This window comes from Perissodus microlepis, chromosome 7 (assembly GCF_051167445.1).
Source record: "Perissodus microlepis isolate ML-2025 ecotype Zambia chromosome 7, ASM5116744v1, whole genome shotgun sequence".
NCBI lineage: Eukaryota > Metazoa > Chordata > Actinopteri > Cichliformes > Cichlidae > Perissodus > Perissodus microlepis.
The window spans coordinates 63,846,658-63,908,710 of NC_140467.1; the positions used below are offsets into that span (position 1 = coordinate 63,846,658).

The window sequence follows — 62,053 nt, forward strand, 5'->3', positions numbered from 1 at the left end:
TGTTTGTGTACTAGAGACACACGCACCTGCTAAGGTTAAACCAGAAGGGGAAAGCCCAAGGCCAATCTCTTCTCAGGTTGATGTCCGCAGCAGTGCCCTAACAGAGATCATGAGAAAGCAAAATGAGATTACTGAGATGCTTGTAAAACAACAGAGGTTGTCACTGCTTCCAGCAATAGAAATTCCTGTTTTTGGTGGTGATCCTTTGCATTTTAGATCCTTTCTTAAGGTGTTTGAGCAAGGAATAGAAACTAAGACTGATAACATGCAGGATAGGCTTTATTATTTAGAACAGTTTACTACAAGATAAGCCCAGATATTTTAGACACACTAGCTGCAAAGTAACATTTTAACATCTGTATGAGTACACTCATACAGATGTTAATATAAACTTTGTTTTTCTGAATGTTCTTTTTAAATGTTTGTTTCACATCTTTATGTCTCAATAATAAAAAATAAAAAAAAGGGGTGTGTGGTAAAGATGGTTTTTTGTTTGCCAAATGTCTGATGGGAAGACGGGAGGGTTAGAAAATGATTTTTTGACTTAAATGTCACGGCCTTTTATGTTCCAAACACCAAGAAAAGGCCGTGGGTGGCAACGGGAGGTTTGTTTTTGGTTTGTTTTTGGTGTCTGGAACATAAAAGGCCGTGACAGGCTCTGTCAGATGAGAGCAGGCGCTTTGATAGTGTGTTTAGGTATAAATCAGGCTTTTGAGGATGCATACAAATGCTTCAGTCAAAATACACTTGTGTTGAAAAGGCAGGTCAACGAGGTTTGGATAAATCAGTACAGTAAGCCACTGCTGAAATGTTATAATGCTAATCTGGATATTCAATTTGTGATTGATGCTTTTTCCTGCTGTATTTGGGATTTCATACATGTCAGAATCTGAATGAGTTTGTTGGTCGGTAACGGCCCAAAGGAAGCATATAAAGATGGGAATGATAGTGACCGGGAGGCTTTCAAGTCTTTAGGCAGTGTTTACCTTCATAACAGACGTTAGTGCTCAGGAGGCTGCGCGTCTGCATCTGCATCTGAAAGAACGTTCAAGGAAAGTTGTGTTTGTGCCAACAGTGTAGTTGGGACGAGTCTGAGACAAAAAGCAGCATCACGGGATTTGACAGCAGAGGACATGTGGACGACTCGTATTTTAGACCGGTATAAGAACAGACCACATGACAGTGACGTCCTGTTAGAGACCCTCTAACAAGCACAGGGGGAGTACAGAATGACAGTTGTTTAAATAAAAGTTTTTTAAATTATGTATTAACTGCACTTTTTTCCGACTTGCGCACAGATTTAATAAGTTGACCAGAAAAACCTTCGGACTCGGTGGTGTTAAGACCAAGTGTTACACCAGGAGTGTGTGCAAGTGTCTGTATGCGTGTCTCAGAATTTTAAATGGTTTAAATAACTACAAATGACCATGGATATAAGTGCTGATAATCCAGAACAGGTACCAGCAAAGGTGAGAGATTGCTCAGCCAATGTCATAGAGCAGTGTCCGGGTCTCAGCCGGGCAGGGTTTTGAACTTTAGTTTTGGGAGGTCCATCCTTTGGCTTCTGATGTACAGGCTGTTTTAAATGCTGAAGAAGAGTGCAATGCAGATCTGTTTCTCGATGAAATAGAATCATTACGCTGCATGACCTGCGCTATCAGTGATGACGAGTTTATTGTCACAGTCGCGCAGGTGCCCGTTTAAGACTGGCCCGCATGCCACACGATGACATGCTGTCAAAGAAAGGTAAACATGTCTACATACCCCACAACAGCTTAGTAGCATTCTCTGATGTTAGCAGATATGAGAAACTTAAACATCAAGGTCGTATTCCATCACCATGCTGCAGGGCGTAAACGCCTGCATTGTTCTTCACACGTGATGAGCCAAACCCAAACATGCTTATGTTGCATCTGCACAATGAAAAACCCACAGCCTGTGTGTAATTTCTGTTACAGCACGTATGAAGCGCCGCTATACCACAGCTGTAAATACAGATGTAACATGTTTCACACCCACGGTGAAATGCGCCGACTGTAACCGCATCTGCAAATCACAACACTGTTACCAACAGCAGAAATTAGCAGAAATAAAAGAGAACATTATCTTGCAATATGAATATGCACTGCTGCATCACGTATAGACCAGCAAAGAAAACACCCCACAGATGTGTGCAGCCCACTGCTGTGAGCCTAAACTAGCCGGCCACTCTGACCACCAGTGTTTCATTCAGCCTATTGAAAAAAGAACCCAATGAGAAATATACTCAATATGATTTTGAGACACGGTGTCACAACAACAAACACGAGGCTAAGTTTGTGTTTGCATCGGATCTGAAAGGCAATAACTTCTCATTCAACACACTAAAGTGTGTAGCAGCGTTTGTGCAGCATGACAGACGCCCAAAATGTTGTTGGTACACGTTCATAGCACATAACCAGTGTTGGTCAAGTTACTTGAAGTAATCAGTAACTAATTACTGATTACTTCCCAAAAGTAATCCCGTTACTTTACCGATTACTTATTTTCAAAAGTAATTACTTAGTTACTTTTTAAAAACACGATTTACAACCTGAACAGGTGATAAAGCGATAAATCTTTCAGCCCAATTCTACTTTTTCTGCATAATCCATCATACAAAATGTAATCAAATGGAAAAGTCTCTTTTTTAAAACTTGTTTTATTAGTTTTAATCTTTTAACTTTATGCATCAAGCAAAAACTTAATTACAAGAGACTCACAGGCCTGTCACAGGTTTAAACGAACACCTGAGTTCCTAATGTGTTCTCAGCCTGTTATAATTCTAGACAAAGGGGAGTAGCCATTTTAATACATAAAAATGTTAATTTCACAGTACTTGATACAGTTATAGATCCAGAGGGTAGAATCCTTATTATTAAACTATCAGTATTTAACAAACAGCTATGTATTGTAAGTGTTTATGGTCCAAATGTTGATGATCCCTCATTCTTTCACGGTTTTTTCAGTGCACTCTCTGAACACCTAGATGGCACACTTGTTCTTGGAGGCGACCTCAACCTTGGACTGAATGAAGACATGGATAGGCTCAACACAGCAGGAACTCAGCGCAATTGGCAGTCCACAAATATAATCAAACAGTATATGAGCGACTTTGGTCTTTGCGATGCATGGCGCTCCCTTCACCCCACCAGTAAGGAATATTCTTTCTTCTCACATGTCCATCACTCCTACTCTTGTCTGGATTATTTTTTGGTCAGCAGCTCACTGCTGAGCGACATTTCAGACACTGAGATTCACCCTATAGCTGTCAGCGATCATGCTCCTGTATCTTTAACACTAATGCACAAGAATAATACTACACCAAGAAAAAAACTGGAGATTTAATACATCACTGCTTAAAGATGAAGACTTTATTAAATATTTTAAAAAAGAGTGGACTTCATATTTAGACTATAATGATGCTCCCGGAACTTCAGCATCTGTTCTATGGGAAGCAGGGAAAGCTGTGATGAGAGGTAAAATTATTTCTCTCATCACACAAAAAGAAAGAAGAAAACAAATATTCAGGAATTAGAAAAAAAACATCAAATCCTTAGAAGCCTACACGTGCGACCAAGATAAAGAAATAATGAACAAAATATGCAAAACAAAACTAGAATTAAATGAAATTATTAATAAAAAAACTAACACTAACTACTTAATCTTGTTTAATAACCCCAGAGATTAATATCAATCATGCTTTTAGGGAGGTAAATGTTTCCCGGTAATACTAAATACTTTATAGAAGCGTTTAATGATGCCACATCTGCAACATAGAGGTATCTTTTAATAGACTATAAAGCCAAGACCCCTGACATACAAGTCAGCCCCTAGCCTGCGTAGACTTATTAGTAATGCAAACAGATTGCATGTATGTGAAAGATGACAAATGTAAGATTTCTTTGGAGAATGTCACCATAAGTGTGAGACAAGGAGCACATGATCATAATGTGTTGTCTTTAACCCTGCCCAAACAACCTAGCCGGGATGCCCCGCCCCCTCGGCGGACACCCAGCCTGTTTATGATGCAGAAGTGAAGGATTTTGTTGCGGAGGATGTTTTGACACACCTACCTAAGAGGAGCAGGAGGAATGCAGAGGTTATTTTGGAGTTTTTAAAGGCCGTTTCAGATTTAAACATTGTGATATCAGCCATATCCAACACAGGCACACGTAAGACCATCGCTATTTATAAAACTGATCGCAGCCTTTCACACCCCGAAAAGAAGCAGATCATTATGGCTTAGTACGTTAAATTAAAAAAATAAAATAAAAGGGGTCCTGTTGAGTGGCTGGATTTTTGAATTCAGACCTTTAATACTAGAATGTTGTTCTTCTGTATTACAGCTAAAATGTTTGTTCTTTTATTTCTGCTAAAATGACTCTGATGTGAATGTATAATATACACAAAAGTTTAATCAATACCGTTGAATGGATTAAATCATGCTCTCATACTGTTATTAATATTCTCCTTAGTACATATCAGTATCCACGTTGTGTAGAAGATGCCTGGTGTGAGCTGTGTCCAGAGCAAGAGTTGGAGCGTGAGCAGGAACGGACAGCGAAAGAGCAAATAGTGGAACAAGCTGTGCAGCCAACAGGTTTTACATTTGGAAAAGAGAAATAGCATTATGCACAGAAGTGATGGTTTGGCTTTAATTAATCTCTGAATGAGACACAGCTTTCACTGTTTTATCAGATTAGACAGCGATGCTTGGATAAGGCAGCAGGCAAAAACCAGGTCAGGTATTTATTACAGGAGGGCCAGGAACAGGGAAAAGTTTAGTTAAAGCAATTCAGTATGAAGCAGTGAGGTTAGTGTCATCATCCTATTTGTGTTTTAACTGCAGCTATTGCGACTGCTGCATATACAATACACGCTGTCTACATGTAGCCGATTTGGTATTATACACACATTTGCAGCATATCTGTATTGCTGTTACAGAGACATTGATGTCTGCAGACATTAGACACTAAACATTGGCGGTTACAGGTTTCAATAGGATCCACACAGTGCATCTTACACTAGCACTAATCCAACACTGACTGCGATACAAAGCCAACAGCATGGTGGCGTTGGCATGTACACTGCAGGCAGTTTGACATCTGATTATTATACAGATGCAGTTTAGAATGTTTAATTTGCAACTTAACAGTAGTTATTTATCGCCCTCCTTCTTATACACAGCACTGTTTAAACATAAGGTAATACAGTGGTTGTAATGGGAAATTTCAGTGATATCGTTCTAAAATCTTCAAGCATTTGCAAGTTTGTAACAGATAAAGGATTCGTTCAACATGTAACAGCCCACCACAGAGAAAGTTACAATGATTCTACATCAGTGTGTTGTTTCAACATACACATGATCAATTAGTTTGTTTACCTCCAGAATGTTCATGCGTTAAAGGAGAACATGAGCAGGTTAAGAGTGTATCGTTGTGTGCGTTAGGCGTAAATGGGTCAGTAAATCCACTGTAACCATGTTTACAGCTTCAGTTCAGTATTTTTTAGGTAAATAATGGACTGAAGGCACAAACATCTGATGTTTCTGGCTGACTGGTAGCGAAATTTAACGGTTACACATCACTACATTTTAATGTTTGTAAATACACTAGTTGGGCAAGTCAACCCTATTCTGTACACACTCATTCTTAATTACTAACCTCAACCAATTTGGTATTGCAGAGTTTTCTTTTCCTGCATTTAGACATAGTCATAGTTGTCTAAGTGATTAACCCATTAATTTATTAACCCAAAATTAAATTGTAGACATCTTTTAGTTTTTGATAATTTACTGGAGACACGTGCGCAGAAGGATTTTTTTTTTTTCCCCACAGACTTTTAATTGAAACCGTTTTTCTAACCAGATTGTCTACTGGTATATCCATCTTTTAGATACAGTCTATGCATCACATGCAGAGAAATAAAATCCCAAAACGTACCATTTGCTAAAGATGGCATCAAGTATTAACAGTTCTGCCATCAAATGGACTAGTCACACACATGTTAATGCAGATTTTGGTTTATCCACTTAGTCTCAAAAAGCAAAGAGATACTGGTAATGGTACTCCTGGTTTACTGGGAGTTTGAGTCCATGAGGTATCCTTGCTTATGGCTATAAAAAACTAATACATTTACATGATTTGGATCATTACCTTTAGATTAAACTCACCAACCATCATTTCAGTCCAACTACATCTATCGAGGGAATGCATCTTGCTGATACTTTGTGCTCCGAGTTTGGCTTGTAGCTGGTAATTAGCTTTCCTGCCTGTGTTAACTCATAGCAAAGTGGAGAGATGGAGAGAGACGTCATAAGGTTGCACCAGCAGAACTTTATTCCTCTGGAGGTGGTGAACACCGTGTACACCTGATTACTAACATTTCACTCTGAACTGGGCCCTTTAGACCCTCTTTGGCTGCAGTAGCTACTGCTACAAGCACACTTTTTCCTGACTCTCTATAAAAACAGAAACGGGGGCATTCCCTGTCCTCTCCACCACAGTCGACTGTGGATATTTAATAAGTATATTAAATATATATTGAGACTTTCGTGGACAAGTGTGAGGCTGCTGGGGTCACCCACATCTATACTGTACCCCAAAGTGTAAAACATGAGTGTTCCCACTATGTCACCAATGTTAAATATGGCAATTTAAATGTGGGGGCGGAGCCTTATGAGAAGTTTGGTACAGATGGGAAAGTGTATGCTGGAATGAGAGCAAATTAGAATTTTGTGGGGACTTACCAAATTCGCAGTGGCGCCATGGCCACGCCCTATAACGAAAACTCAAAAGCTCTGCAATTTAATAAGGCCCAGGTGTGTAGTTGACACTGACCAAATATGAAGTTGAGCCAACAAAATCCCTAGGAGGAGTTCACAAAAGTACAAAGCTGTGAAATCGCAATCATCAATGCCAAAAATGTCACGTTTAATTCAAAATGGCAGACTTCCTGCCATCCCAGTGTACTTCAGACCCAGCCCCACACTGGTTCCATAACTGCATGGCAGACTTCCTGCCATTTTGTGTTCCAGAGGGTGGTGGGAGTTAAACTTGGGAGTTAAACTTGGAGCAATCGGGACCCTACCATACTGGGCAGAAAACTTCCCCACACAAGTAAAAGAAGCTCTTAAAACATGTGGTTATCCCGACTGGGCTTTCGTCAAATCAGCAAAGATACAAAGAAAGCTGAGACACCAACAAGCAAGAATCAGAAGGACAAACAGAACAACACCGTCATCCCTCATGTAGCCGGTTTATCAGAGAAACTCTGGAGAGTCTTCAAGCTCAACATCCCAGTGTACTTCAGACCCAGGTGCAGTTGGGTGTTCCAACAGGACAATGACCCCAAACACACATCAAAAGTGGTAAAGGAATGGCTAAATCAGGCTAGAATAAGGGTTTTAGAATGGCCTTCCCAAAGTCCTGACTTAAACCCCATTGAAAACATGTGGACAACGCTGAAGAAACAAGTCCATGTCAGAAAGCCATCAAATTTAACTGAACTGCACCAATTCTGTCAAGAGGAGTGGTCAAAGATTCAACCAGAAGCTTGTGGATGGCTACCAAAAGCGCCTAATTGAAGTGAAAATAGCTAAGGGACATGTAACCAAATATTTTGACCCAGCAGATGTGATCACTTTTTTCTGTTAACCCATAATAAAGTCATAAAAGAACCAAACTTCATGAATGTTTTTTGTGACAAAGTAGTATCTGTTCCAATCACTCTATCAGAGAAAAATCAGAGTTTATACGAAATAACGGGACACTCGGTAGAGCCATTATATTATATTCATTACAAGTGTATGTAAACTTTTGACCACAACTGTAAATCTGAGAGAATCTTCTGAGTTCAGCCAGCAGCAGGTGGAAACATTTGCTGCTGAAAACGCCACGCTACGAGAGTCTGTCAAATCTCTCACCGAAAATGTGACCCAGCTAAACATAGGAAAAATAAATAAATAAATAAAAATAAAACACTTATCAATCTACAAGCCCGTAGCATGAGAGATAACCTTGTGCTTTCTGGTATTCCAGAATCTGCTGGAGAGGATGCGGAAACAACGGTGAAAAGCTTCATTAAAACACATCTGAAGCTGCCGGAGGACACCGTGAAGAACATCAGTTTAGAAAGAGTGCATCGTATGGGGGCCAGGAGGTCGGGGGCCGGGAGGCCACATCCTATTGTGGCCAAATAGGGCCACTTCAAACAGAAGGAGCAGGTAAAGAGTCGCGGCAGGGAGCTTAAAGGAACAGACTTCAGCGTGAACGACCAGTTCCCCAAAGATATCCTGGAACGACACAAGGTCCTGTTCCCAGTCCGACATAGCTTCATTCAAAAGGGCTCCTGTACTGTCATCGCCATAGACCAGCTCTAACCTCCAACCTTCTCAGCAACTTTTACAGATGCACAGTGGAGAGTATGCTGACAAACTCCATCGCAGTGTGGTTCGAGAACTGCACCACTCAGGACAGGAAGGCTCACCAAAGGGTGTCATCAAATTGGCACAACACATCTGTAGTACCACTTCCACCGCTACAGCACAGAACACATACAATATCATCCAGGACCGCACCCACAGCACACCGTTTACACTCCAACCATCTGGCAGACGCTACAGGAGTGTGAAAGGACAACCAGACTAAAAAATGGTTTCTATCCAGAGGCCATCAGGCAACTGAATCACTGACTATGTTAAACTGTTGATCCGAAACTGGAAATTTTGTACACACACACACACACACACACACACACACACACCTAATTACCAGTAACCTGTAAATTTGCAATTTTTGTCCGTCTGCCTACATATGCACCTTAATATGGCACTCTCTGCATATATTATCACTGTGACAGTGTTGAAACTACTTACACACACATAAGCTTCAAGATCTACAAAACACTGTTTTACTTATGATTACTTTTAGTCGTGTGAAGGGAATATGCAAAGGAAGGAATTTCATTTCTCTGCGTATCCATTTGTATTTTGCAGTGTACATGACAAACTTCTTCAATCACGAAAACAGATGAATCAATATCCCTTCCTACTGTTAAGTGGGAAGCAGATTTATGGATCAGCTTAGACCAAAGCTTCTAGTCTCAGTTATGCTTAAAAACGTTTTGTAGCTTTGTCCCGCCTTCGCTATTGTGGTTGATGTGGGGGTAGGGACGGGCTTAGGGCGTGTGGGAATTTCTTAGGGATGTTTTCCCTTGAGGGCTCAACCCAGGTGTTGTGGTCATGACCTGGTTGGGGCTCTTGGGTGGTGTTTTCCTGGTGGCTGCGTACAGCAAGGCTGGGCTGCCTCCGGCTCTGTGGGGCTTGGCAATGCTGCTGCCGTGGGCCCCGGTCTGGATGGGCGTCAGCCCCCCGGCCTTGGTGGATTCCAGAGAACAGGGATGCCTACTGGGGGAGCTGTACAGCGTCCAGAGGACGTTCTGTGCATTCAACCCCACCTCTGGTGCCGGTGCCCACCTCTCAATTTTAAATGCATGTAGACGCTGAGGGTTCTCGGGAGGGGCCGTGCTGACACCTGCTGCTCTCTGGCAGGAAGCACCATGCCCCCCGTGTTTTAACCCTTTAAGACCTACCATGGAACCAAGTCCGCCAGAGCTTATATTATATTTTTACATGCTGTGGAGCCATTTTTGGGAGCATTTCAAGTTGCTATACATCAATACAACCATTATAGCCCAAATTTTAATAATATGTCTGCATTAAGTGCATAGTAATTACATAAATTGCAAAAAAGTGCAATAAACTACAAAAAAAAAAATTGAAAATCGTTTGTTTTTTTAAACATTTCTAGTTAGAGAAATTTAAGAGGCTTATCCCTCAAAACTGTAAATACAAAAAAGTTGCACAAAATAGTTTCCCACCACAGGAAATTTATTTTAAGTGTCTTCATAGTTTTATTTTTGAAATACACTAATTTTTATATATTGCAGGAAAAACGAAAATAAATATTATAGTACAAATTTGCAAAAAAGCAGCATATGCATCAAAATAAACTATTTCCAGCAGTGCAATTTGAGTCCTAAGCATCCCAGAAACGACACAGAAAGTCATAAAGTCAAACATAACTTTTAAAAACACCAGTATAGGCTCATGAGGCCCTGATGGTAAAAAACTACATTTCCGCGAAAATGACGTCACTTCCGGTTTCGGGCAGGTAATGGCGGACATGCGAAAGTTCGCGCTGACGTCTATTCCAACCTAGGAAGTGTTACAAACAGCTGATCGGATCGGCAAAGCGTGTTTCTGGAATATTATGTTTTTGTTGCTGCAAGTGCTTTTTATGCAGTTTTTGCAAAGCTATATGTGGAAGGAAACTGTGACCTAGGACAAGCTGATGGCATAAGATGTAAGTACAACTCCTCCGGTTTCATATTGCAAAAAAAATTATTGCGCTAGCTTACGTGGTTGCAGTGCTACTGGGATTTAAAAATAGTTACGCAAAACAGAGCGTGCTGCTCCGACCGGTTTTAAAGGGTTAAATGCACTTTAGAACAACACGCAGCAACACCACATATGAGTGGGCAAGAGGTGTGGGGTCTTCACACCCCATCGGGGTGGGCGGCGGAGGGCTAGGAGGAGGAGTTGGCCATCTGGCTCATTTTGCTTGATTTCTTTTTTCCCTCCTTTCAACAGGTGATCTTCTCTTAATATGTTTTGTGTGTGTGTTGGGGGTGCCCAGAGGGAGTGTTCGCCCAGGGCGCCAAACAGGCTAGGACCGCCACTGTGCAGAAGAAATGTCTTTTAAGCCGAGTTTAAATGTAAAGTTCCCAAGATCTGTTTAAATCAATTTTGAGGGAATTTTGGTCAGAAATAATTTAATGCAAGCCTGAGGAATTTTTAAATTTAATGTTTTCAGGTAAATAAAAGTCAGATGTTTCTTCTTTGTCAGTGATCAGTAGTCATCATTCACTGTCATATTCACCTCAGGCTGTGGGTCCGAGTGGCAGTGGAAGACTTTTGTAAAAACGTGACAGAGCCAGAAAAGTAGCAGTGGATAAAGTCAAATACTCGTGTAACCAACTTCTCTTTATTTGTGCCAATAAACAAAAGCAGCTTATACAACACAAATGCAGTACTTTTCACAAACACTTCTACTGCTGTGCCAAGAGAAGTAGTCCTTCAAGTAAAAAGTATCAAGATCAAAACTCCTAAAAGACCAAAAGACTAATACTGACATTTCAGTTACATCTTGGTGCTGATATTTTGAGTATTTTGGTCCTTGGTTACTTCATTTCTGGAAATGTTCAAAAAGACGTGTTGTAAATGATGCCATGTCAGATCTGTTACTTTATGTAACTGATCAGGTAATGGAGTAAATGACACAATGATAGCGATTGGGAATCATACTACAGACTTAACAACCATGACATTTAACTGAAGTGTTTTATCGGTCGTCTCAGATAAAAACTTTGAAAAACTTTTAGTCGAACGACTAAAGAATGAGCGAGTAATCTTTAGCGGAGCTTTGCAGTATAAACAGCTGAGACACAGCTAACTCCTGTCACAGCGTGAGGCGTTTCTGCTTCTTCACTCATGTCAGTTTATGACTGAACTAGTCAAAAATAAATAATAGCAGAAGCATATACTTGGACTCTTAGGTTCCATAGGAATATTTCTGTGTAATGCTTCTATGGACAGTTCTCATTTTTAATTTTTATTATTCACTAATCTGGTGGACACTTTTTGGCTCTTTGTGCTAAACGTTAATTCCAGGACCTTTCTGACCAGCAGACCAGCTTTCAGGCTGATCTTAGTCACAGCCCATCGCAGCTGATAAGGCTGAAACCACTCTGTACAACAGAGTTTTAGGATTTATAGTCTGTTTCTGGTCATTTCAGTTCAATAAAAGTATTTTCTAGTTGGTTGTGCAAAGTATCCCCTGCCAGCTGATAAATGATGATCACTAAGATGGAAGAATATTGGGAGCCATTTGAAGAAACCTCTCCAGCTGTGACCCTCAGCTGATTTAAATCAAATCTGTAGCCTCAAAACATCCATCTAACACTCCCTGATGCTTTGTGCTGTGTTACAGCTGGAGGGAAAACCTGCAAACAGATTCCAGAGGAAACCACAAGGGTTATGTTTCTCAGGGCCACCCTTCCACGGCCCCTCTGAAAATCCACAGCCTCGTTAAAACTTTTAGTATAATCACAAAAACACCATTAACAAAAACTAAACGAATCAACTCGACTTAGAGCCAGGTTGGGGTTTGATGGCTCCGTTTATAGTCCTTCCTGAAATCCACTCATTCCTAAAATTAAGACGAGCTGAAAAGCAGCAGCTCTGTGGACACGTAGCAGTCTGTCAGGAGTCTCCATAAATATAATCTTGACTGACACAACAGGAGCAAGGATTTCTCATTTGGCTGATTCGGTTGTTCTGTCCTTACATCAGGAGCCGAGACAAGAATTACACCAGTGAAGGAAACAAGCAGACATGTAATTTAGTTTAGCCCTGCCTTGCTTAAATTGCTTCTCCAGGTATTAGACCAGTGTTTATCATCTAATTCCTCATTTTGGACTCGTTTCTCTAGCTCCCCATTTGTGCTTTGACTTCAGAGCAGGTTTGCATGATTGATAGTTTAACATAAATGTTTGAGCTCCTCGTCCTTCAAGATTTTGACCAACTCAAACTGAAGGTTAGAGCAGCAGATCTATTATTAGTTTTTGTGAATGTTCTGACATCAGATCCAAAGGTGGGTGTGGGAACCTAATGAAGTGCATTTAGAGGCGTGTGCAGCCTGAGCTTCAGGGTCACAGGGACATACTCCGATTCTGACATCTGCCACTGGAAGACGCCATGTGACCAAATAAGGCCCCTTTCGGTTTATGGGAGCAAATTGCAAAGTTTGTGCAGAATTTTCTTTAGCTCGGAGGAACACGATCTGCTTTCTCAGCATTAAGATTTCATTTTCACATTTCCTCTAAACGTGCAACAGGAAGCATTAATCGTCCAGCATGTCAGATCATGAATTTGATCTTTGAGGTTCTAGCCAAACTCTGAATGTAAGCTAGTGTGAAGTGGGGGGGGGTTTCTTCCATCTGCATGCACAAATTGTATTCCACTTATTTATCGGTTTATTTTATTAGACAGAAACAAATTGCCTAGAATTGCAAATTAAACCAATTCAGTTGCAAACTGATTGCAGTGTTGGCGTTTTGTCTTTAGAGCGATCATTCAACAAGATCAAGAGCTCATTGCATGGTTTTGCTGCAGTCTTGATGGTTTTCCTGTAATATCTGAAGTCCTAGTAAACCCTTCTTGACTGACCTTGAAAAGCAGGTTACCATGCAAAACACTGCAGCATGCATAGCCCCAAGATGGTTCACAATATTCACCCCTAGCTAGGCCTGTGATGGGAGACAAAGACTGAGTATTGAAATGAGGCACTGACAAGGCCCTAGAGCAGAGTCAGACATAACCATGAGCGTGAGTAGGGCAAACTGAAGCACTCCCAAAGGACAGACCTATAAACCATCAGTGAACCAGCTGGGAACAGGTGAAGGCAATCACACATGTGATGCTAATGAGGGTGGGGCAAGCACTAACCTTCAAAATAAGATGTGAAGTAGCCACAATAGAAAAAAAAATAAGTAGAAACAAAAGGAAAAATTAATAAATACATAAATATTAAAAGGACATTTTATTGTCCAGCAGAGCATTAAGAATATTCAACAGAAACTAAAGTATTGAAGCTCCAAAATCTGCCCACCGATCACTTCAGGCTCTCAGATTTTAACCCACTAAAAAAAGATGTGAAGAGAAACAAACTCCAACACTCAGTTTTCATGTACACACAATGAAAAAGCAGCAGAGATCATTTATTAATACATTTTTTATGAATTGATTCTGAACCTTGCATGTTTTCCCTCTTTTTTCTTTTTTTTATCCTGCAGTGGCTTTTTGGACTTTCCCTCCTTTGTTCCTTTTCCCTCCTCGTTACTGTCTCGTCGGGGCCACCTGAGCCTTGTTAGCCTCAGTGTGAGTCAAAAACATAAGCTTATGATAGCAAGGATAAAGTCTTGTGGATGTTTTGCATCTATGTTGTAACTTGCTGCGATGTATCTACACCAGGTAACCAGCGTTTCCCCTCGCAGCATCTTCCTCTTCTTTGTTCGATTCTTTCAGATTTCCTTTCTGTTTAGTTTTGTTGGTTTTTTTCCAAAGTGAGTTTCTCGTGTGGCTTTCTGTGATTTTTCCTCCTCTTTTGCAGGAAGACCCTCGTTATTGTCTTGGTTGGGTTCACCTGTGCGTTGTTATCCCGCCTCCTGGAGCCGGTGTATTTAGTGTGGCTTCTCTCTCTGTCAGTCTTCAGTAGGTTGTTGTGTCTGTTGGGGCTTGCTGTTGCTTTGGGCCTTTTAGTCAGTATATAAGTTGGTGTTCTGCAGTGTCTATATAGAGGTTTTAATTTCTAAAGGCTTACTCCCTTCCCATCTGCAAGCTGACAGCTGTGTTTCTCCCAAACAAAATAAATCCGCCCGTCCATAATTAGCAGGGACATAAAGACTCACACTGCTTCCTAAAGTTTGTCTTGATTCACTCTGATGCTGGAAGACAGTTTTACAATAAAAGACAAAACACAAATGTGACGTACTGAGATATTAGCCTTAAAGACAAAAATAATCCCAACACTAACTCAGCCACTTTACAACATTAAAACAAGTTGCATGTTTTATTAGGGACTCCCATTTTTGATAAAATTTAAAGCTGATGGTATCTGCTCCAGGTCTTCCCATCAAACATTGCTCACTTGGCGTCTGCGCTCCATGCAGGGCCACAAACTCTGGTGCTTTCCTCTCAAATACAAGCATTTCAAAGCCAGTGCAATGGTAGACCCTTCCCTCTACTTCGAGGGCCAGTTTCCTGAAACTCTTACATGTGTCCCTGCTGCAACACACCCGAATTTAAACTTTAGTAGCTCATAAGCCAGACTCTAGACCTTAACTGCATGTTGAGGTGGCAGTTCAGCATGTGGCAAATCTAAGGCGTGCCAGAAGGCCTCATCTCGTTTGTGTCACTGGTTCCTAATCGCCCCATGTGCGACATGCAGTAGCGGTTTTTGGTACGGGCAGTTGCCCGGGGCGGCATCACGGGCATCGGCAAAAAAAAATTCTCCTACTCATGCTGCCCCGACGTCACGCCAGCGCATACTGGGAATGGCACAGGCACCGATCAGTTTTCTATCGCCCATTTGCTGGGAGTAAGGGCGCCCTCTGTTTGCGAGGTGCGCCTGCTGCTGGCGGCACAGGGAGGAAAGGGCGGGGCGGCGGGGGATTCTCTGGCTGGCTGGAGCAGCGTCTAATAACCAACTCGCAAAATAAAACAAAACAAAATAAAAACAAACCAACAAACACGAAAACACCAGACATCATGATACAGACTTATAATTTGCACCGATGTTTCTCCGAAATTCTATACGCGAAAAGTGAGCGCGAGAGCCCTCGGTGCGCGTGCTCGCTGCTGAAGTCAAAGTAAACTTTATTGTCATCTCACATACATACATACATACATACATACATACATACATACATACATACATACATACATACATACATACCCACCCACATCCCTCATCCATGTTTGCATGCACACGTTGTTCTCTGTCCTGGTCATTGTGTCCTTGGGCACGACACTTCACCTACCGCCTACTGGTGATGGCCAGAGGGACCGATGGCGCGATATGGCAGCCTTGCTTCTGTCAGTCTGCCCCAGGGCAGCTGTGGCTACAACTGTAGCCTCCACCAGTGTGTGAATGTGAGAGTGAATGAATAGTGGCATTGTAAAGCGCTTTGGGTGCCTTGAAAAGCATTATTATTATTATTATTACCACCACCAGCTTCAAGGCATGACACATTGCTCCATATGCATTTCAATTATGCATCTCCAATATCAGAATACTTACTTCCCCTAGGGGAATTATGGGGATTACTCCAGTATAATGACATTAACGAAAACAGACAACTCTATTAATAATATGTTAAGATATAAGGAATAGCACAATATATACGATTTATCCAGGGTTGGCAGATGTGATTATAACTGTCAAAAAAATAGACAGCAACATTACAGACTGTGCAAAAGGGTGTAACTATTGCAGTGTTTACAGTGTATTGATGAGTTGTACAGGATAATGGCCACGGGCAGGAATGATTTCCTGTGTCGTTCAGTGATGCATTATGGGTAATCTCAGTCTCTCACTAAACATGCTCCTGTGGCGAGCCTGCATGTCATGGAGTGGGTGGGAGGAATTATCTTTATCCTGGACAACATGCGCCTCTCTGACACCACCTTAAGAGTCCAGCTTCATCCCCACAACATTGCTGGACTTGTGGATCAGTTTATTTAGTCCGTTGGCATTAGCAACAGACTAAACCTGCTGCATTTCTATGAGTCTGGCCACAACAGACTCATAGACCATCCGGAACATTGTCTGATGTTGAAGGACCTCAGGGACGACTCTGGCCCTTCCTGTAAAGTGCAGTGGTGTTTATTTTTTTTTTAACCCAGTCCAGTTTGTCCTGTTTGTCTGTGTACTCAAAGGTCCACGTTGACCCCGTGGACTGAAACAGGGGTCAAGTCTCCTTTGCCACTCAACGTGGCAAAGGAGTCGACTCATCACCCCTGCTGATGCATCCAACCACCGCAGAGTCACCAGAAAACTTCTGCAGATGGAGGTCTCTGTTCAGTGGCTGAAGTCTGGTGTAGAGGGGCGAGGGGACAGTCCCCTGTGGTGCTCCTGTGTTGCTGATCAACATTGTCTGACAAGGTGAAGACGTACATTGTGGTCTTCCTGTCAGGTAATCAATGATCCAGGACACTAGAGAAGCATCCACCTGCATCGCTGTTAACTTATCACCCAGGAGAGTCGGCCTGATGTTGTTGAAAGCACTGGAAAAGTCAAAGAGCATGACCCTCGCAGTGCTCGCCGGCTGGTCCAGATGGGCGTAGACATGATCGAGCAGATGGATGATGGCGTCCTCAGCTCCAAGACAGGGCTGGTAAGCAAATTGAAGGGGATCCTGATGTGGTCCGACTATGGGTCGGAGCTGGTCCAGGATGAGTCTCTCCAGGGTCTTCATGATGTGGGAGGTCAGTGCCACAGGCCTGTAATCCTGGGGGCCACTGGGACGTGATGTCTTTGGTACAGTGACGAGGCATGATGTCTTCCACAGCACTGGGACCCTCTGCAGACTCAGACTCGGCATGAACAGTTTATGGAAGACTCAAAAAAAGCTGGGGGGCACAGGACTTGAGGACACAGGGACCCACTCATCTGATCCAGCAGACTTGCCTGAGTGGAGTCTCCTCATCTGCATCTGAACCTGGTCTTGAGTGAAAGTGATGGGTGGGGGAGGGGTGTCAGGACTCTGGTGAGGTTGTGGGGGTGTGAGCAGTCACTGCAGTGTTGAAAATGGTGGTTGGTAACCCATGATGAACTGCCAACTTATCTAGGGTGTACCCTGAGTCCGCTAGGATAGGCTACCTGATAAGGAAATGATGGACAGAGGATATCTCCTCAGCAGGTGTTCATAAAGTTTCCTCATTTTCATGAGGATCTCATGCGCAGCGTCTTCCACTGGCTCGATGTGGGTGATCAGGTCTCATACAATATGACCCTTATGGTTATTCTGGCCAAGAAAGAGAAAAGGCTGGTAGCCCAGAGAATGTAGTTTTGAAACCTGCAAGAACAACAAGGAAATCTATGCAGCCAATCTGGTTTGAAAAATTATCTTAACAGGGGGTAGTTTACAGTGTGGGCATGGCCAGGCTGATCAGTACCAACTCAGGAGGTGCAACAACATAAATATTAAATCAGTGTGGTTGGTTGGCTTTGATTTGTTACAAGGTTAAGAATGGCCTGAAATGTATCCTCTGGAATTTACAAATCTTGAACAAATGAAGTTGCATATAAGCAAATTGATGCACAACAAACCTTTTTAAGTTTCACATCTTTGTTATGATTATTTAAAAGGTTTTGGCATCTCACCTGACAAATTTCTATCCGAAATAACGTTTTCTTTAAACAGCACTTTCATGTGGTATTCTGGGAGACGGGTTCAGAACAACTTCTTGTTAATCTGCAATTGTGTGGGGCTTTTTGTCCCCCTGAGGTGAGGGGGGAAGGGGACATGACAGTTTCACACTTTTTTTTTTTTTTTTTTTTTTTTTTTTTTTTTTTTAACAAAACGTGTCCCCGTCCGTCCGTCCCATGAAGTGTTAGGGAAGACAAACACGCGACTGTATTAAAAAAGGTTGTTCACCCTGCAGGCAATGAAACATCTGTTGCTTTGTGTCGCAGTTGTGCTTTTGACCAAATCATAGACATGCAAACCTCTGATTCGTTGCCAATAATAACCTCGCCCCTATCATTCCATGAAACAGCCGATGTACAGGTGAGGGTTGTTTAAAAAGCTCTGCTCCTTTTAGGCATATATGACACACGCTCTTCCACAAGCATGTACTTTTGTCTGTCATCACCATCCCCGACATCAGATTGACAGTGAGATGTATCCTGAATAGGGCTTTGGAGTTGACGTCACGCCGCAGTGCATTGTGGGATCGCGGCGCCATGTCAGTAGGCCAGGAAGCAGAACAAGCGCACAGTGTTGGAGTGTTGGAATCGGGACTGCCAGAACCATGCTCAAAATCAGCGCAAAAGACAAAGGGCTGTATCGCGACCGATTGCGCCCAGATGCCAAGAGACGGTACTTTGAAAAAATTGCGTGCCTCGGTAATGTGGACCCGTATGAAATAAGGAAGTGGAGTGGAAACCCAGACGACCACTGTGACCTCGTTGTGTGGACACAGAGAGACCTTGCTGTGATACGCATCTTCCCTGATGTGGATTTCTGGGAACCGCGTTTAAACCAAGCACAAGACTTCTTTCTTAAAGTGTGCCTTCCTGAACTTGTTGGGAAATACTTTTCCAAACAACGTGCTGCTCTAAATAGCCTGTAATGTTTCATTTTGTGGTTCAAGATTGATGCCAGCTGTGTGTTGCCATGTAAATAGTTTGCATTTCATTTTTATGTACTTGCTAAGTACATGTGAACAGATCAAGAATAAAAAAAACAAAAAAACAAATATACTATTCTTTTCTGTTTTATTGAAACCACTTCACACAAAGTACAATTATTTACAATGAACTACACATGCAACACAACAGCTTTATGAATACTCAACAAGAGCAGGTTTCATTTTGCACTGGTTTGACAACCACACTGGGGCACATATTCACCAAAACACAGCAAACCTTAACAATCTTATCAAGCAGTGTTGTGTCTTCACCCTCACATGATATGAGTAATCGGATTGGCATTGTAGTGTGTAGCATTTTGAACTTGTTGCGCAAACTACCTATTACTCGCTCAACATGAATTCTCAGGTGGGCAATTGCTCTCGTTTGTTCAAAGTCCCTTGCATCAAGTTGACAGTAGCCTTTTGTGAAAGCTGGAATCTTGACCTCCGCACACATCATTCCTACAGCATCTCTGATGTCAAAGCCTCTGTCAGCCAATACTACGTCCCCTGGTAACAGCTTTTGAAGAATGCCACATTTCTCTGTGATGTGTTTATCTGATGCACGCCCCCCCTCTCAGACGCATTAGTGTGAGTAAGAGCATTTGGAAACCTGTCAGTTTCTTCGATATTGGCAGGAAATCTTTGACAGTGTTGAAGAGGGACATTAAGACAGCATAACAATGTAGTCCAGTGTAATATCTTACTTTTTCAGTATCATCCTTTAAGAAATGTTCATTCAGCTCTGTCTTTTGCAACTGTGATTGATACCTGCAATGGGTGCTCTTTTTCGCTTCCGTTGCGTATGCCTCGAGTGCCGGTCCGAGTCTGATACAGGTATGTCGTCGTGCCCCATGTGCAGTGTTGGTGCCCAGTCTGGATTTGTTACATCCATTTCATATGCTGGTTTGCCTGCAATAATGCCAAATCATAAGCTACTCAGTCGACATGACGTGGTTCTGCAGCATCACACATTAGCATGTTTTATCTCATTATCTATGACCTCAGCACATTGAAAATAACACTAAAAGCCTTTCAAGAGTGATATGAATTAATTTAGAACTCACCGGAAAGAAAATGCCGTCAGCAAACCAAAAAAAGCTGGGGATTGCAGAGAACTCGATATCCGCTCGTCTCACCGCTGCAATCCAAGCCTGACGTCTTTGTTTAGTAATATCGGATACATGGGATCCCTCACGTTGCCTCCAGGATGGAAAACGATTAAAAGAGAGCCCATTATCCAGCTTCTTGCCTTCACGATCGTGTGATCTAACGTTGCAACCGACAACACAACACGTACGATCCATAGCTGAAATGGTATCCTTTGGCTGGCCTACTGTCATGGCGATGAGTGTCCAAAGTGTCTCTATTGTGTGAAGGCTTCTTGATGGCTCATCAAAACGGCAGTTAAAGTCGCTGAGGGCGTTGGCCAAGAGCTTGTGTTGTGTTATTCTGTGTTTGATTCAGTCATTGCAATATCTAACATGAGACAGGTGCTCTTGGATTAGTATTGAGACAACAAAGACGGTCATGAACACTATAGAACTAACATCTGTGATGGGCAGGATTATCAATAAAAACACGCATTTTCTTGGCGTGTTAGCCTGCGATCAGGTACCCAATGCACAGCTTCAAAGACTCCCAGCTATGGCTATTGTAAACACTCACCCTTCTACAATGCCCGGGGAACACTGGCTTGCTGTTTATATTTCGAGAGACAGACGCGGTTATTTTTTTGATAGTTTTGGAAACTCGCTAGACCGTTTTCCACCAGCAATAAAGGTGTTTCTTCTAAAAAACTGTTCCACTATTATATATTCAGGAAAACAAGTGCAGAATAACTTCTCCATCACATGCGGTCAACATTGTGTATTTTTATTTCATATACAAAATGGTGTTATTCACATGTGCTTAACATGTATTCTACTAATTTAACTTGTAACGATGCTATGGTGTGTCGCTTTGTCAACAACATACAACCCGTGGCAGTGTGTAGTGATTATGTGTGTGTGCAACAAGGATACTGATGTGTACTACCGGTTATAATAAAAGATGATATGAGAGCATGATTTAATCGAGTCAATGGTATTTATTATCAAAAGTTGTCGCATATATTATTATACAGTCACATCACACATGCTTCAAGAGTAATAAAGAAATCAAACATTATACAATGATAATAGAAAAACTGTGATAAAAGAAAACAATCTAGCAGTGGAAAAAAAAAATACAGTAGAAAAACCACAAACAGTCAATATTTTAGGCAGAAAAAAACAACAACATTGCAGCTTTGATAAGAAATAGTCTGAATTCAAAAATCCAACCACTCGACAGGACCACCCTTTATTTATTCTTTATTTTTTCTTTAATGTACTATCACACAGTGAGACGCCCGGTCTGTTCTTTTTAGGTGTGTGTGTGTGTGTGTGTGTGTGTGTGTGTGGGTTTTTTTTTTTTTTTTTTTTTTTTTTTAAAAACACACGTCTTCAGTCAGTGTGTGTGATCTGCTTTATACAAGGCAATGGCCTTACGTACGGCGGTATTGGATATGGCTGATAACGGTATGTTTAAATCTGAAACGGCTTTTAAAAACTCTGTCCAACCTATAGGTCTGAAACCTTCAGAAGGTGTGTGTGTGTGTGTGTGTGTGACTGCTTTAATCAGATCATAAATGTGTGAACCCGGTATGGTGTGTTTATCAACAACAATTTCGCCTTTGTCATTGTAAGAAACCGTGTTTGGCGAATGGTTCAGAGCTGCTAGAATGAGTTCTGCGTTCCTCCTACTCCTTTTAGGCATGTGTGTCAAAACACTCTCTGCAATAAAATCCTTCACCCCAGCATCGCCATAAACAGGAGGGGTGTCCGCAGGAGGGGTTTGCACATCTGTGTTAAGCTGTTCCGGTAAGGATAAAGACAATACACTCTTTTCACGGGCCCCTTGTCTCACAAGTGTTAGGTATCTTTGGAGAATATCGCCATATTTTTTAGCTTTCTCATACACATCTATGTCTGATTCATGTAACACATGAAGCATCTCCTTGTCCAAGTCATTCTGAGCCTGTTGTCTAATGTTGCCTGTGTGCTGTTGCGGTTGTTTCAATAAGTCCAGCTGATGTTGGGGCACCAAAAACATCTTTTGCACATGCTCCATTTTCACCTGTTTGCTATCAGACTGGTTATGAAAGGGATTGCAGCCCCTAATAAGGGTAGTAAAAACCCTCCAGATTGGTTGATTGTCGTTCTCTTTTTCAAAGTTTTTATCTTTTTGTCAGCAATCAGTCTGATTAGAGATTTTTTCTTTTTTAGCTGTTTGTACTGCTGAGTTGTCAGTGGAATGTTACCTTGCAATAGGTTAAAGGCTATCTCACACAATGCATTGATGAAATCCAAGCCTGCATTGCTAATAATAACTCTGCGTAGAGCCGGTGGAGACTTATATATCAACTCCAACAGAGACAGATTCCTCCGCATGCGTGATGACATCCTTTCACCTCTTCACTGTTTTTTGTTTTGGGATATAAACAACCGGACGGTCTGACAGTAAATTTGTTCTGAGTCTTAAATAGTCCGGGGTCTTGGCTTTATAGTCTATTAAAAGATACCCGTATGTTGTGGATGTGGCATCATTAAACGCTTCTATAAAATATTTAGTATTACCAGGAAACATTTGTCTACCTAAAAGCATGATTTGATATTTATCTCTAGGATTTTTAAACCGTATTAGATAGTTAGTGTTCAAGGAAATAGTTCTACTGGATTTTCCTTGAATAAACAAATTCTCAACCAGATATATACAACTCAAATTCCTATGATGCACATACTTTGTGAACACATTTTGTACTTCTAAATTGTTAGCGGCATCGTTCATTACATCGTCTATAATTAACAAATTATTCTTGTCTGTAGGCAGAAGGGTGTCATCAGCCAGAGATTCGGGTATACCGTTAACAAAGTTTATGTCTCTGATCTTAAGAAGTTGGTCATATAAAGGCTGCCAGCATGAGTGTATATATACACAATGTTATCAATGCTGTGTGAAATAATCCTGGAAGCATTTTCAATGACATTTTTGACAAAAAAAAGTCTTGCCGCAGTTACTGGGACCACTGACCACCATGCTGAACGGGTGCTGCAACCTGGCATCAAACCCCTGATCTAATTTAAAATCCATAAGGCAGGGTTGTATAGTCTGAGAGCACACGGCGCTTGTTGTAGACGACTTTAAGCTTCTTCACAACGGTTTCATTCTTCAAATGAAGCTTCTTTTTATCGCGTTTGATATTATCAGACACACCCACTAGGTGTGCGTCTGATGCCTGATTGGCTACAAACTTGTGGACTAAACCTTTCAAGGATTCGTGGGTGACAACTTTGGAGTTTAGTGCATTCAGTGTTACGCCTTTACATTTGACCTGAGTCTTGCCCAGCGATGTGTGATACGCGTAGCATTTTGGCCCACCGGAAACAAATTCTACTATGTGATCCTCCACACCTCCCTGTCCAGAAGCTAATTCGCTGGTGAGATCCCCCAGAAAAGGGCCCAGAGGAGGCATCCAGTCGCCAGGGCGTGCTGTGAAAATGACGCTGTCTGTATCACGATACAGCACACGCTGCTGCAAGTTTTCTAACAAGCCATACAGCATGAGTCTGGCGTGTGCAGTGGTCATGGCACCCACAAAGACATTAACGTCCTTCACGCGGGATGCTTGGCGCCACTGCACCATGGCGACGTCGTCAGAGATGAAACAAAACTGCCGCACGTCGTACTGGTCGCTGAACATTAGCTGGCTAAACCTGGACGGGTCTGTGATGAGCTCAGATGACGCCATGTTTGACCTCATGCTGAAACGACCCCATAACGAGTTTAGCAACAGCTTGTTGCAATTTCGAACAGCTTTATTTACACATATTTTGGACGGATCCAGCATTATTCCCTCCTTTTCATAATACTTGTCTATGTACTCTTGCTGTTCGTCAGGGGTTTTCACATGTTCTGGATACCCCGAGGCTTCCTGTTTAAGTTTTAGAAAGGCTTTCACATAGTCTTTAAACAATGTGTCAGTCTTTTTAGGGAAATGCCACACCTCATCAAAAGAAACAAGCTTGTATCCTTGCTCAACAGCTTTTTCAGAATCGGAATCAGAATCGTGTTTATTGGCCAAGTATATGTGCAGACACATACAGGGAATTTGGTTCCGGTAGATGGTGGCTCTCAAGCACAGCAATGTAAAACACACACACATACACAAAGCTGTGTAAACCAACTATAAATAACGAATCTAAACTTATATACATAAAATACAGAAATGAATGAGGTGGAATGAATACTACAGAATGTACATAAGGTGCAGCTGCAGTGGGAGCAGTGTGACAGGTCAACTGTTAAGAAGGGAGATGGCGAGGGGAAAGAAACTGTTCCTGTGTCGGGTGGTCCTGGTCTGCAGGCTTCTGTACCGTCTGCCAGAGGGCAGCAGATCAAAAAGTCTGTGTCCAGGGTGTGAGGGGTCTGTGATGATTTTCCCTGCCCGTTTCCTGGTTCTTGAGAGGTACAGATCCTGGATGGAGGGCAGGGGGGCGCCGATGATCCTTTCTGCTGCCCGTACAGTCCGCTGCAGTCTGCTCCTGTCCTGTTTAGTGGCTGCTCCATACCAGACTGTGATGGAGGAGCACAGGACAGACTAAATGACCGCAGTGTAGAACTGGATCAGCAGCTCCTGTGGAAGACTGTACTTCCCCAGTTGTCTCAGGAAGTACATCCTCTGCTGGGTCTTTTTGAGGATGGAGTTGATGTTGGTCTCCCACTTCAGGTCCTGGGAGATGGTGGTACCCAGGAACTTGAAGGTCTTCACAGTCGACACAGGGCTGTCTGATATGGTGAGGGGGAGCAGAGTTGAGGGATGTCTCCTGAAGTCCACTGTCATCTCTACAGTCTTAAGAGTGTTCAGCTCCAGATTGTGCTGACTGCACCAGAGTACCAGCCGCTCAACTTCCTGCCGGTATGCAGACTCCTCACCATCTTGAATGAGGCCAATGACAGTGGTGTCATCTGCAAACTTTAGGAGTTTGACAGCCGAGTTCTTGGAGGTGCAGTCGTTAGTGTAGAGGGAGAACAGTAGTGGTGAGAGGACACATCCTTGAGGGGCACCAATACTGAGGGACCGGGTTCCAGAGGTGATCTCCCCCAGCCTCACTTGTTGCTTTCTGTCTGTCAGGAAGCTGGTGATCCACTGACAGGTAGCTGGTGACACGCTGAGCTGGGAGAGTTTGGAGGAAAGAAGTTCAGGCACAATGGTGTTAAAAGCCGAACTAAAGTCCACAAACAGGACCCTGGCATAAGTTCCCGGGCGGTCAAGGTGTTGCAGGATGTAATGCAGCCCCATGTTCACTGCATCATCCACCGACCTGTTTGCCCGGTAGGCAAACTGCAGAGGGTCCAGCTGGTGGCCTGTAATGTCTTTCAGATGGGCTAACACCAGTCTTTCGAAGGATTTCATGACCACAGACGTCAAGGCGACAGGTCTGTAGTCATTCAGTCCTGTGATGGTGGGTTTCTTGGGAACAGGGATGATGGAGCGTTTGAAGCAGGAGGGAACTTCACACAGCTCCAGGGATCTGTTGAAGATGCGAGTAAAGATGGGAGCCAGCTGTTCAGCACAGGTTTTGAGGCAGGAGGGTGAGACGCCGTCTGGTCCGGGGGCTTTCCTGGGCTTCTGTTTCTGGAATAGTCGGCTCACATCCTCAGTGTGTATTCTGAGTTTCAGGGAGGAGGAAAGGGGGGTGAGAGGTGTGGTGGAGGTCGTTGAGTCTGGATTGGGGAGGGTGGGGATGGTCGTTGAGTCTTGATTGGGGAGGGTGGGGGTGGTCGTTGTCTGAAGCAATGTCCCTGGGGAGGGGAGGGTGGGGCGTGGGAGTCTGTCCGTCTCAAACCTGCAATAGAAAGTGTTTAACTCGTTGGCCAGGTCTTTGTTTGCTTCAATAGTGGGTGGGGGGCGTCTGTAGCTGGTGATTTCCTGCAGGCCCCTCCACACTGACGCTGGGTCGTTGGCTGAGAGCCGTTCTTCCAGCTTCTGGGAGTAGATGCTTTTAGCTGCTTTGATCTCCTTGGTCAGTGTGTTCCTGGCTTGCTTGTACAGGGCCCTGTCACCACTTCTGTAGGCGTCCTCCTTGGCCTTACGAAGATGTTGGAGTTTAGGAGTGAACCATGGTTTATTGTTGTTGTATGTGCAAAAGGTCTTTGTTGGCACACACACGTCTTCACAGAAACTGATGTATGATGTCACAGTGTCCGTGAGCTCATCTAGGTTCTCAGATACAGTCCAATCAGTGGAGTCAAAACAGTCCTGCAGTTCCTGCTTTGCTGCGTTAGTCCACTTCTTCACAGTTTTGACTACAGGCTTGGCACGTTTGAGTTTTTGCCTATAAACTGGAATAAGATGGACCATGCAGTGATCAGAATGTCCCAAAGCTGCCCGGGGCACAGAGCGATAGGCATCTTTTAGAGTGGTGTAGCAGTGATCCAGTATGATGTTGTCCCTGGTGGGGCAGTCTATATGCTGTCTGTATTTAGGGAGTTCGTAGTTTAGGTTTGCTCTGTTAAAATCCCCAAGAATAATTGTAAAGGAATCCGGGAATTTCCTCTCCAGGGTAGTAATCTGGTCAGCCAGCTCGCACAGTGCGTTGTTCGCGTTGGCCTGTGGAGGGATGTAAACTCCGACCAGCATGAAGGAAGAAAACTCCCGCGGTGAATAAAAAGGTTTACAGTTGATGAAAAAACTTTCCAAGTGTGGGCTGCAGTGTTTCTGTAACACTGTGACATCAGTACACCAACCTTCATTAATGTAGAAGCAGACTCCACCACCCTTTGTTTTCCCTGAGAGCTCTGTTTCGCGGTCCGCCCGGTGAAGTTGGAAGCCCGGCAGATTTAAGACAGCGTCTGGGACTCGCCCACTGAGCCAGGTTTCAGTGAAGCAGAGGGCAGCAGAGCGTGCAAAGTCCTTGTTAGTCCGGTTTAAGAGCAGTAATTCGTCGACTTTGTTTGGAAGAGAGCGGAGATTCGCGAGGTGAATGGAGGGGAGTGCCGTGCGGAATCCTCGCCGACGTAGTTGCACCAGCGCGACTCCCCCGTCTACGTCTTCTCCAGGAGCCACAGAGAGCTGCTGCGCCTCCAACTAAAATCTCCAAAAAACTTTCCGGGTTTGTGAAAAATGGATAAGAACTATAGTGAGACGACTGCCTGATGTTTAGCAGTTGATCTCTGGAGAAAGTGATGTGGTCTGAGTGACCAAAAGCGCAGAAAATAAACAGAAACAAGAAAAGTGCGAGAGAGCGCAGTACCGAGGCTGCCATCCGCGGCGCCATCTTGGATCTATCTACTTGAATCTATCTATTTCAAGCTCAAATGAGACCCATGTGCCTTTCAACACCCATTCACTGTCACTGTGCCCGCATGCAGAGTACTGGTTCTGGTCTTCAGCGCACATGCTGCAGAGTGGAAACATCAGTTTGGCGTGGCACCTGTAGGGAAGGACGGGGTGAAAAAGCCCTCTTGGTGGCAGTACTGTGCATTTAATAAAGCCGAAATAATTTTCTAGCCTGTCAAAGTTGCTGTAAATGATTTGAGGGTGTCCTACAGGATAATATTTTTTAGACTGCACTGTGGGATAGAGACTGGTGAAGTCGTAGTAAAATATTTTTTCATCACAGGCAACCTTGTGGTACAGTTTTAGAGCATTTGTGCGACCGCCAAAAAGGGCGTCTCAGGGATTCAGGCGTTCTGGCTTTCTGTATGTGTGCATGAAAGCCACAACTGCAGGGTCTGTCACATCACAACAACGGTCAAACTGTAATGCGATCTCAGTGCATCCACTTTGTCACAAAACATACGGTGCAGCAGTCCATAGGATGCCTTGCTGACAGGATTAACTTCACTCTCGGGGTAGCATTTAACACATCCGTGGTGAAAACATCCTGCAAATTCGTAAGCCGTGTTACTTGTGGGGTCGAAGCCGTCCACAAAATATGGCCCAACCCTATGCTCGCCTCCTCTGAGAGCGTGTTTTATCACTGTGTTGTTTGTGTGGGACACATTGAAGCCATTCAATAGAGACGTTTGAAAACGTCTTATTCTGCTCAACGTATGCACCATCATACGTGAGAGCAAGCGTGTCTCTAGGCAGAAACAGTGTTTTATACACACCCATACTGAATGCAGCCAGGGTAGTGTGCATGAATGGATCAACTTGTGTACAACCCAGTAGCGTGTCACGATATATGCTGCATGCTTTACGCAGGACATCAACATCGTTAACACAGTAGCGCCTGAGTTCAGCCTGAAAATCAAAGGGCTTCTGTGAGGCGGTCTGGTACCATTCCATGAAGCTCACCTTGCCACTTTCAGACATGCGCTCATAGCCATAGAAGGAGGGGTCTGGGTATGGACCAACATAATACTCATTGTCCCTAGTGTTGAATCTGTGTGGGAAATGGCCCTTCTGCAGGTCTTGAAAACCTAAAGCAGAGGGTATTTTGGCAAGGCCCATGGGCAAAAAGCTGAACGAATCAATCCACCGCTGGTCATAGGCCCTGTCATGCATCAAAATCACACGGCTCCCTCTCATTGTGACGGTAGGTGTTATACACTGCTTGACAAAGTACTCCAGAAGTATGTAGTTATCAAAGTGTTGAAATCTCCCAATTCTTTTAATCTTTGGGCTGAAGGAAGGACAATACTCGGTGTATATATGCTCAATCAACAATCATTTATTTCCATACAATTCAACACAAAGAGCATTAACACGTCCGGACGGGAGAGATGCTGCCAGAGGGTCAGGCACATGTCTCAAAATGGTGACGAATTTCACAGCCTCTTATAGCTTCTGACGACCCCCACCTAGTCATAAAAGCTACATCTTCACATGTTTTTCTAATTCTTAGCGAGACTGGCTCCTGACCTTGGCTCCCTGTCTTCCTACAAAGGTGGGGTATGGAATGTGGTTTATCTCTTCTGCCCTAGACGCAGAGTCTCCTTTCTCTTCATGATTCAGCAATAAAACATGTCAAGAACCCAGTGTGAGACATTCACAGCAGATCAAGGATACAGAGTGATGCACATTTATCTCATGAACTAATAAGTGAATATGTTCTGTTAACTCAAAATTATAATGAGAACTAGACTACATGCACAGCACACCATCCAAACTAAAGGATAATATATATACTACAGCTGTTAACATAATTCAACTACATTTACTATGGTCATAAAATAACATATGTTTTACTCATAATCTTCACAATTCCCCCTTTGATCTCTTTTCTCAAAGAGATCACTTACAACATGCACTCCAGGGTCGCAAGGTCCAGTTCTCCCCCATCCTCAGGCCCATCTTTCAACAGAGGCATCATGACCCCCGGGCCCTCCGGCCCCGAGGCTATGGCCCTGTCAATGAGACGGATTACCAGTGCTCTGAGGCAAGGGATGAAACAACAACCACATGTTGTTAAGACTGCAGTAAAAACAGACAGTGAGACCATGATTGACATAACAAAACCTTTCCATTGCCCAAAAACAGAAGTCAACCATTCCTCCAGCGGGTTCTCAATACCTGAGTGTTCGTGCATATTATGGGCCAGAGTCCGCAGCCCCTCAAGTGCCTTGGTTATCGAGCCATCTGGAGCAGTATTATTGGGAATAAAAGTACAACACATTTGTCCGAACATTGCACAGACCCCCCCTTTTTCAGCCAGAACCATGTCCAGCGCCATCCGGTTCTGCACTGCCATTAAAGAGGTGGGACCTAGTTGCTCCGCCAACCCCTCAATCGCATCACGTGTCAAGTTTGCCAGCCGGAGAATGTTATAATGCACATAGTTAATCCTATCCACGTTTTTGTTGGGGGTGACGGGAAACAAGGCAGAAATCACTGGGATATTTTCAAAACCGGCTGCTATCTGATCTACTAATTTATACTCATTAGGGACGCTGCGCGGAACACCGATAGAATCTATATACGTGGGTGAATTACCAGTTAGATCAAATGACCAAGAAGATCCTTTAGACAACACCTGACGTTTGCGCCTAATTGTAAGTCGCGCATTTCCATTCATCCCCACGGGTTTAACCTTCTCCCCTATTATCAGTAGAGGCGCTCCTAGTCTGACCATGGCACAAACACCAAACGCTTCTTTTGGTATTCGCACATGCAGACTCCCACCTCCACAATAATAGTACAAACCAGCTCGAGCCCAAGTCCCAACAGTCGTGGCGCCCGCACGCGAGGCATCCCCTCTTCCTGGATACGTCACCGTATACCAGTCAGCCGGGATCCTTCCAGCGTCATACTCCTGTTCTCCAGGATCATCTGCCGTAAAATGAAAACAAGTGTAATTAGCTCTCCTGGGTGTAAACGGTCCGGGGACGGTATCATTGTCTATGGGAGGAAATAAAGCAGACAATGGAGCACATTTTCCTGAAGATACTGCTCTCCGAGTGAGTCGGAGCATGCAATCAAAACCCCACTGATCCTCTGGATGCAGAGGTGCTGGTTCGGTAAATAAGTGTGGGCGTGCCGTAGCGCATGCCACACAATCAGACACATTTTGCTCTTTCGCGTTTGCAATCAGCCAATCCAACCACAGGTTGCTGTCCCCATACCCTGTGGCACGAGACATCAGCTGTCGGGGTTTCCATTTCGTATAGTCCCCTTTTGTTACCTTAGAGTCTGAAGTGGGGGCTCTCACAGGTGCGGTGTTGATGCTGGATACATTTTCGGGTGGATCTTTAAAATGTATCTTTATCACGCCCATTGGGTCTCTCCCTGAAACATCTACGCCTAATAATAAATAAAATACTTTATCGGCTTTCCTGTATCGCTGAGGTGTAACCCACCACCCACCAATAGACATTGTAATTGGATTTTGACTGTTACTAAAATCACGCTGAATCGCAAACCCTTCCCATCGGCCCGGTGAGTCCCACCCTGGGGCTGTGTAGGCTGTCACCATATCCCACACCGGACACGGGCGATTCCCCAAGATAGTGGGCCGGCCCATAAGACAAGCACTAGTTAGTCGCCGGTCATGACATACCCAAACTTCGTACCCCCGCCAACTAGCCCTATCATATCCACATTTTATCACAGAACAGAGATCAAAAGTGAAGGCTGTAGTGGATCCTCTAACGTAATCCACCTCTATGCCTCCGTAATGTAACAAACAAGGATCCGATCTCTCACCTACATCGCGCTCAGGTCTGGTCACCTCAGGATCCGCTAGAGGAAGAGGTGTTGGATGAGTTCTGAAGCTGGGCAATTCACATAACAGAAATATGATCGTTAATACACCAATGATGATTATAGTTAACACTCCCATCACTCCCCAGTTTTCCCAAAGCTTTATTTTCTCATTTAATTTTCCCACCCCCATTTCAGTAATACCTACTAGGTTCTAGACTAGGACTTCTATCTAAGGCACTTCTATTTCTATTATTGTTGCCGCTATCTATCTCTTCCAGTCGGGTGATTCTCGACTTCTTTCTTCAACCTCCGGGGTAGACCACCCTTTGGTCGTTGCACAGATCAGGGGATTATTCTGCCCCTTTTTTGCTAAGATCTGTGTTTTTTGTGGGGACCGACGTGTCCCCCTTTTTCCCCAAAAGCCTCTCGGACCGCCTGGGCTCCTCTGCTGCCGCACACTGGCTCCAGTGATACCAAGTGTCACCTTTCCCCTTCAGCTGGACCGCATGAGAGGTTCGAGTGGTCACCTCGAAAGGTCCCGTCCACCTCGGCTCGTCCCACTTCCGCTTATACACCTTCAGCCACACCCACTTCGCCTCTGGCGTGGTCACCTCCTTTCCGGTCGGGTCTCCCACCTGCGTAGTAAAACTAGAGACAAGAGCTTTTAGTGCTTTGAATTGTTTCAAATGTTCAGACACATTTACCTCCTCTCTTAATTCTCTTACGCCTGCTGCAGGGCCTGGAAACTGTCTTCCTGTCAGCAGTTCATATGGAGTGAACCCGGTGCGCTGATTAACGGCGCACCTTACACTCATTAGGGCTATAGGAAGAGCGTCAACCCAATTCATGTTTGGCAAAAATCTGTGCACAGACAATTTGTTTTTAAGATTTTGGTTCATTCTCTCCACTTTTCCCTGAGATTGTGGATGGTAAACTGTACCATATCTATGTTGCAACCCCAACATACATTCCACCTCAGCGAGATCTCGATTTTTAAAATGAGTGCCATTATCCGATCTTACCTTCTCTGGAAATCCATGCCAGGGGACATAATTCACCAGACATTTGATCACCGTTTTACTGTCCTCTCTGCGTGTTGGCCACGCCTCTGGCCAGCCGGTCAGAGCATCCACACACACCAACAAATATCTAAACCCTCGAACGGCAATTATCATGTCAGTGTAATCAATCACAATTTCCTGGCCTGGTCTTTCTGGCAAAGGAAACTTACCCATTTCTGGTTTCACGGTGGGCTTTGGATTGTACTGCCCACAAATCAGGCATGTTTTCACGTGTTCCTTTACCATATTTTTCATGTAGGGATGCCACCAATGACACAGGTCCCTCTCCATTTGGGCCACTCCTACATGTCCTAGCCCGTGAGCTTCTTTAATTTTCTCCTTGGCCATTCCTGCCGTGAGTACTGGCCGCCCGTCGGGTCCTCTCCACAATCCTTCTGATTGTACGGCCCCTCTCTCCTGCCACGCCGTCTTTTCCTCAGGCGAGGCTCCTTCTTGCGCCTTTTCGATGTCCTCTCGCTGTTGGGCTGGCAGGTCTCCCCATTCCATACCCATACTTACCATTTGTTTTCCTTCCTGATAGCCTGCCGCCCGTTTTGCTTCCTCGTCGGCTGCTCTGTTCCCTTTTGCCACCCAAGTGTTAGATTCGTCATGCCCTTTACACTTTATGATGGCCACCTCCAGAGGTTCTTTCAGAGCATCCTCCAGCTGTCTCATCTCCTCCTCGTGTTTGATTGGTTTATTTGAGGCTGTTCTAAATCCAGCCCTCCTCCATTGCCCCAGTTCCACATGTGCTGCTCCAAACACATATGCTGAATCTGTATATATGTTAACTCTTTTTCCTTTCCCTAATCTCAGAGCTTCTATCACTGCAATAAGCTCTGCTTTCTGCGCTGATTGAGGCCCTTCCAATGTTCCTGATTTCTCCACATGCAGCTGGTTTCCGACTCCTTTTACCACTGCATACCCTGTTTTCAATCCTTCACTCGGATCCCTAAAACAACATCCGTCTGTGAAATAATCGTCTGCCTCATTCACTGGTTCTGCTCTCAGATCTGACCTTACTTTCTCCTCAACCTCTACTATTTGTGCACAGTCATGAGGTGTCCCCCCTCCCATCTGGTCTGCCATGTTGATCCCTTCATGTGTGAAGGTCAAGTTTGGAGACTCCAGAATTTTAGTCAGTCTCTGTTGTCTCAGTGGGGTCATTGTAAATGCCTGTGAGTTCACATAGGCCACCACACTGTGTGTTGTTAGCACTTTCAGTGGGTGCCCTCTCACAACGTGAGCCACTTTCTGAATTATTTTTGCTACCCCTGCTGCATGTTGTGTGCACGTGGGGTGTCTTTTTTCCATATTGTCCAGGCCAATACTGATATACATCAGCACTCGTCTCCTTCCCCCTTTTTTCTGAAACAAAACACCATTAACCACTCCATTTGTTTCAGAAACATCAACAAAGAAATCAGAGTTGTAATCGGCGATTGCCAAATCTGCTGCACGAGACAGGGCCTGTTTCAGTTCAATGAACCGCATTTCAGCCTCAGTAGTCCAGTTCAGATTAGCTGTGAGGTCTCTCATGCAGTGTTCTTTCACCAAATCCCGCAGAGGTTTGGTTTTGCCCACATAGTCAGGAATGTAGTGTCTACTGTAACCTGTAAGTCCGAGAAATGACAACATTTCTTTAACAGTACGTGGCTGGGGGTGCGACATAATTGTTTCCCTCTGGGATGCCAACATGCCCACCTTCTGCATCGCCACCACACGACCTAAAAATGTAACTTCAGTTCTGACAAGTTGAAGTTTGTCTCTACTTACTTTGAAGCCTGTTTTTGCCAGCTGACGAAGCACAGTCATCGTTGCTTGAAAGCAAGCGTCAGCTGTTTTAGCAGCAATCAGCAAATCGTCCACATACTGGATCAGTGTGCATCCTTCAGGTAATACACAGGGAGAAAGAGCATTTTTAAGTACCTGATTAAAAATCCCAGGTGAAAGGGCAAAGCCCTGAGGCAACCGAGTGTAACGCAGCTGCCGACCCCTGTAAGTAAATGAAAAAATATCTCTCAAAGATGGATGCAGAGGGAGACAAAAGAAAGCATTTGCCAAATCTATGCATGTGAACCACCGCTGATCTGGAGATAAATTAGTCAAAGCTGTGTAGGGATTTGGTACAGGTACTGTTGGTGTCTTAAGGACAGCGTTTATTGCCCTAAGGTCATGTGCCATGCGATACTTGCCCGTGCCTGATTTTTCAACTGGGAGGATTGGAGTATTCCATGCGGAGGAAGACGACTCCAGCACACCCACTCGCAGAAGCCCTGAAATTGTTTCTGCAATCCCATTTTCTGCCTCTGGACTGTGTCTGTATTGTGAACGCCAAATTGGAGTGTCATCTTTTAACTCAAACGTGATGGAGGAGCAAAATGTTAAACCCACATCAGTGGGACCTTTAGACCACAGAGTGTCAGGGAGTTCTGTTAGGCCTTTAACGGCTTCCTTGTGATCTGATTTCTCCCTGCCATGTGTTCGCTTCAGATGTTTATGTTCTAAAACACTCTGATCAGTAGCCGTCACAGAAATTCGATACGTTTTACAACTGGGTGAGTATGAGACATCAGTGAGTTGCGTTTGCTGCCAATCTGTGGCCCTTATGGCTGCTTTCACCATTGGGCCTAAATCTTTTGCTTGTTGACCCTCATGTATTGCCAAAGACACGTGGAGAACCGCTTCATCTCCCATCCTATACCAACTCATTTGATCTCCAGAGAGCGCCACAAACGCTGCCACTCCAGCTGAACCAACGTAAATGTCCTGAGAGTTAAGCTCCCAAGCTTTCTCATCTAAACACTCATTAAACAGATCCTCAAACCATTCAGTATGCTCGCGATCGTAAAACAAGGTCACGTGGTAGGGGTCACGCGGGGGTGAATAAACAGACATGGACATTATCCAGGGACGCCAGAGCTGGTACTGTGCCAGAATTCCATCTGATGTGGTCAGTCGCGCCCAGTAAATCTGTGCGGTGCGTTCACAATCCTCCGATAACAGCCACTGTCCCCTCATTCCTGATTGCAAACAGGACAGCCGTGTGCCATCTTTCAAAGTCACTGTTAATCCATCAGCTCCACACATGATAGTAGCTCCCAGCTTAATGAGCAGGTCCCTGCCCAATAAATTAACTGGAACTTGTGATGAAACCATGTACGAATGTGCTAAGGACTGGCGTCCTAATTCAGTCTTTAAAGGGGCGGTTACTGGCAGGGTCATAGGTACCCCAGAGAAGCCGATCACACTGATTCTGGTGTCTGACAGTGGAATGTCTTCAGGAGCAGTACGAATGGTGGAATATGTTGCTCCTGTGTCCACTAAAAAGGGCAGGTTACGTCCTTGAACCCTCAGTGGCACCAGGGGGTCTGCCCCTCCCCCTATGCCCAGGCCTCTCTGTGGGGTGTGTCAGTATTGTTCCTGCTGCCAGTATTCCACTGGATACTGCCCTGGAGGAGCCATCGGTGAGTTTGGGGCCGACCAACGCCCGCGCCTCCTTATGTCCGGACGTGACATATTGTACTGTTGAGGCAGGTCAGGGCACTCTCGAGCCCAATGTCCAGTTTGACCACAGTTGTAGCACGCAGTTCCAGGCACATATGGACCTACTCTCAGCGTACCCCTTTGTCTGCCCATGCCGCCGCCTCCTCCCCGTTGACCACCACGTGAACCCCAATTTCCTCTACCGACCCCACGGCCTCCCCAATTTGTTCCCTGGGCGGGTCCCTGTGTGTCAACTGGCGATACATTAGGACCCAAGTCTGCCCCCATTTGCTGGTAACCTTGAGCTACCATTACTTTTGCTATTTTGTCCTCCTTTTTTTTATCATTTGCCTTACCCCTCATTTCACCCAGCTGTAATTTCAACAATTGCTTTTTCATGTTATCTGTAGCCTCACTTTTAGCCATAACCTCATCATGAGCTTTCTGCAGGCGATGCACCAGATGTTTCTCCCACACGTGAGACTCCGCCCCCTCCATGTCGGGGTTATCTAACATGGCCACTCTGACCTGTTTGGGCACACCTTTTAACACAGCTTCTCTAAACCACAATTGTTGCATCCCTTCTCTACCAGGATGCTGGCCAGTGCTAAGGGCCCACGTAGCCTTAGCCTGTTCTATGTACTCCCTTGGAGTTTGATCAGGCTTCCACAACAGCTTCAAAATCTTAGCAGCATTTGGAGTGGGATACTTTTCACGTAATGCAGTTGATATTTCATTCACAACACGACAAAATGGGGTGCTATCAACCATCAATGCTGTGCCTGCTATCTTCTCTATGTCATCCAGAGCTGTGCCTTTGACACATCTGGCAACCACAGCTCTGAAATCTCCCAGAGCCAATTGAACACCTGTCGTTGCTCTATCAAACTCTCTCAACCACCCCGCACCTCCATCTGTAGTAATAGGAGGTAATAATTCAGTCAATGCATTAACATCTCCCACTCCATATGGCTTGTATTTCATGTGGCCCCCAGCGGTCACCACTAGGGGGAACTCCCCAGGCAGAGAGAGACTGTCCCTCTCCTCTTGACTCCGGCGCACCATGGGGTGTGGTACGTTTCCGGGTTTGGGCTTGACTATTCTGCCTCTTCCTGCCTTTTCTCTAGCTACTCTATTTTGAAAGGCCCCTCCTAGCTCCGGCCCTGCTTCAAATCTCTGCTTGCCACAGCCACCCACTTGCGCATTGTCATCAAGGGTGCCAGATAACCATCCCTCGTATGCGTCCCCATAGGGGCCGCACACCTCACCTTTCCCAACCTGTGGTGCAACAACTACTCCACTCCTTAATTCATCATCAGAAATTTGATATCGTTGCTCTAAAGTTGATATAACCGTTTCAACCAGCCGCACAGCCCTATCTTCTTCACTCTCTTCCTGTTGGGGTGACTGTTTCATGGGCGGTGCCTGTGCTCCGCCGCAGGCTCCCTCCTCACCGACAAAAGTAGAATTTTTCTTTACTATTCCACTCTTCGGTGTTGGCGTTGGCCATTTGGGCTCTTTAGACATTTCACAATCTACATAGCCTCCTGTAACTTCTAACACTTGGCCATCCCCACCAGAGAGACAGCCCTGCTCTACCCTCAGCACAGGATAGAGGGGGGCGGGGGCCTGATAGGGAGGGGGGAAGCTAGTGAGCGATGACTTCACCGGGGAAGCCGGCAGCATCAGCTTCTCTGGCTCCTCCCTTCGCTCCCTCATCCAATGCTCCACCCCCTGACATGTCACAGCCCACCTCGTCACGCGGGCTCTCTCCTCCTGCGCCTTCTGCAACTGTTTTCTAATCTCCTGCTCTTTCTCCTGGAGCTTCTGTGCTATTCCCAGAAGCACTTTTGCCAACGAGCCTCTTGATTCTCCTCTCACTCCTTCATTATCACACAACTCCTTGACTTTTGTTGCCACAGCTGCAACCTCTGATTTTTTTCTCGGGCGCGCTACCAGGTCGCATGACCTTCAGCGCCCTCACCAACTCCTCTCTCTGCTTCTCAAAAGTTTTCCACTCACCCTGCATTTCTCCTTTTTCTATGTCAGATTTAAGACCCGACATATTCACACCACCACACCTTCTACACTCTCCTTTTTTTTTTTTTTTAAATTACACCACAGAGTAATACACCCAATTATGCCCGTCTATCTCTATGTGGCTCCAAATTCCCTCTTTATTTAATTTCACACTCGTCAGGGGACAGGCACACAAGAATTTCAACCACTTAAACGAGGAATTTCAACCTTTTATATTTCAGCTATGATAGAACTCAACCTTTAGATGTAAAAGCATTCTCTTGTTCTATTCCAGAATAAATGTGAACCCGTGATTACACGGCCGTTCCAGTGTTATTTCTGTAGCTATGCGGGAGTCCTCAGTTCCCAAGTCGCCACCTCGGCATCCAGACACCGCTGGGCCTGCCCGCGCGTCCACGAACAGGAGGGTCGCCACACCTTGAACAAACTTAATTTCCACAGGTACACTAGGCGTCAACCTTTGATCTTAAAGCATTCTCTTCGCACTAATGTCCTCCTATTCAAACACATCAACCGTCACTGTCACTGTGTTCACGCTTCACACACAGAAACACACCCAGAGCGCACCTTACACACACAACACCCAGAGCGCGCCACACACACAACACTTCTCATCAGCGGAACTTTACACAGAAACCTCTGAGCTCAACTGTTAGAACCCCTTAAAGCACAACTGCACCATCGAACAGATACCCCTTTCTCTGCGCTTATGACCGCCACCACGGGGCAAAGTCGCATCATAAACGTGATGCATACGTCCCCGAAGATATTACTGATATTATAAGCCAGGTTCTGCTTTACCTTTATTTCATGGCAAGTAAAATTTTACTTATATTTTATGACCGCAGCCCTCGAGGCTCAACTGATACCATAAACCACCGTCAAACCTCTATTCAATGTACTAAAATCAGCACCAATCACTACTGCACTTACGGCCGCACCACCGGAACACGGCCGTATCATAAACCAAACCTACGGACGTGTTGCGCTTTTGGCGTTGCCAGTGTTCAACTGCACCGTAAGCCAGCATCTGCTTTCCTTAATTCTATATTCAATTTTATAGCCGCATCCACAAGGACTTAACCGACACCATAAACCAACTTCAAAACCTCTATTCAATGTACTGGACTTATGGCCGCGTCTCCAAGAGATTCTAATGTATTATTGCTACAGAAGCCAGTCTTAGACAAAGTTAAATGTGGAAGGTAAAGTGGGCTGCAACTAGCTCAACGTAGTATGTCATTAGTTTCTCGGTAGAAGCAGTTTATCTAACACCCTGGAATTCAGCCTCAACTTATGTTGTTAGTATCTTGCACCAAAAACCAGACACCGACAAATTTAATGTGAAAATACATGTAACTCAGCGAACAGATTAATTTGGAAAGCCCAATATGCACATTTGGTATAATACAACAGGCTGTGCTTACCTTTTTGCTGTTAGACCGGTCTTCTGTTCGCCTCGCCCCACGATCTCACCACAGGCCAAATCTGCACCTCCTCAGCACACCAAAGATCCGGGTCACCAGGCACCAAGTTGTTGAAATCTCCCAATTCTTTTAATCTTTGGGCTGAAGGAAGGACAATACTCGGTGTATATATGCTCAATCAACAATCATTTATTTCCATACAATTCAACACAAAGAGCATTAACACGTCCGGACGGGAGAGATGCTGCCAGAGGGTCAGGCACATGTCTCAAAATGGTGACGAATTTCACAGCCTCTTATAGCTTCTGACGACCCCCACCTAGTCATAAAAGCTACATCTTCACATGTTTTTCTAATTCTTAGCGAGACTGGCTCCTGACCTTGGCTCCCTGTCTTCCTACAAAGGTGGGGTATGGAATGTGGTTTATCTCTTCTGCCCTAGACGCAGAGTCTCCTTTCTCTTCATGATTCAGCAATAAAACATGTCAAGAACCCAGTGTGAGACATTCACAGCAGATCAAGGATACAGAGTGATGCACATTTATCTCATGAACTAATAAGTGAATATGTTCTGTTAACTCAAAATTATAATGAGAACTAGACTACATGCACAGCACACCATCCAAACTAAAGGATAATATATATATACTACAGCTGTTAACATAATTCAACTACATTTACTATGGTCATAAAATAACATATGTTTTACTCATAATGCATCTGGCTTTTGTGAAGATTATGTGCCATGAATGTGTACCCACGAAACCTTGGGCGTCTGTAATGCTGCACAAATGCATCCACACATTTTAATGTATTAAATGTGAACTTGTTACCCTTCAGATCAGACGCACACACAAAGTTGGCCTCATGTTTGCCGTTGTGATACCGTGTCTCAAAATCATATAAAATATATTTATCACAAGGGTTCTGTTGTTCAACAGGCTGTATGAAACACTGATGCTCAGAGTCCCCGGCTAATTTAGGCTCGCGGCAGTGCTCGCATTTAGGCTGGACACATTTGTGTGGTGATTTCTCTGATTCTCTATATGTGACCCCGCAACTCATGCAATGCTTCATATTGTCGCACGGTACCATGTTGTGTTTTATTTCTGGTAATTTGTGTTGTTGGTAACAGTGTTGTGATTTGCAGATGCGGTTACAGTCACTGCATTTCACGGTGGGACCTTCTGTGGTGGTGACAGAGTGTGAAACATACGTTGCATCTATGTTTACAGCTGTGCTAGAGCGGTGTTTCATATGTATTGTAACAGAAATTACACACATAGGCTGCCCCGAGAAAAGCTGTTGGCTTTTCAATCAGATGATAGTGTTCATTGTGTAGGTACAGCATTACAGTGTTTGGATTTGGCTCATCATGTGTGAAAAAACTGCAGACGGTTACGTCCTGCTGCGTGATAATAGATTACTATCTTAATGTTTAGGTGCTTCTCAAATTTGCCGACATCAGAGAATGATACTGTCTGTGTCGCATAGACCTACTCGAGCATGTAACTGTTTAGCAGTAGCATGTTTTTCATGCTCGGGGGCTGTTGGGTTTAATGAATGTGCTATCCACAGGGAGAAGCACAAATTGTTGTGCGTATTGTCTGGTGTGTACAAATGTTTACCCTTCTTTGAGAGAATCTCATCATGAGGGATGTTTGCCAGTTTTAAGCGAGCCCCGCCGCTACTGTTTTGTGCAACCATGACAATAAACTCTAATTCATCATCACCGATGGATTCGTCATTACTTTGCATAACTTGAGCTATTTGGTCGAGAAACAGGTCAGGGTCATACTGATCATCAGGATTTAAAACAGCTTGAACATCAGAAGCCAACGAGGGCCCACGCAGGACCACATTTAGAACACAGCCCTGCTCAGATCCAGCCACTGCTCTATCACATTAGCTAAGCAGCTTCTAACTCTTTCTGGCACTTGTTCTGGATCATCAAGACTTATGTCCCTAAAATCAAGGCGCTCGCGCAATTCTTGGGCGTTGAAATTAGGTATCTCTCTGATGCTATGATGACTGTGACTGCCAGACCCAGACTGAACAATGGGCTCGACTACTGGAGCACCTGTTTGTGAATGGCTAACACTTGAGGAATTTCCATTGTTTGAGGGGTTGTGTGGTGGTGCGTCAGCATCAGCATCTGCAGTAGCAGCAGCAGCACCCAGATAAGCATGTGTGCTAGGTGCACGCACCCTTTCAAGCGTGACAGAAGCCCTAGTAATAAGACAATCGACGGTAGCTTGAGTAACAACAGTCCCTGCAACAGTAACATTCGTGGCTACAGGCAAATCCGGATGTGTTTCGGTTGGTTGATCAACAGCATCATCAGTAACGGCTTCAGAATGAGTTGGACAAGGACGCGCATTAGACACTGCCCTGCGTGCTGCAGCGAGACTACTAAGTCTTGCATGCAAAACTTGACATTTGCTTACTAATTGTGCAGCCGCATGGTTAAAACCCTCAAAGTCAAACCATTTAGCTCGAGTGGAGGTACCATCATTGTGTTTGAATAATTTACGGGGTGGATCCATGGTGTGGATTTTAAAAGTCAACTATTTAGAAAGCTGGTATTAATGAGATCTAATAAACCAGAGGTATTGTTTATTGTCTCCTGGATACTAGTTAGAACCCCTGCTATTTCTTGCAAGTTCCCTGGTGCTGCTTCTTGATGTTGGTTGACTTTAGCTGCTATTTCTCACGTGAGTTTAGCCGCTATTTCTTGCACATCCCTCTGTACTGCTTGTTGATGTTGGCTGAGTTTGGCATCAATCAAAGATAGTATATCATTTTTTGATGCAGAATGGGTCTGATCAAAAGTAGATGTGTTTGCTGTATTTAAGTATGCGTCGTATGCCTGTGATATTTGCGAGTCTGTTATGCAGCCTTGTTCAAAACACCTGAATTGGTGTTGTTTCTGAGACAATCTGGTGTGGTGGGTATATCAACTATATTAAAAATCTGATAGACTGTACTCAAAAACATCACTGAAATCATTAGGCAGACACTCACTCGCGGTTATGCATGGACCGGCGATGAAGACTGGTTCCGAGTCTCCGTTGTTGCACAAAGGTTGTGGTTTTTCTGGTTGTTGTTTTTCTGGGAGTTCGATATCGCGTAAATATTCCAAAAGCATCAAGGGGTCTTCATGGGGTCCATAGTGGGAAGGGGTTGTGTGATTGCTGTGGAGATATACGTGTGTTAAAAACATGAGGGGGGTGGGGGAAGAGGACCCTGCGTCGTTCCAGGATCTCTTTGGGGAACTGGTCATTTACGCTGAAGTCCGTTCCTTTTAATTCCCTGCCACGACTTTTCACCTGTTCCTTTTGTTTGAAGTGGCCAAATTTGGCCACAATAGGATGTGGTATCAAAGGCGATGTTCTTTACGGTGTCCTCCGGTAGCTTCAGGTGGGTTTTGATGAAGCTTTTCACCGTAGTCTCCGCGTCTTCTCCAGCGGATTATCTCACATGCCACGAGCTTGTAGATCAATAACTGTCTCTTTTATTTTCTCTATTTAGCTGAGTAACATTTTCAGTGAGACATGTCACCGACTCCCTTAGTGTGGCATTTTCAGCAGCGAGCATTTCCAACTGCTGCTGGCTGAACTCCAGTGATTCTCGCAAGGATTTAAATTCCCGGTGTAGAATCTCCACCAAGGACAGCCTTGCATCGAAACTGGACAATCGTTTGTCGATTGACTCAAGGATGTCTGCTATGTCTTTGCCGGATGGCGATGTTGTGCCAGGGGAATCTGCCGGGCAACATCTTTTCGATGACGGCGTCTCAGATTTGGCCGGGGAAGATGCACTCTGAGCCTTCTTCATTACGAGATCCTGGAAGAACTGATCAATGTAATCTTGGAGAGCCTCTAAACTCTCCCCGTTGTTCTCCAGGGTGTAGGAGATGATTTAGACAAATGTTGTTAGTTATAAGACAATTGATAAGTGTATTTGGTAAAATTGAAGCTTAAAGGAATTTGTTCAATTCTAAGCTACCGTTTGCTTTAATTTTTCCGCCAAAATCTCCGGCGTCTGACATCAGTTACAACATGCGTCGCTTACCTTGTCCGTCACTTCCGTCACTTGTAAATGTTATCAGGAAATGATCAGACAGCAGAGGGTTTTCAGGAAACACTGTTAAATGTTCAGTTTCTATGCCATATGTTAAAACAAGATCTAGAGTGTGATTAAAGTGGTGGGTGGGTTCTTTTACATTTTGAGAGAAGAAATTGAGTCTAATAACAGATTAAATGCCATGTTGAGGCTGTCATTTTTAGCATCTACATGGATGTTAAAATCACCCACAATAATTATTTTATCTGAGCTCAGAACTAAATCAGATAAAAAGTCTGAGAAATCAGACAAACTCTGTGTAAGGCCCAGGTGGACGATAGATGATAACAAGTAAGACTGGTTTCTGAGTTTTACAGCTGGGGTGGACGAGGTTAAGCATCAGGCTTTCAAATGAATTAAAAGTCTGTCTGGGTCTTTGGTTGATTAATAGGCTGGTGTGAAAAATTGCTGCCACACCGCCCCCTCGGCCTGTGCTTTGAGGTTTCTGGTAGTTAGAATGACTCGGGGGTGTTGATTCATTTAAACTAACATAATCATCCTGCTGCAACCAGGTTTCTGTAAGGCAGAGTAAATCAATTTGTTGATCAATTATTAAGTCATGTACTAACAGAGACTTGGAGGAGAGAGACCTAATATTTAATAATCCACATTTCACTGTTTTACTCTTTGGTTCAGATGTGGATACTGTATTGTTCTCTCTTTGATTTGTTTTTGTTTGTTTTTTTTAAAGACAATTGACTATGGTTGCCGGTGTCTCTAGCTTCACATGCCTGAGAACAGAATCACCAATTACCAGAGTTTGACCCCCGGCGGGTGTGTCGCCGAGTGGGGAAAAACGGTTAGACACATGAACGGGTTGGTGGTGTACCTGGGGCTTCTGTTAAAGACTATGCTTCCTCCTCACCGTCACCCAGCCGTCCTCTTTCCCCAGCTGCTTGGGGCCTGCCGGGCAACAGCTAGCGGGGCCTACGCTATCTTCGGCTGCACCAGCTACAGGGGCCTGGCTAGCTACGGGTGAATGAAGGGTGGGAAGCCGAGTCTCTAATTCAGTAATCCTGGCTGTAGCGGCAAACTCGGTCCTTCCACGCCGCTTCTGTGGGACGTAAAGTTTCTGACTCGTGCTCTTCTTGAATCGCTTGTATGCCTTTTGGTAGCAAAAATGAGGCAAATGTTTAAAAAAAAAAAAAAAAAAAAAAAAGGAAAACATTTATTTGTTCCATAGAAACTGAAAAATACAAAACAAAGGCCTCTGCTGGGAGCTCCGTTTCCGTTCCTTTTGTTACAGCGAAACCACAATAAACGGCAACGGTCAGAAAACTGTTGCTCCACGTCCTGCTTACTTGCCTAAGCTTTCATCGCCCCCACTTGTGGGCAAATACACACCCCCTTTACGACATCTACCAACACTTTACAACAACACAAAAGACAACAAAGCAGGATCAATTTATGGAGCACAGCATATTACATTATAACATAAAATAATGAAGATTATAACTAGAAAGTCAAATTAAAGATCACAGCAAAATGTCTAAGCTCCACCACTGGCCTCCAGAGCTGCAAATATGCTAAATTTGTTACAAGTATCATTACTGCTAAAGGAGGCCGAGGAGTAACTAAACATCTGACACAATGAGCAGGAAAGTGCAGGAGGGACAGGTGAAGAGGCCATACTGCTAGCGAGTTGGCTATGAGCTAAGCTAGCGTACAGACACAGTAAGTGAATACTTTGGCTATAAATTAGGTAGCGAGTACACAGAAAGTGTGCTTCGGGTGAAGCACGTGAGGATTAAACAAGTTATAGTTAACAGAAGTTTTTAATTAAATTGCTATGCAGATAAGCTACTCAAAAACAGCACTGTGTATTGGAACAGGAAGTAATACTCTACTGCAGAGAGATGTGTTTGTGGTTGCATAGGGAAACGGGTGATCCATGCAGTGAAAGAAGGGCGGGGGACAAGGAGAAGGGTGTCCTGGAGGGATGAAAGAAAACTGAGATGGAGATAAAAATGTAAAAAAATAAACCGGGAATATTGTAGTTAACGTATTAGTAGAGAGTGACGGTGTTTTAGCTGTTATGGCATCACATTGCATTAGCAATTTGACATAATCTATTGTTAATCAATTGCAAATGTTAATGCAAGAGTGTCAGAGCAAGAGAAAGGAAAAAGGGGAGTGAAGTGGATTCTTTTCTGGAGTGAAGAAAACTGACTATGGTTACCGGTCCGTCTGCAGGGTAAAGAGGAAAGGGGCGAGTACTGTTCCTTGTGGGGCCCCCGTGCTGCAGACTACCACCTCAGACACACAGTCCCACAGCCTCTACTGGGGTCTACTGGTGAGGTAGTCAATAATCAACGAGGACAGCTGATGGTCCACTCCTGCTCCCTGTATCTTCTCCCTTAGCACTTAAGGTTGGATTGTATTGAAGGCACTGGAGAAATAACAGTGCACCTGGTGCTCTCCAGATGAGAGAAGCCCCAATGCAGCAGGTAGGTGACAGCGTCATGGGTACAGATTGTTTGTACCGTGTCTTCCACTCTTGACACTTAGCTCCAGCTCTACAGCCCCGTCTCCTCCGCCGTAACTCCCTGGGGATCTCTGGTCTTACTCTGGGGTGAATCAGCTGGTTGCTAAGGGCTAACAGCTGATCCCGGGTGTAAACAATGGAGCCGATGTTTGAGATTGCTCTCCACGTACTGGGGTTAAACAGTCCGTATATGATCAAAAAACACAGAAATAACTTCAAGCTGTTTCTGGCTAGCATTCTTGTGACAGGTTGCATGGAAAAAGTGAAAAAAGCAAGGAAAAGAGATTAAATAATTTAAAAGAATAGAAGTTGGTCAGAGCTCCTGTAACTGTAAGCCTCTCCCAAGGTGCCATCAGGGACAGCCTCGCATTGAAACTGGACAATCGCTTGTTGATTGACTCCAGGATGTCAGTAAAGTCTTTATTGGCAGGTGATGATGTGCAGAGGGAGTTTGCCTGGCGACATCTTTTCGATGACGGCGTCTCAATTTTGGCCGTGGAAGATGCGCTCTGGGTCATCATCACTCTGTCCTGGAAGCACCGATTGATGAAATCGTGGAGAGCGTCTAACCAGGGGTCAGCAACCTTTAACACCCAAAGAGCCATTTGGACGTGCGTCCAGTGTTTTAATGTCTCTGGTTTTATTGCTTGAACGTAGGTAAAACGGTAGATTTGTGTGGTTAAAATCGCACATTACACCCACAAACATAGACGGGCTTCGATTCAGGTCTGCTGTCACCGAGCTGATGATGTCATTCACCTTGGGCGATTTAAACAATGATAATTATCAAGGGAAACCTCTCGCAGTAAATAATACAGTTCAAGACTCACTGCTAACAGTTCAATGTGTGTATTGCACACATCCGGGGTCCCAGTCTGCTCTCACACACCTGGTCCGGGAACTTTTTTTATGCAGTGTTTCATGTCCTTGTTGGCGTCGCAAGCTCGTCCATCTTATTCACCAGCAATCTGACGTTACCAGTCACTACTGACAGGAGAGCAGGACGAAATCTTTTTCCTCTCCAGTCGTCCTGCTTTCCCGGCTCTGCAGCCGTGGTAGTTCCTCTTGATCACTGTGGGGATGACGTGCTGAACGCCAGCGCGGCTATGCCATCTGAGTTCCAGCAGCTGTAGCCAAAGGAGCAGAATGGCGTCGCAGTCATCACAGAGGAGTTGTAGTTTTAGGAGAACTGCGTTTCCAAGTGAATAAAAGATTACTTGACTGTGCAAGAAGTATGAACTAAGTAGTGGAAAACAAAGAATAAATAAAAGGAACAAAAAAAGAGTGAAGTAGCTTTAAAAAGCAGAGAGCATGCCAGACAGGCTGCCGTCTGAGACGAGTGAAATTCTGTTCAGTGCTCCGTTTCATCTGGAGCTGCAAAATGCAGTCGAAGCCTGGCATCGTGGAAAATGGACTGATTCTTATATAGCGCTTTTCTACTCTCCCGGAGTACTCAAAGCACTGTATACAACATGCCACCTTCACACCCATTCTCGCAAGCACTTTCTCTATACTTAGTGCTTTCTAAGAACATTCACACACATTCATACTCCGATAAATACATCGGAGAGCAACTTGAGGTCTTGCCCAAGGACACTTGACATGCAGACTGGAGGAGCCAAGGATCGAACCACCAACCTTCCAGTTATCAGTAGGTGACCTGCTCTACCTCCTGAGCTACAGCCACCCCAATGGGGTAGGCACAGTGAACAGTGTGCTGTGGAGCGGGCCACACACTCGGACATATTATTAGATCTGGCTGTGTAAGCTGTCCAATCCAGCCAAGTATACTTGTCTGTGTCTGTTTCTTCTGGTGAGGTAATATTCAGGTACTTTACTAAAGGGTCATTAGGTAATTTGAGCGTTTGTTCAGGTGTAATGAAAGTGGGAGTGGCCTCGGTTGTGTTAACATGGGTCATGTTGTGGTTTGAAGTTGACACATGGTGCAGTTTGACCTTTATTGTACCCACTGTGTCTGTTCCTGTCTGATCGACTCCTATGATGAAATAAAAGGATGCTTGGTCTGCTGAAGAATGGGTTTTGAGTTTTAATAGTCAGTAGTAATGGGTTCAGACCGGTACCAGTCCCTAACTGGGGCCTAATAAAAGAAACTATTACTAATCTTTACCTTACCAGCTGTTGGTTTTGTTTGTGGGTCCCAGTACCCTGGCTCGAAATGACCAAAAGTTATGAGTTGCTGCCCTACGTTGAGGAGGGTCTTGTTCACAAGTGAGCAAGAGGGGAATGAGAGATCGACGGATGGATTGGGACTGGAGCTGCAGTGATGAGCCGCTGTACCAGTCCATCATGGTGAAGTCATTCAAGAAGGGCTCAGAGTAGAACTGCTACTCGTCCACATCGAAAGGAGCCAAATGAGCTGGTTCGGGCATCTCAGAAGGATGCCTCCTGGATGAGGTGTTGCGGGCATGTCCCAGGACCAGGACACACTGGAATTCCCCTGGATAAGCTAGAAGAGCGAGGTCTGGGGTTCTCTGCTCAGGCTGGCAGCCTCCACGACCCAGCTGCAGATAAGTGGGAGAAAATGGATGGTATAATTGTTTATATCAAATTTACAGTATTGTTTTGTAATAGTGCAATAATGCAGCTCGATTGTCTAACTTGAGGTCTGTTCTGTAGCAAATCCAGAAAAAATATGTTATGGAAAGGAAATGGTTTGCTTGGAGGACACCAGGAGTTCAGTGAAGATGGTCACCTGCAGGTTCAAGCTCATTGCATCTCCAACCCACGTCCACTGCCCCTGTACTCAAGGGAAGACTTACTGCACTTACTTTTGGATCACAAAAATCCATGACAGTCATTCAGGCAGTAATTCCTGGACTGGAAACAAGCCATCTTTAAGATATTACAGCATGCCAGCTCCTGTGTTTGAATGCAAAACAAATGTGTAGTTTAATCTAGAAACAACCCATATGGAAAAAAACTTATAAAAGACTTGCATCAGATGTGGCCTACTTCATATAATGAATCATATAAGGCTTCTATGATCTACTCATGAAAGTGGCCACTTTCTCATTACTTTCATATATTGTTTTAGTAAGTATCCAAAACATACAAGTTTCATTTATATAATTTTTCAAGGAGTCTTATATCTGTTTTCACTCTTGTATGCTTTTCATACAAGTTTCACACAAGACAGATACAAACTTTATAAGATTTATATATATCTTTTCCATATGGGAATAAATACTCATATAATCAATATCAAATGTAAGTTTGAATGTGTTTACATTTTAAATATGATAATTTAAAGGTGTGTGTGTGTGTGAGAGAGAGAGAGAGAAATTAGCTAATTAATTAAAAATAACAGTACAAGTAACTGAACAAACTGTAAGTGGCCTGAGAGATAAGAGGTAAACAAGGCGAGTGCGAGAAGGATGCGGTGGGAGCAGCTGTGAGGTCAGGGAGAATCAGCTGCAAGCAGAGGATCAATAGTGATTTTTACTAGTTGTTTCTGTACCGTGAAATAAACGGAAGCTGAACTAAAACTGTCCATACAAGTTATTTCCAGTGAGATGACGATGAACCTGTGCAGCCACTATTTTTTCCAGAACTTTGGCTAAGAAAGGCAGATGTGAAATTGTCCTGAAATTGTTTAGATTGGAAGGTTGTGAACCATTCTTTTTCAGTATTGGGGTTATTATTGCAGTTTTAAGAGAAGATGTAACAGAACCAGATATAAGAGAGGAATGTATTAGCAATCAGTGGGCCAAGAGAGGGGAGTGAGAGTTTAACAAGATTAGTGGATCAAGTTTACACAATGACTTTAACTTAGTAATTATGGAAGATAGCTGAATTATTGTAGGAAGTTCAAATTTGGATAGAGGATGACAGTTGAGTAGGACAAAAAATGCAGATAGAACAATTGACCATATCACAGGACGAGGCCAAGTGTTGGTGAAGAATCTCAGAAGCTGCTGTGGAAATATATTTGTTCGTTGTTCAGCAGAACAGTGTCCAGTATGTTGGCTGATAGACTTTTTGCATTTGCAAATAAAAGTTGGGCTGATTTTAACTCATTTACAGGATTTGTTGTTAATTATTCTGTTTGAATCATACCTACATACAGTGTTTCTATTAAGTGTTGTACCAGAAATATAAGAAAAAATCATAATGTGATTTTAGTTGCATTTATTTTGTGTGTAAGCAAAATTACAAACGGTAATTTACCACAAATTGTTAGTAAACTATGAAATGTTTATCAGTGGGTATTGCACCCCAGAAAAATCAAGGCAATGAGTTTGCATAATCATCATCAATAGCCGTATCATCAGGAGAGTTCACTCGTGACATAAACAAGTCTAACACAGAGCAGGCGTAATGGCTCCGCTGTCACTGTGAAATGAAGTTCATGACTCCAAATTTGAACAACTGGAACTGTTTAAAGTGGCCCTCAAAGTCCAAGCTGTGCATTTCTGATGAAGCAGAGAGTTTGGGCCCTGCGGTCAGTAACTTCCCATTTTGACAAATGCTTGTTGGATCCAGGAAAAACAATTCCGATGGAACAAGCTTTCACACAAGCTTTAAGAAATAAAACTTGCTTCAAGGGTCTCCGTCTGCAGAAGTTCTTACTTTGATATAAAAAAATCTCAAGCTTTTGCATACAATTGATTTCACTTCACTTTGGTTTTATTACCTCTGACCTACCCTGTATTAGTCTTTTATGAGACTTCGTGGACAGAATGGTTTCTTTATTCGGCTGCTCTTGCAGAGCCACACTGACCCTGTGCACGTCGATCTCTGAATAAATTTCCTCAGAATTTAGCCTCCGGTAACTGAAAATGCCAGAAAACTGATTACAGCCAGCAGTTTGAGATGATGGGAATATAAACTAAAGACAAAGGCTGTTCATGCAAAAGGCTTGTTTTTGCTCACGTGTTCAGAAACCCACTTTCTCTGTTGCATTTGCAGCATTCTTGCCCTCGCTCCGCGGCACCAAACAACCACGCAGCCAAGAAACTGAGAGTGTGCTCTGTAAATTGCATTGTTCTGAGGGGGAGTGTCCTTTCTATTAGCACAGGAGCTCCATAGCAGACTAAATAAAAGTCAACAGCCATAAGAAGACACTTTAAAACTCCAACACAGGCTGCAGGCTTTGAAAACACTCCCTTCCTCATTTGTAATTCAGCAGCAGACTAATGAGCCGAAATACGTCCAGTTAGATTCCCTCCTGGCGCAGCAGATCGCCCTTTAAAACCTCTGTTTGTTCAGTGTCCAGCATCGCATCCCTTTGTTGCTTTGGTGGTCTGATCTTCCCGCAGCGATCGTTAAAGTTGCACTTATCCCGGATCAGAGTCTTCGACTACGCCTCGGGCGTCTTTCGGGATACGATGTGTTTTAATAACCTGCATCTCATTGAAAGGAGCCGGCGCCGAGTGCCTGCAGGCAGAGCAGAACCCAGGTTTAGAGATGTCCCTTACCTGCACTACATGCAGGTAGTTGTACTGGGTGTTTGAAGAAGGCTAAGCATGCTACAAATGTGGTTGTGCTGAACAGACTGTAGAAAAGCTGCTGGTCAGGACATAAGCCCCGCCCCCAAGGTGATTTACTCATCACATGCTACCTCACCTTTGGGAAGGCTCTCTGTAAACCTTGTTCTAGTTCATCCCAAAGCTGTTGTGAGGTCATGTACAGGTTTCTGTTGTAAGGAAAACATCCGAAAGTGGAACTTCCACCATAAATGTGGAAATTAGTTTTTTATAAAAGGGCTCAAGACAAAGCAACCAGATTGTTCTCCACATAAGGACTGAGAGGAAATCTCCTCGTGTCCTAATGCAAAATCAGCCTGAGTCAGTATTTATTCCAGAGGTTGAAGAGCGGGACAGGAGGCGCCTGACACTCACTGAACACGCTTTGTGTGCCAGTGTTAAACTCTTCCTGTTCAGCAGACGAGTGGGCAGCGAAGCAAGCGGAACACGCTGATACCTCATTAAAACGTGGACACAGGGTTCATCGGGTGAAGAGCTGCTCTAATAATCCAGATTCGATGATCCAAATGCACAAATCCCTAATTACTGATTTTTAATTTGAACATTTTCATATGCTCTCCAAAACACCAGGAAGACAATCTGAGGAGATTTAATTGGCAGCTTTGAGAGAAAAAAAAAAAGACAACTCGGTTGTTTTTGTTTGGATTTTTTTTTTGGGGGGGGGGGGGGTCAAACTACATCACAGACTTTCTAAAAAATTATGTGAAATTTTGATCTAATACCTATTCACTTTAAGGAGATGATATAAAAAAATAGTTAATTACATTCTAACAGATATCAACTGATCTTGATAAGCCTGATATTTAAGTGTGAATCAAAGTAAATCAAACGAATCACAGTTTGGACATGTTGTTAAATGCACATATTTCCCATTACATATAAATAAATATCCCAAATGTTACTTGAGACCAGTCTGTTTTTCTACCTGCAACTGTTTCCTGGATCGAAGCTATTCCTTAAATGAAAACATTTAAGGAATAGCTTCGTTTTGAGTAAAATGAATTGAACTTCCATGACTGACCAACAGGTGGCAGTGTTGCGGGCTATAATAAAACGTGCATGTACAAGAAAACAGCTTTTGAATAACTGCATGAAAGAGCTGGAGTCACATGAGGCCGTCTAGCTAAAACTTCTCCACAGTGAGGTGAGAAACCGAACGTCACACAGAAGCATCGCTGTGGCCTGTGAAGGTTCTCGGTCATCCACGTCATTGTAGGAAGGAGCTTGGAAAGGAAAGCGTCCGGACTTCTTTAAGTTTCCTTGAAAACGTTTCATCCGAGAAGCTTCTTCAGTTGTCAGAGGTGTGCAGCCGGTGGTGGAGGGTCCCAGATTTAAACGCTGTGGGCGTGTCCCCCCAAGTGGGTCACAATCAGCCAAGGTTTTAGGTGAACCCACTCTCAAGCCTAGCCCCACCCTATCATGTGATGTCCTGGGGTCAGATGACCCAGGATGTGAGTGGCCTTTAGTCCGGACACTTTTCTTTCCAAGCTCCTCAGATCACCGCAGCTTATTGCTGCTGAAGAAGGTTCTAGAAGCTTCTGAATGGACTCTGTTATTCCATGAACTTTCTCGTGAAAAACACGAAGCTCCGCCCCTTCTATAAAAACTCTACAGAGCTTTTCACAGTAAACTGAAGCAGGTCCAGTATTCATGCATACTTACTTACTTGCATACTTCCAGGCTGTGCGGTCGGATAAACGTCATCCTCGGCTGTGTCACACCCTCCCCGAGGAGACGAACCTCCTGAACTGGTGCCTGGATGCTTCCGCACAGGAACATGAAATGTGCATAAACTACGTACAGTAGGACGTTTGGCCAAAAGTAGGACTGTTTGTCGCAACACCGGGCTAATGTGAATAACGAAACGATCATATGTACATGTCACGGTGAACGTTCAATGAACAGCACTCACTGACGCATCACCCTCCCTACCCCGGATCCAACGCCACCTCCGACGCTTACCTCCCCTCTGATGTGGACATCGGGTCAGCTGGAGGCGCAGTTGAAGATTGCAGCGGTCCCAGATCAGATGTACACACTGGAACTCTTTCCCATGTTGCTGTCTGTGTTTATTGTGCTACGGTGTGTTGATATCTGTGCATTCCTGTATTATCCTTTTGTGTTACACATTTCGATGTTTTTTTCCTCGCTACCTAGCCTGACCTGTCTCCCCAATGTGATGTTTGTGTATTGTATGTACGGTCGGCAAGGTCTGTCATCTCGGTTGTGGGCAAAAGACCTGCAACTGACAAATAAAGGCTATCTCATCATCTCATCACTGTGGGGCGAGGGTGTAAACACGTGGATTCAACTCTGGAGTCAGAAGTTAGTCTCAAGTCTTAACTTATTACAGCTGCTTTTCTTTTAACATGACGTACATTATGGGATAATGGAGAATCCGATCCATCTTTGTTGTGGCTGTCTGTTGCATTATCATTTCCTGCTCAGTGTTTTGTTCTCTTGATTTTTCACTGAAATAAAGCTGCAGCAGAGCTGGTGACGTTCCTCTGAGTGTTTGTGCCGGGCTGTTAAATCCTCCTGTGTGGGGGGAAAAGCAAAGCTCCCACATTCTGGGGTGAAATCGATGAAGCCTGCCGGCACCGAGCAGCTGGATCACAGGAGCATGATGGGAAAATGTTGCTGTGTGCCAGCTGGCCCGCTGGTCCTGCATCTTATCTATGCGTGGATTCATTAACTGATGAACATGTGTCAAGTAAGTAAGCCACTTAACCGCATGTAAGCCAGGAAGTGGTTTATTTATGGCAGCTTTTATTGGCTGCTGAGCACGTCCTGCATCATCCCGTTACAATAACCATCGGACCCGTAACGGACAGGTTTGGAAGGACTTGGAGCGCAGAGCACATGGACAGACAGGATGGCATCGAGTCATTTCAGTAACACAAATTTACACATGGAACACGCCGTCTCCTTCATCGTAAACAACAACGTTTCAAATAATTATTCAAATCCATTCAGGCTGAATAACGAATGAATTTCGAGTTTGCACAACTCTGCCGACAAAGTTTGGAAGTTGAAAATTTAAATTAGAACAGAATGCAGTCATTTGTAAATTATCTGAAATTATCTGACTTTAATTAAAAACCATAAACATGAAATGCTGAAAGGCTGAAGATGTTACTGGGATGAGTGTCTGGAAAACTTTCTCTGGTTCGTCATAAATCATCAGGACTGACTTCACGCCAACACTAAGCTGTCTAAAGAACCAGCGGAGGAACCACGTCGGTCCGTCTGAAAGGTTACAGAGACATATTTGAGAGCTGTTATCCACACATGGAGAAAACATGTGCTCAACCTTCCCAGGACCGACCAGCCAACAGCAAAGACCTGCAGGCCGTTTGAGTCTCGTTACATCTGCATCAGACGAACAGCGTTTCATAAAGAGAGCGTCCCAGCAGCAGCCACGGCGGTGGTGCTGTGATGGTCTGGGCTGCTCTGCTGCTTGAATGAATGAAATCTGATTCATAAGAAGTGTCGGCTCAGAGACGGCGACAGCTGCGCGTTTCATGTTCGTCCTAGAAGACGCGCTGGAGAGGACGTCAGTGTCTCTGCTCGGAGACTGGACGGACGTTTTTTCCTCTCACCGAGCTTTTTAACCTTTTCTCTTTTCTTTCGTTTTTTAACCTCCGTGAAACTTTGCCTCATCTTAGCTTGAAACAAAAATAACTCATTGGCTGCTGTAGCAGGAGTTCAAAGTAATTTTCTTCTCGAGGTTTTACTGTCATAATGCATTCAGAACAAGAACTAATAACTCAGGACGATGAAAATAATATACTGCCGATAGAGAGTGTGCGCGTGCGTGTGCGTGTGTGTGTGTGTGTCACCCCACCGTGAGCCTCGTGCACCTGCTGACAGCTAACAGCATCAGTTTTTGTTTTTTGTTTTTTTTAGTTGTTGTTTTTGCTCGGGAGGAAACTAAAAAAACACTGAGCGCCTCGCGCTCGCTCTCTCTCTCTCTCTCTCTCTCCCTCCCCCATCAGGAACGCGCCTCCGCGGGCATCAGCAGCATTTAAAGCGCGTTGCGCGCACACTGCCCGCCAGTCTACCCTCGGCTGCCGTCGGGACCATGCGCACGAGGAGCTCCGGGCAGCTCGGCGCGCCGGCACCCCGTCTTGTGCCCTCGCGCGGGACGTGACGCTCACGGGCGGCATGGCGGAGCCGTGGAACCAGAGCGCCGCGTGGAACCGCTCCTCGGCGGGCACGAGCCGTTTCAGCAGCCTGGACGACATCGACGTGCCCGCGGACGGCTCCCCGGCGCTGCGCATCCTCATCTCGGCCGTGTACTCGCTGGTGTGCGCCGCGGGGCTGTTGGGAAACTTGCTCGTCTTCTTCCTGATGAAGGCGCGCGGCGGCCGGAAGAAGCGCTCCAGCATCAACCTGTTCATCCTCAACCTGGCCGTCACGGACTTCCAGTTCGTGCTCACGCTGCCTTTCTGGGCCGTGGACACTGCGCTGGACTTCAGCTGGCCGTTCGGCAGCGCCATGTGTAAGATAGTGCTGACCGTCACCGTCATGAACATGTATGCGAGCGTCTTTTTCCTCACGGCTATGAGCGTCACGCGCTACTGGTCGGTGGCCTCGGCGCTGAAGGACCGGACCCGGCGGCGTGTGTGCCCGGTGCGGTGGGTTATCGCCGCGCTATGGCTGTCCGCGGCGCTCGCGTCCCTGCCCACGGCGATCTTCTCCACGGTGAAGAGCGTTGCCGGCGAGCGCCTGTGCCTGCTCGCCTTCCCGGATGGCCAGGCGTGGCTCGCGCTGCACCACCTGCAGAAGATCCTCGTGGCCTTTGTGTTCCCCATGCTCATCGTCAGCGCGTGCTACCTGCTGCTGTTGCGCTTCGTGCGTCTGCGCAGCATGAACAACAACCAGGTGAAGCGCAGGTCCAGGGTCACGCGGTCCGTCACCATCGTGGTCCTGTCGTTCTTCGTGTGCTGGATGCCGAACCACGCAATCACCTTCTGGGGCGTGCTGGTAAAGTTCAACGTGGTCAACTGGGACAAGACCTTCTACATGGTGCATACGTACGTGCACCCGGTGACCGTGTGCCTCGCGCACACCAACAGCTGCCTGAACCCGGTACTGTACTGCCTCATGCGCCGGGAGTTCCGGAAGAAAATGAAGGACCTCTTCTGGAGGATCTCCTCTCCCTCGGGGCCGAGCACGTGCCACCTGCGGCCGTTCTCGGGGACGGTAAGGGCGGAGCCGGATGACACGCAGGTGGCCATCCCGCTGAACAACGTGGAGACGGAGAACTGCCGCCTGTCGGTGCTCACGGACCAGTGCGCCACGGACGCGATGCGCAGGTGAAGAGATGGACGGACCGCGCCAAGCTGCAGAGGACGTGACGTGTTTTGCTCGACGGGCGGCTCGAGACTTTTGTGACTTTGCATCAAAGGGATTTATAAACGCTCACAGTCTGAAGCTGTGGCGTGGACAGAGAGCGGGGCCGTGCGTAAATACGCGGCGGTGCGTAAAAGCGCACAGAACCATCTCTGTCCTGTGACGTGTTCAGGATCAGTTCTCTGTGCAGACTTGATGCTGGGGGGTGTCGGGTGAGGGTCATGCTGCTTCTGCTGCTTCACGCGTTCTTCTGTGGGGTGTTTTTTGCGCTCGTGGCTGCTGTGTGTTCTGTAACTACATGAATGTAAAAAAAATCTAAAGAAACCTTAAAAACATGTTTCAGAATAAAAGTATTAGTGTTGGCATCAGTGTCGTTGCTGTTTGGTGACCGCGACAGGCAGGGGAGGGGTCCGGTCCACTGACTGCTTGCTCGCTCACATGACTCACAGGCGCGCGCATGCGGTTCCTCTCTCTCCATCTCGGCAGTGTTCATGGAGAGGAACCAGGGAAACGTCGGAAACGCTGATAAATGACCGCGCTGTGGTCACCGATTCCCGCTGAATGTCCGCAGGTGGACTTTCTGTGACCCCGCATATGTTTTAGAGTGTGGATAGTTTCCTTTGCCAGTGACGGCAGCAGTAATTAAAACCTGTGACAAGCAGAAGAATTTTCCGCGTTCATGTCTGGATCCATCAGTGCGCACAGCCTCTGCTCTCCACACGGAAAAGTACTCAGGATGTTTTCCTCTCAGAACCCACGGGAGCTGGGAGGTACTGGATCCTGAGTTTAGAAGCGTCAGATTTTCTGCTGAACCGGGGATCATGTTCTCTGTCCGTGTTTCCGCTCCGTCCGGTCCTAGAAGTCCTCGTTCGCTGTGAATGCGCGGAAGGTTTTGGACCTGAGCAGAAATCTTACTGAAGCGCATCTGTGACACATTAAAATCTGGATCTTAATTTCAGGTAACATACACACGAAAGGCACAGACGTGACATGAATTTAACTGTGTAGATCACAGCCAGCAGGGAAAGAGAAGATCTGGTCGGAAATATGGAAAATCAAATTCACATATACACATGAGTCTCAAATAAATGATTTTCATTATAATTGACCATAAAAATGACACGTGTGACCTAAAAAGTCCAAATGTGCTTGTTTACAGGCTCTAATGTAACATTTGCTCCTGTTGGGCTCTTTGCTGTCTCGGCCCTTCTGCTCACTGAGATGATGCTCAGTGTTACTGACAACCTCAGCTGCCTCATTTAACCTGTTGTTAGTGAACTCTTCTCTTCCCGGAGAAGCAGTAAGCATGTGAAAGCTTCAGAATCAAACGCGAGGTGTCTGCTTGGGATCATTGATGTTGCCGATCAAAACATGAGCGTTTCTAAAGCCGGGCTGAGTCTCACACTTTGTTTCAGGCATTTAACCCCTGATGTCTGAACTCTAATACAGTGAAGCTCTCAGACTTTACTGCACACACACACACACACACACACACACACACACACACACACACACACACACACACACACACACACACACACACACACACCGCCTGGTTTCAGATGCGAGTCAAACCTGATATGGGGCTAACTGTGGATCTTTAGTTTAAACATGTTTGAATGATCGCTCCTGGACTTTACCCACTCAGATGTGTTTCGGGTAGATTTCTGCTCATGTCCACACACACCTGTCCTTCAAAGATACTTTCTGTCACTTCCTTTAAAAGACGTTTAAAACCTTCCAGATGAATTAAAGCTGTGAACAGAACCCGAAGAAACGACTGCTGTGACTTTTGAGCTCATATCTCAGATTTGAACAGAGTTTCTCTTCAGAGCAGCGAGGTGAGCGGATCGATCCAAATATCTATAGTACTAATACCAACGCTGGTATCAGATCAGTATTTTTTATTTTAACACTGCCCACTTGATGTTCATTTGATTTTAAATGAAAAATTATCACCAAGCCTGCGGTATGAAACACATCTGAAGCTTTCTAAAGGCCTGTTTTATTGTGTGAACTCATACTGTGTTACGAATTTTCAGATTCATGACGATCCAGCTCATAAATCATGACTCTGCCTTATAAAGGCAGCTGTAGGGAGAGCACTGAGTTACTGGGATCTGTCATACTGTGTGTCGCATCAAAGCCAGAATTTGCAGTAGCACACAGCCTGCAGGTTCCAACAGAGGAAATGTGTGAAATGTGGACGGGCGACACTGGGACACTGACAGGATTTCTGACGATGTAAGTTTCTGATCGTTCATTGTTTTGTGCTCTGAGAGCGATCTTGAGAGAAAGCTACTCTCATACTTTCTCTTTTAGTCCAGCAAACCTTCTGTTTTTTTCTTTCTTTCTCTTTTGTTCTTGTTCAAAGTACAGCCGATATCTCTTCATAAGACGTGTTTGGAGGTAAAGTCACAGACGTTAGTTCTTCACGTTCTGCTGACACATTAAAACCTTCCAAAAGTAACTGAAGCTCTTCTCAAACAGGAACCATGACGAGTATGTCTGTGGTTTTATACGTCCTCAGCTATAAACTGAGATCAGAACACTCAGAGAGACTCAGTAGTGGGATGAAATTCATTCATTGGGACGAACAAAGAAGACCCGATGAAGCAAGCGGTCCACCACAAAGATCCAAAGCATGGAGGAGGTTTTAAAAAAGGAACACATGCAGTAAATGTATTCCTACAGATAGAAGCTGCGGTGGTGTCATAATTTAAAGAAGAAAAACTCGTGCTTAAACTTCTCAGCATATTGAGTCGCCTCCACCTGCTCTGATTTCAGGCCAGTCTCCCAGGAGGCCGGCACGTAGTGTCGCGCTGATCTGTGTTAAATATTCTTCATTTTAACATCCGAAAATGTGGATTTTTATCCAAACTGTTGGCATTACTGAGCGGGCGCTGCTCTGCTAATCATTAACAGTGGTGGTTAAACAGTGAGTAGTTTGGGTGCTGAGATCATTAAAGAAGTCGTGACTGAAGGTGTTAAATTTTACTTGAACTCCTCCTCTGACACGGACAATTTATTTTGCCAGGAACATTTGAATCTCAAGAACAAAATGTTCTTTTGCAGGTGTCCTGATGACAATTGGCAGAGCTCCATTAGGTTAGTGATTACATAAACTAACCAGTGAGATAAATAATCTGGATGCTTTCTCATTCTGGGTCTGGTCTCGGTGGTCTCAGGCTTCACCTGTGGACAAGTCACTTAAAATCACCTTAAACTGGTTTGGTGAGACCAGCTGCCTGAGAGTTCTCTGATTCCAGCCAGAAGGAGCTTTGAACTTTGAACGACCGTTTCAAAGATGATCATGAGCTTTAGTGACAGCTAGAAGAAATAAGTCTCAGAGCTGAAGAAGGTAACTTCCCACAGTTTTCTGACGGATGGAGATCAGCGTGGAGTGAGAGTAGCTTTGTAAATAAGAACGCAGCAGTCTTTGCTGCCTTCAGGGTGTTAAGGTTCACGATGATCCAGCATAATGAAGACACACATGCACACAAATAACATTGCCTCAGAAGAAAGGCAGGACCTGATTCTACAGTAAAAACCAGTCTCAGCTGGTTCGTTCATTACTTTCTGAATGTGAGTTGTAAGATCGACGGGCTCATTGGTGTAGGTGTGCTGAGATGTCATAGGTTAGTAGTTTTCACATATTTTGTATCCAAGGTCAAAAGTTTAATTATATCTGCAGAAAACTGACTTTTGTCCTCTGAACAGTTGTAAATTCTGATTATCTCATCAGACGAAGGCACGTTTGGTGCAACTTTAGCTGATTGTATTTTAACGAGTAATTTGAGTCTCACGATTGTCAGTCGTCGTCGTCCTTGCTATGAATCAGACCCTTTCATGTGTACTAACACAGCGCTTCTGTAGCACTTTTGCATAGTCCAGCTGATATAAAGCAAAGAGTGAAACAATGTGGAAGTGCCTTAAACCTGCATTCGTTCTAACGGCCAGCAGGGGGCGACTCCTTTGGTTTGTCAGCTCACTTTATCTTTGACGTCAGTAAACACGTCTCTGAGTCGTTTGAAGTCTTGCTGAATGCAATATTTAGTTCATTGTGTAAGTTTTGGTGATTATTAAAGACCAGGACAACCCAGGTATCCTCATTGGCTAATGACTTGTCAATCACAAGGAGCTGGTGGCTACACCCATCTTTGAATGGATTTAAAATGACCACTTGTGTCTATAATTCTTAGCGGTCCTAGGACGGATCCCTGGGGTACGCCCAGCTGAAAGTTCTTTCTTCTGCCTGATAAATCATTTTGAAACCATTCAACAGCTTTTTTTCTGAAAACCCTGTAAACAACTGTTTGCTTTAATATTGTGTGATGTACTGTGTTGAAAGCCTTGGACAGATCAATAAAAGGGCTGCACAACGTTTGTTGTTGTCTCTGACATCTATAAAAACTCGCAGACTGCTGCGGTCCTTCTGTTTCTCCCTGAATCCTGAGTGGAAATGAGTCAAAATGTCATTAAATTGATGGAAACTTCTGCAGTTCTTCATTAACGTGGTTAATGAAGAACTGCGTCAGCGGGTGTTTGATTTCTGCACCTCATTAATGCTGATGATTATAAACAAATAAACCACATAAACAGACGGGAAAAAGCTGTTTAGGTGTGGGCGAAGATCAGCACAGCAGCGGTTGAGCCATCGAGCTGGACTTTGCTCGTCGGTTTGAGCTGCGAAGGCGACTTCATCAATGTTTCATCACGTGAAGCTGCAAAAGGCCCAAAAGCAAGGGAGCGAGTGGTGTGTGAAAGCACAGCTGCACATTATCAGAGGCGATGAAAACACACACAGAGTGCAGCGCTGGGAGTTTAATGAGGTCAGCCTGTGGAGCTTTCTGTGTTTGGATTGAACGCAGAGGCGAGCAGGACGTGTCAGCGCGAGTTACGCTCAGTTTACTACATTCGTTTTTCCGCCTGGTGTCATGAAACGTTTGAAGGAAAGCACAGCGAGTTATTTTAGGTCATTGCAAAACATTACTGGTGATGTTACGTAACAGCCTCGCCTCACCTGTGACCTTCCTATGCATACTTCATCCCATAATAGCAAACAGCAGACAAACACTGATCTCTCTCTCGCAAAGAGGTTTTTGATGCAGCTTTCATACTTCTTTGTGACAGAGGTCATCAGGGGTCACAGACCTGAGGCCTTAAATTTCAGCAGCAGTTATGGAAACGGCACATTAATCAGCATTTATCTGTCCCTCACTGAGTCAATTCAGATATACTGACCCATCCAGTCACTGATTTGACTGTAACCCTG

General features: G+C 44.6%; 2 protein-coding genes across 2 annotated transcripts; one reads left to right on the plus strand and one right to left on the minus strand.

Moving 5' to 3' along the window:
• Nucleotides 1-28,782: 28,782 nt before the first annotated feature.
• Nucleotides 28,783-37,901, minus strand: LOC146384619 (uncharacterized). The gene is made up of 3 exons (XM_084932494.1): nucleotides 37,793-37,901; nucleotides 36,253-37,668; nucleotides 28,783-35,673 (listed from the first exon to the last, which is right to left on the minus strand). The coding sequence occupies exons 1-3, from the start codon at nucleotides 37,899-37,901 to the stop codon at nucleotides 31,640-31,642; spliced, it is 5,559 nt and encodes a 1,852-aa protein (XP_084788620.1). The 3' UTR covers nucleotides 28,783-31,639.
• Nucleotides 37,902-55,468: 17,567 nt separating this feature from the next.
• On the plus strand, nucleotides 55,469-57,141 carry rxfp3.3b (relaxin family peptide receptor 3.3b). The gene has a single exon (XM_084936619.1). It carries the CDS (start codon nucleotides 55,588-55,590, stop codon nucleotides 56,743-56,745), a length of 1,158 nt encoding a protein of 385 aa, XP_084792745.1. The 5' UTR covers nucleotides 55,469-55,587; the 3' UTR covers nucleotides 56,746-57,141.
• Nucleotides 57,142-62,053: the final 4,912 nt, after the last annotated feature.

What these genes read in the sequence shown, in the direction of transcription:
- LOC146384619 (XM_084932494.1), bottom strand. Translation starts at nt 37,901, where the DNA reads ATGTCGGGTCTTAAATCTGACATAGAAAAAGGAGAAATGCAGGGTGAG. An exon ending in GCTGAAGGTCATGCGACCTG is followed by an intron (nt 37,669 to 37,792) that starts GTAGCGCGCCCG and finishes TTCTGGGAATAG; the next exon opens with CACAGAAGCTCCAGGAGAAA. An exon ending in TGATGAGGTTATGGCTAAAA is followed by an intron (nt 35,674 to 36,252) that starts GTGAGGCTACAG and finishes TGCCCTTTTTAG; the next exon opens with TGGACACAGGAGCAACATAT.
- rxfp3.3b (XM_084936619.1), top strand. Translation starts at nt 55,588, where the DNA reads ATGGCGGAGCCGTGGAACCAGAGCGCCGCGTGGAACCGCTCCTCGGCG.